Source organism: Ptychodera flava, chromosome 1 (assembly GCF_041260155.1).
Source record: "Ptychodera flava strain L36383 chromosome 1, AS_Pfla_20210202, whole genome shotgun sequence".
In the NCBI taxonomy this organism is placed as follows: Eukaryota; Metazoa; Hemichordata; class Enteropneusta; family Ptychoderidae; genus Ptychodera; species Ptychodera flava.
The window spans coordinates 11,749,573-11,821,661 of record NC_091928.1 but is presented as its reverse complement, the minus strand read 5'-3'; the positions used below and the strand labels follow the sequence as shown (position 1 = coordinate 11,821,661).

Here is a 72,089-nt window from a genome sequence, read left to right as displayed (position 1 = left end):
AAGGTTATGCAAATTACCTGTCACGTGATAGTTATGTAAACAATGGTGACACTGTGGTTACCAAATGTTCCCCTATATCTAAGCTTTCAGACAATATGTAATTTACGGGGGTTCTGAGCTTATTAATCACCAGAGAATTGTCAGGTAAAAAAGGTCAATTTCTTGTCTTGAAATCTTAACTGCAGATTGACTGCCAAAGAAAGCTGCTATGGTGGAAGAGACAGTAAACGGACTACAATACAAAAGCTGTAGTCATTGAATCTTTACACTTTTACTCAATAACACACAGGAACTGATGATATGAAATACAGAGGGTGAACCAAAGCTATGTTTCTAAGCATCATTAGCAAGACAATATTGAAAGTACTACTTTACCGTTCATTACAAATCATATGTAAAGCGAAGGAAAATAATGACCGTATCACCATGAGTTGAAGACGAGTGACGACAGTATCATTACGTCACCTTCCGAGTTGAACGAAGGAAAATATTAGGAATGATATACGTATTTCATGCAAAAGCCAATAATTTTATTTTTTGTAAAGTAATAGGAATTTTCCTAAACAATTCTGCATTTGAATATCTTAACTACTTTTGGAATAATATCAATACGCCGTCGACGAGTTGTCAATCATTTCTTGTCGTCTGTCGCCTTAGCGAGCAACATGGCGCGTACCTCCCTGGACGGAGCAAATGCCAGATGACCTCACTCAGCACGTACGTTCTGCGAAGTTATACTCGATCTCAGAGATAGCAAAGGCCTAGAAGGTAAGTTACGTTATTTTCGAAAACAAAAATCGACTAAATCTCGGCGTGAACACTGTGTAACGTCGCGTTACTGACCGTACTCTGCATGGTTGCAATGCTTACGGAACGCGCCGTAATGCGTCCAGTTTCGAGTTCGTTGTGTCCGAAAATCAATTGCGTAAGTTCTAAGAATAAACAAGCGTTATACTCTTACGCTTCCGCAGTAAGAATAATTATTATCGTAGTCTATGAAAACATTGATTTCATTGCACGACATTTTGAGGCACAGCGTGCGGCGTCGATGAGTACTTTACTCCCCTTTATGCCTCGAAAGTTCAGGCGGCGGTGGGGTCTAATGCGGACACGGACCCCATATTGACTTCGAAACTAAAACAGAAGGTCTCAAAAGTTGCGAAGTCGACGTATTTTGTCAGACTCTAATACGTATGACTGAATGATTTTTACGTCAGACGATGATGTTTGTTTACATTGACGAGCATATCGAAGATAGTTCACACGTTAAGATAGTTCAGACGCACCAAAGTTGATGACATGGACGTTGTTGTGACGTAGAACGACCAGAGAATAAATCCCGGTGTTTTCTGTTCAGAGAAGACAAACTTGGCTTGTGCATGTGATAAAAGAAATTAATATGAATAAACAAGACGCCTTCTGGTAGTATGGAAGTATGACGTCACACTATAGGTACATGTATATGACTACGATGAATCCATATTCCACATGTGGTGGATATGGGACCCGGACTACTTTTGAAACGTAAACAAAAAATCAACTATTCAGTTCAGAACTTATTTTCAAATCCCTGAAATGCAAAAGTGGGAGGGTAATGAAACATAAGGAAATATGGAGTATTAAATTGTGTAGAACACAAAATACCGTCGATACTAGCATTTTTATGAATTTGTGTTTCTTCGTGGTTGATTTCAATTGAAACGTTTGATTTGTACACCGCTGACATTTTAATGGTATGTTACTGGCATTTTGTGAAGTCTACCTCGTCAAAATTGCCCTTCTCGGTGTACATCAAACAACATAATAAGCATAGCCGATAACCCAAGACACGTACCAATCATCCCTACAGCAGTAAGAATGTTTTCTGAAGCAACATTGACGGGTTTCAAGTTCAACATCACGATCAATGCTGCCGCGGCAGTCAACCAGTCGAGCCCCCGGGGCGAGCCGATGAAGCAAAGAGCGTACATTATTTCTGACAGCAATGACGATACTCCGGACTTGAGACTCATCAGAAGAAACGCTAATTATATTTTTCAAGAGCGACGAGTTCACAATGTTATCAGTGCATTTAAAGGCGCAAGCTATTGTTTTGTCCATGCATATTGTGCATCACGTTTCCTGTATTGTACCTTGTTGTTGAACTTCCTTCGTCTCGCGTCTGAGCTAAGAAAGACTCGTTGCTTGTATGTTGTCTTACCGATTGAGTCAGAGCCGAACACTGTTCTTCATTATATTTAAACACGCTCATTTTATTCGTAAAATATTAAACATACAATTGACAATTTCGTAAAACATAATAATTGTTAATTTTGAAAATTTCATACAAACTTTGCAAAGGAGAATTACTTGAATGATGTTCGAATATGACAAAAATAACCCATTCTCGCCAGCCGCGGCTGAGTGTCGCGACGTCCCGCTTGTACGTCCAATAATTTTATGAATGAATTTTCACTAAAATTGATGTTATAGTAAGTACCAAATAAATACCTTGGATTAAAAAATCCATAGTCTTCCTATTTCCGCTTGATTCGCACAGAAAAAGCCCTACGAGAGACGCTAATTATCCATAGGAGCAGCCCCGACATGTTGAGCTGACCGCAGTCAAGTCAGCTGTGACCCAGCCACGACCGCATAACACAAGCGTATGAATTCTTGTAAAATACTCCCTCTCGTTTTTTCCCAGTAATTATCATTCCTAGAAGGTTTATTCACGGAAAACTGGGTCTATGCATGTGGTAAATATATAATCCCCGTATTCCTCACTCGTGTGTCTGCGTCGCGGACTCGTGATTCCCCGTGTAGCGGCCGTATCCCCCTCGCCTACGGCTCGGAGGGATACGGCCGCTACACGGGAATCACTCGTCCGCGACGGAATATATGGGGGGATTATATATAATTATTCACCAAAGATATTCAACCATTGCTCAATATTAATGCATAATATATGTTGAACCATTGTTTTCACTGTTGTCTGATTAAACAGAATGAAAAGAATAAGTGTCATTATGTCTCACGTTTTGATCTTTGAGATGGATATTGTTATGAACATTGTTGCACTGACACAGCAAGTGAATATAGCAACCTACTGACCAAAGGTCGCCGGACACACATGTTCAAGAAACTTACACTGGGCGGAGTGTAGCGTATTGACAGTAGGTGAATCCTGTACATTATTTGATGTCGGCGGTCACCAAATTCGAGTACTTAAAGAAACAATTTACCCAATATTTATCGATATTTCAATTAAAAATGGCTTCAATGCGTGTTAACTCGGGGAGGGGGGGGGGGGGTTAAAATTCCCGATATTCACGAGATTAAGCCGGCAAAAAGCTTTATTCACCCCATAAGCTTCAAATTGAGCCTCCACAAGCGGTAGACCGAAAGAATATCGCAAAACTTTAAGAGTCTTAATTTGTAATTTAAACTCACCGCTTATGTTTACAAGGCTGTTCTTTCACGAACTCTAAGCGACTAATACTGATCTAATCGACTTTTTTACGTAAAATAGCATAAGATTCACGGTGTACAGGCAGGATGCACATCATACGATTGGTAAAAAATCACTCCATACCTCGCCAAACCGAAAATAGTTGGTGAAATGACATAAGGGTTGTGGTATCCAACGTCTGCCCATCCTAAAATGATTAGAGGGCCTAATTAAACGGAATAATAAATTGAGAGAGAGAGAGAAAGAGAGAGAGAGATAAAGAGAGGTGAGAGAAATTGTGTTGCAAAGATATTTTTACTGTAGACTAAACCATAATACTTTAACTGCGAATAACTTGGCGAAAATTTAATCGTGCGATGTGCGGGCGTTACTTGTGAGAATGTTGACAATGTCCATGATTGTGTAAGCCTTTCAGGACTGTGACTTTTCTATGCTTTGACTGAGATGGTCGCAATATAATGCCACCATCGTCGCTAGGTTGTACAATGTCATCTGTACTAATTGTGTGAGATGCCTATTGGTATGGGTAGCGCAATCGCGCATGTGTACAGTGAATGCGATCAGCTGCAGTAAATCTCGTGAAAACCCCACTAGATTGCAGTCATAAAACTACAGTTGCGATTAAAGTACTACATCACATTAATTTTTTTTATTCACGGACTTGGACGAAATCTGTGTGATATGAAACGCACAACATGTTCTCAATAATTGTCTCCGTCTGACTTGTTGACCGATTTTGTTATTGGTGCTGTTTTGTGGAGGGACCTTGTAAGAGGTGAACAGCATGGGTGGACAGCCACTCAATCACACAATGGAGCTGTCTGCCGGCCATATACCTGATTAAGGCGGACTATGTGTCGATCCTGACGATCCTGACCAGCAACACATCGAGGGAATAGTAGGACTACCACCTCACATTCACTAAATTATATTTTATTTTCAGACTTGTACCAAATCTGTGCGATATGTAACATACCACATGTCCTCAATAATTGTCTCCGTATGATGCGATGACCAAAAGTTATTGGTGCTGTTTTGTGGAAGCACCTTGGAAGAAGGAAACAGCATGGATGGACAGCCACTGTCATATTGCACTGGAGCTGCCTGCCAAATACCTAATTACGGCTGACTGTGTGTCGACCCTGACCAGCAACACAGTCGAGGGAATGGTGGGACTACCGAAAACAACAAAATGCAATTGGTGTAATCGGTGTTACCCTTGTCATCTCTAGTAGATGACCGACTCAGAAAATTTCCAGCAATGATAACAGAGGACTCATTCGCACCATGGCGGCCCCAAGTCCTCTTTACCACCATATTAACATTTACTCAGCTTCGCTGTTCAAAACCACAGTAACGTGGCCACTTGGCAAAATCTGCAGAATTTGCGTAGCTATATAATAAACATGGTGGAGGCCACACTTATTGCATCTCTAAATGCCATCACAATCTTGTGTCCAAACACAAAAGCCAACGAAAACATTAATTTTGATTCACGAAGGGTTTCCGTGGTTTTGGCATCTTCAAGGCTTACTGGATCGGGATCAGCAAGATGCCACCCTCTGGCATCCCGGGTATTTGGAAATATTCAAGATTGCCACAAAGATAACCGCCATGACATACAGCAAGTCATATCTTAGCTCCGCGATATGATGTGATAGTGGTTTTGTCCTTGTCAAATTTGGTAGCCCTCTTTATTTACACGGGGTGTCGGAAGAATTACCTGTACGAAGTATGTTTAGATTGCATGAGGAAAAAATGTGTACTAGTTATTTTATCAAAAGAGGAAAACTGTTGAATGAGCATTTTTTTGCAGGTTTTTGGCGTAGAATGGAATAATCTTGCCATTATATTATTTTAAGTTGTAGGTCAATTTCACCGCTTTAAAAAGGAACTTTCGAAACATTACTTCTCATTCGAAACCTTTTTTGAAAGTTTAAAGATATGAAAATATCGCAATACTGTTTTCTTGTATGTTTACATGCTAACAAATGGAATTGGCTGATGATGGGCTATCCATAGGCATTAACTAACCATACCTATGATAAATTAAGATTTTATAATCGAGAAAATATCTCAAATTCATTTTTGATAAGCCCGAAGCTTTGAAGATTAACTAGACCGAGGAGGACAGGAAGAATATTCTCCCTCCTTATGATGTATTTTTGAAAGTTTATAGCTATTTAATGCATAGGTTTGTTGTTTTTAGATTAGGACTTTGTGACGTTCCTTTTATAAGACAATTTCTTGACTCAACTTGAGGAACATGCTAATTGCCAAACTGCATTTATCACACCTCGGCCATGAAACGACTCATTTTATATACCATATGGTGACCTGTGACATGTGGTGTGATGCGATTAGAGGTGATATGGATTACGTTGTTTCGTATCTTTTTATCATGTTGAAACACAAATGTGAACTCTAAAAGAGCGTTCAATATGCCATGAAAATTATTATCTCGGTGATGTTCAGCCATTGCAAAGAAAACAGCATAAGTAAAAATTCTCTACGTTTTACTATTTGTTTACTAGACAAAATTAAATGACACTATCGCAATATAGAATTAGTTAACCTACCGTAGCAATTATTGTGACACTTAAGACCAAAACTCATTGCATTCTGGAGTAAAACATGTTTGATTATACCGGGTAAATTGAACAATTTGTATGCTGAAGGAGAGATAATGTAACAATATCTGATCACAGCATACCACACTTTGCGTCATATAACTTCCTCTTTGTATGTCACAAAAGTGCGTTCTCAGAAGAGAACAAAAACTTGAAAATAGCTCCAGCTCTGAAACGGAGGTAATGTATCTCCAATATTAGCCATAATTGCTGCAACAACACATATCACGCCCTTCATTATATATTTAAAACATATTGATCATCTTTTAGACATTTTCGTGTCTTTGGATGGGTTTGAGGAGTTAAGGGATGCACTTCCCGCTTACTTATTTTGAAAAACCCTCAACTACCATTGAATTACGACAGCTGAGTCATGTAACGATCAGTAAGGGTAAGGTTCAGTTCTTCCACAATACGTGCATAATAATCGTTACCCGTGGCATTTAGAGTGTGTAGCTTTATCAATTAGAGACACGGGCTTGCTGAACTTCCTGTTATACTGTAATTCGTGCCTTAATTTGAGTCACATACTACCGCTAAATTGCATTTATAACACCTCGGCCGTGAAACGACTCATTTTATTTACCATATGACAGCCTGTGACATGTGGTATGATGCGATTAGAGGTGAAACGGATGTCATTGTTTCTCATGTTTTTATCTTGTAGAAATACAAATGTGAGCTCTGAAAGCCCGTTTAATTTGCCGTGAAAATTATTCTCTCGATAATTTTAAACCATTACAAAGAAAACGGGATAAGTGAAATATTCTCTATGATTTGCTATTTGTATAGACACAATCAAATGACATTATCGCGATGTAATATTAGTTAAACACCGTAGCGATGATTGTAAACATTAAGAATAAAATTCATTGCATTCTGGAGTAAAACATGTTTGGTTATACGGTACTTTTCACAATTTTTATGCTGAAGGAGAGATGATGTCACAATATCTGTTCATATCATACCACACTTTGCGTCATATATAACTTCCTCTTTGTACGTCACATACGTCACTTTATAGCGGTATATTTGTGATATCAATTTTACACATAGCTCGTGACATTTTTGTTCGCAAGAAGCAGCTAGTGAAAATAAGGATTGAGGATTATATTCGATCTGTTTAGGAGATTGTTTAACTAAGAAAAGTCCAAAGGTGAGTATTATTTAAAAATCAGACACCACTTTTCCCTTAAAACCATCTTGACATTACAAGGTTTTGAGTGATTTGGAGAAGTATGCATGCCGAGCCTACTAGGATAAATATTAAATCTTTGTTTCAGAAGAATTGTCGTCCTGATCATCCTTCTTTATGCTATTATACTTCATGCCTTTGTACGCTTCTGATTGGTGCTTAATCTATGGCATCAATGGAATGAAAATTTACCGTACGGAATCATTACAGTATCTAATTCAAAAAGACAGGATTATTGTGGACGACATTATAATATATAAAATGAAGCAAAGCGACTCTGTAAACATATATTCGTGAATTCGCATTGGGAAAGCTCACTGTTGATTTGTTAGCCAGTCATACAATCCATACAGGGTATGTAATCAGTACACAGAGAAACCTGAGAACCCAAAGACATACAATGATTGGGAAGTGTTTAGATTCTCATAGACAGACTCTGCATAGAATGACATGCGGCTTCAATGGCAATGTTTCACACCGTCTACTCTCAATGAGGAGAAATGCGCAGTCGAACTATTGTTCCTTCAGAATAATTTGATTATCTGTTTACTCATTTTCAAGGTTTATAAACAATTTACAGTTTCCATTGGAACTATGTGCTATTGCAAACCTTATACACTTTTGTCTCCCTAGTTCCTGAAGCAGCCATATTGCATTAAGTTCACGTGACATGCATTCTACTTCATATTACAGGAAGTGTTCTCCTTGCAGTTTGTGTTGCTGTTGTCGTGACTATTTTACCGTCTTTACTGTAATGCGGTGTTGGATTTGCTCTTCATAGATGATGAATTACCAAGCCACAACATTGGTTTTTGTTCTGGTAACGCTGATAGGTCAAGTTGTCTGTGTTATCGCAGGTAAGCGGGAGAAACCATGACATTCAAGACAACTTTGAATATTAAAGTAGGATTTTAATCTTTCCGATTGAAAAATAATTTCGTTATTTTCGAATGGATTACTTTAAACCTTCGTTAATATTTCAGTACATTTTGAAATATACTGACCTAAAGGGCAAGTATTCATTTGTCATGATCAGGTCGTCGTGACCTTGAGTGACCTGCTTTCGTGACCTAAATACACAGGACATATTAACTTTGATGCGCTCCATTGTTCTAGAGTCGTTCTTTGTCGTGTGAGAAAATGAAAAGCCTCAGATGTAAAATTGTAGAGAAAACTATTTCGGTTTTCATTTCCAATTCTCTTTGCAAGCCAGCCATTTTGACAGGAATCGAATGTGTACAGACAAAATTAAATGAAAGCGATCTCAACATGACTTAGAATTTTGGGGACTACTGCACTACATTTCTGTGAATTTTAAAATGAAGTCTGCCCTAAACCTAACTCTCTGGTTAGAAACAAGTTTGACGGGAATTTAAAATGTTGTTCACCAAAATGTCATAACACAATGGCATTATTCCTTCAATTACAAAAGTAGATTGGACTAACGATAACGTGAAGGAATTTGCTAATGGTAGTTTGGCAAAATACCAACTACCCCTTCAAAGTTAATCACACATATTTGTTATTTGGAGACTGATGTGCTTGTATGATTGACTTTAGAATGTTAATTAAGCAATAATTCACACCCAGCGATCGCTCGTGCTATATGTCGTGAACTGGTCAAATTCCCGTGGTATACCGCCACATGGTGTGATTTATTGCTTTTATATCATAACAGTATATTGAAATTTTGAGTTGGAACGTCAAAAACGGATTTGTAATACTCAAGCCGAGAGCTCGCGCCTATGCAAGCCGTGGTATATCGCCAATATACCACGGTTCTTTTCGCGTCTTGACCAATCAGCTCGCTTTATTTGCGCCATCAATATACTGGTATGATATTATAACAAAATAAAAGTTAACAAGCTTGAAAAAATACCTTGACAAAAATACTGAAATAAATATTACAAAAATACACATTAAATGATTAAGATAGTGCACTTACAGTGAAGCCACAAAAATATTTAATCAACGATTTTGAAATGGAAGCTATCACATTTTTTAATGGTAGGAATGCGCCTCGAGCACAGATATTCGGCACTCAAGTTTTTACAATTCTTTTCCGATATACCATTTGTTGGGGCTCATGCAATTTTTGCTTTGTATATTTTACATGTTACGATAACGTTGCAAATCTTTTAAAACCTGTTCCAAAACATAGACTGAGTATGAAATACAGTGATCTCCGTACAATTACAGCAGCTTCTCCTGTCTATGTCCCAATTATCACCTATCTGGAGAACATCACAGTCAGAAATTGCTTGTTTGATAGGACAGACGCTTACTTCGCTATCCCAATAACGGGAAATGTTTTATTTGTGCAATTTATAACGGCCAGTGCTTTCATTTCTGTTGTGCTGCACTTGAGTTGTACATCAAGTGGACTTTCAAATAAAATATATTTGTACTTCCTTTTACAGTGCCACTAAAATAGTCCATGTGTTAAATATAGCATTATAAGTTGTTTGATAACGATGCTCACATCATGTGAACTTTGCATTTGAACTTAAAAGAGTTTTTATTAAAATAATGTCACCGTGATGTAATTAATCATTACATCAATTTAATCGGGTAGCTTGTTTATTTGGTTTTTTATTATTAATGCAAAAACCCCTCTAACTAAAAGCGTAAATATAAATACAGTGTTATTTCAACGAATAAAGTTACTCATATGCAAATTGATGTTGCGTTTAGCAGTTCCCTTGTTTAACTCTATGTGCGATAATTTTACCTAGGCGCTGTACCAATCTACTTAACAGAGGTACCTAGATAGCAAATATTCTTCATGTTTTTGGTTATGATAGGTTTTGACATAATCTATAGCAAATTAGACATCTGTTAACATGGCGGAAACTTGCTTGTCTTGCAAGTTGGATTTTATTAATATTACAAGCATGGAATGAAGCAGCGTTCACGTTAACGTGTATTTTTCTCTGTCTTAATACTTTGCTTTTCAAACAGCTTTAAGTGTAAGAAATGCACACTATGTCAGACAAATAATCGTTCTTTCACACATCCTCTAACCCAAATCTGTTTGTGTTCAACTATTCGTCAGCCATGATAATGAAGTGTAATATTTACTTAGAACCTGAAAATTTAATGCTGAGGACTTCTGTAATATAATTTCATTAATCTGTATTTGATTACTTAGGATCAGCAAACGTTCGCTTGGTCAACGGTGAATCGCCGTACGATGGCCAGGTTGAAGTGTATGACAAAGCAAACGGTGAATGGCTTCCTGTCTTGTATAGCGGTCACGTCAACCGTCGGGCTTTTACGACAGCAAATATTGTTTGCAAGGAATTAGGTAAGACCAATTTTGTTCAGAATATACCCGGCATGTTTACGCATATATTATCGAAAGTAAAATGAGTAAGATTCATCATTAACTAACTGATTGTAAAGTCCCTGAAAAACTTCCATCTAACCCAGCAAACATCACCTTGGCTGATGTATATATGATGAGAGCCACAGATCTGTACTGTCCACGCTGGAGGCTCAAAATTGCGTAACGAAATGTGTAGGAATTTTCAAAGGGGGAAGTCACCTTGTTTAAGAAGACCCAAGCCGAGGAGTTAATAGGCGTGCGATGTATTTTCATACATTGGAGCCTTTTTCAATCAGCAGATTCCGACTTGGTTTCGGAAGTAGAACATTTAGCAGCCTCGCTTGCATTGCATTTCTACGCTAGGACAAATATTCATTTTCAAAGATAGAGTAACTTTCAGGTCAATGGAATTCATGCCATAAATATAAAATAATTATGGATTAAATATTTACAATTGCATTTTACCGTCTTGCATTAATTTGTGTCGCTTAACATTGTGTGGATTTGTCTTTATGTTACTGGTACAAAATAAACTATACTATAATGGTATAAATGGTATGGTATATACTGCAATCTGGAAAAATTTCTATGCATCTGAGCGCAGTGTCTTGCAGGTCCTGTATCCGAACGATAGCTATCTAGATTTTCATATCGCATATTTATCCTAGTAAAATTAGTGTCCGACCAAGGTCTGTTAGTCATGATGTCACTCTGACATAAGCGTCCACTGCTGCGTTCAGTGGCCTGTTAATCCGTGGCACATTTCGGCCACCCAATTAACCAATTTACATCTTAAGGAAAGAAAATCGAAATGGAGCTATTTTTCAATTTCAAATGGCTTTATAATCTTTATTATTAAATTATAGGTCTATCTCTAAATCTAAAACCTTTGACCTTAGATTGAAATATAGTAATTAGGTTTACCAAAGATCTTATTTTCATTTTTTTATTTTTGGCGTGGTAGCTGATAGTATCTATGATTGGCCTAGGAATGCATCAAATTGTGACAGTTATTTGCGGGAGCAGCTTGATTCAATGGATCGAGTAACGAACAGACAAAGAACAATTGTGTTGCCGCCGGAAAGGAAAGTCAGATATAATCAGTTTGACCTAACCTACTAAAGTTCTAGTCGCCTCCCGTCAATGTCGCAAACTTGTACGTTTAAAAAAATGTGAACAGACATCGTCCGATCAGAGTGCAGCATCCAGATTTAATTATATCTGATTAACGTATTTAGCTGTCAATCTTTGTACGCAGTGATGTTCTCCGCATAACGATCTAAGTACCCTGTCATAGTTGTTAAATCGTTTACCATGTACCAGCCCCCACTTCGTAAATTGCACCCATTACAACCCTAACCAAATTAAGTCAGCATTCACAAATAAAGGGGAGGGTAGAGGAATCGCGTTTGAAATCTTGTTTTTTTTTTTAGAATTCCGCTCAATGTCCTCGACTAACTCAAATCCTCCCTCTATATAATCAAAACCTTTCAAGTCCCACACTGAATGAACTTGAATGAATGATTTCTATATATTCGTGAAAAAACAGTGACTTTTCATGGACGGTTTGTAGAATATAAAGCATGCTGATCCATTTTCTTTTCTAATTTTTTATTATTCTAATATTCAATAGAAGAGTTCAAAAACCCTTAATTTCTATCAACTCCAATATCTTGTTTTACATCCTATCATGTTCAGAATACAGCTTTTCAACACAATCTGTATATGTGTTATGTACACTTATATTGCTGTAAGTTGCATTACAGTCAAGCCGTAAACTGAAATATCGATTTACGATATCACTGCTGTTTATTCACACTCAGGCTGTGTGAACAATCTTTAAAAGCAATTCAACATGATTCAAAAAACAAATAACTACAAAACATGACGTTGATACACAATACAGTGATAAGAGAAAAACATCAAGTTTAACATAACTACTGCTGATTCAACTTATCAACTATATTCTTGTTAGATTCCATATACCATTATGAACTGTCCAGTCTTCAACTTGCCAACACAACCCGTGTGTGTGTGATAATGTGTACCGTGCATTTGTATCATTTACAAATACCTTTCATTCTTGACTCAAAGTCATTTATCCAAGATTTTTTTACATATACAAGCATTTTGAAAAGATAAATATAGTGCGTTTCAGCTTGCTGTTTGGAGAAAGGAAGAAATTGTATGTGATACATCATAGGCGTAGGAACCGGGGGGCAGGGGGCGGCCGCCCCCCCCCAATGCTGAAGTTGGGGGGGGGGGGGCAAAGGTATACTTTTGCCCCCCAACTTTTACAAATACCCATTGACTACGGCTAGCTGTCCCAACTATTGCTGAGTGCTATGTAGGGAGTTAAACAAACAACTGGAGTTAAGGCACCGCAAAATAAATTCTTTGTTTGCCGTCCGCGTGCGGGTAGGTTTTTGGATGAAATCTGAAAACAAACACAGATCGTATGATCGAAAATACGGCGGGATGTGCCCTTCCTTTGTTCGCGATGTCGCAGTAATTTTACTTTAATATCGCAAAACGCAAATGTCGTACGATCGTTTCCATACAAAGCAGATTACCTATCTTAAAGGGGTAAATCAACCGCTGTACGTAAAGTGTACATGTGCACCTCCTTTTGTAGCGAACTGCAGTGTACCGTAAGTGAAGATCAATCGACCGTTTCACAAGTTGATTTCGCCCTCAAAGTTTTCAAATCGGCGGAAGTGCGTAAAATCTTTTTGGTCTCCATAAAAGACGGATCGAAAACAATTCTTGACTGGTTTAGCTTGGAATAAGGAACGGAACTGAATTTCCATAAGCTTTTCCACGATCTGCGATTGATCATGATGTTGGATCTGCAACGTGGCAAGCAGGTACCGCCGGTGAAATGTTCGTTGTTGAATGCTCCAAATAGTTAGTACGCGGTGGAAGTTGCCCTTACTTTGAACATTTTTTCTGCTAAAAACGATTTGGACATTTTATAAGTCCGGATTAGAATTCAGTTTTCAAAATAGCAATGGCCATTCGGCATTGCTGTCTTGACAAGCAGAATATTTAGCCTTTTAGTATGCAATAGCGTCAGTTTTCTGTCATTAATATGCAAAAATAAATATTAGTCCGCATTTTCGGCAAGAACGATTATATCAAAACCTGCTAGTGTTATAATGAATACAAAAACTCACACTATTTCCTATGAATTTATGGCTCAGACTACAACTGAGCTGCAACAACGACCGCGCATGAAAAAAAATGTCCGAATTTTAGGCAGCGATGTCTGAAGTCGCACGCGCAGCTATATTTAGTAACAAACCTGACATCGCGATCAGCGCTATTTGAATTCGGCTAAAAAAATAGTTGATACACAAAATTCAGAATAAATAGCCTTTAAAGTTACAGCTAATGGAGCATTTAACTCAACAGAAACAGTGACACGACTAGTATTTTTTGACACTTAAAAAGGAGGATTTGTACTCGAGGCTGTTATGATTTGTTCAGCTACCCACTCTTCTTACTGAAAAAATTGTAATTTTATGGAAGGGATAGTAGTTTCACCTTTTACCAAGATGTTTAGCATTTGTTTTCTGAGTGACAACTACATACTTTGTTATACTCAGTAACTTTTGCAGTTTTATATTGGAATTTTCAGGTTTTGCAAGAACACCTTTTTGTTCTAAGCTTACCCCACATGCTGTAAATACATAGTGTACAGTTGTCAAAACAACTGTTACTACTCGTTTTTCTCCTATTATCTCATTACCTCATCTCGGCCTGCTTTTACTCATGGACTCATCTTAGCTTGCTGAGAGGTGCTGGTAATCTTCGATTGACTACACGAGATGTTCAGAGTTCGTTGGTACTACATAGACTTTATTTCTCGGTAGACAAGCTTGACAGCTGCCATCGCCCAAGATACGCTTCTCCAATTGTCTCTGTCGCTCCTCCATGTCTGTCCTCCTGCTGTCTGTTGTATTTTTCTCTCTTGTCCTTTGTATTCCCTTTCCCGTATTATTTTAGAATGGGATTTTAAACGTTATGTTTAAGGCTTGGTTTGGATCATATGATAGATATGAATTAAAGATGGAAATATACGTCCAATCGTAAACATCAATACAGATCTCGATCTTAAATGTACATGTCATAATTAATATACAAATGTCACTTAGACACGTTGCAAAATTGAAGCCATTGCGTAAACGGTGAAGTTCTTATGTTCCTTCATTAGGTGTTGATTCAAATATATTTTGTTTTCTTCAAAACTTCGTAAAGATCTTTTACATTTTGTCGCAAATATGCTTTTTATTAATGATTGAGATCTTGTTATTGTAATAGTTTTACTCTTGCCTATGACTACCTAGTGCATAAACCTCCGTCAGAGACAAGCTATAGATCTGTGTAACACAACCAGTTGATTACTATCACACTGTACATGTGGTACACTAGGGCCTATGTACTGGTATAGTGTTTATTGCCATTGTTTATTATGGAATTTTTGTTGAGACTCACAGTCACCGAACTCTAAGTATGCTTGTTGTACTTATACAAATATAACCTTTGTTTCCAAGCATTGCTTTCAACGTGCTTAATGAAGAGCATAAGAAACACTGCATTGTAAATGTAACAGATGATTTTTCATACTTGTGACCCATAAACCGATGAGAAAGTTAAGTTTATGCGATTGATCTATGTTGTGTGTTTGTTTGTTTTTTTGCTTGCTGGCTTGTAGGTTTTTCAAAAATCCAAGGACAGCAAACAAAGAATTTTCTTTACACGGCCTAATACATAAAAACACAGATATTGAGACATTACCGTATGTGAAAGTAGTAGGGCTTTCATTACATATTTTACTATTTAGATTGATTTTTGCCTGTTTTAATTATTTTAATTTATTCGTGTATGATTTATATTTTTATTTATTCATATATGCAAATTTTAGATCGTAACATTCATCACCAGAATATAGGTTACCTTTGCCCCCCCTCCCCCCAACCGTGAAGAGCTTCCTACGCCCCTGTACATTGCTCAGAAATCCTGGAAAATATATCTACAAGTGGAACTACCGCCCCGTTACATGTTCTACCAGTTGTTAATCCTAAATGAACGATAATTCAGAGGCATTGATACTATTTTAGATTTTTTAGGAAATAAAAGTCAAATTACATACTTTGTTTAATCGTTTCTAACATTAGAACTGTTTGGTGAAACAGAAATGTTAATCATATTTTGTTGAATTATCTACCAAACTATGGAATCTGGATTCGAATTTTAAAAGAAAGGAAACAAAATATTTTCAGATCCCGCTTATACCCAGAATAAAATTTTCAAGGCTCCCTCTACCAAACCTACAATTTTCAAATCCTCCCTGAGCCCCTCCACCCCACATTCTAGTATTCGTGAATGACGTCTAAAGATCGCAAGTTTGTTGAAAACATCAAGATTCTATAATGATTTCCAGTAAGTTCAATAAATTGTTTTTACACGTGGGCAAAATTGTAATACATGTATTTGTGATTGCATTAATGTTAAATATCACTGTCAGTTAAGTGAGGAAAATTCATTTTAAAACGCACAGGATTCCCAGGAGCAAGGTGGACTGGAGGAGAAGCAGATGGCCTGAGAGGAGATACGAGACGACGTATTTATAACGTCGTGTGCGAGGACAAAATATCCGTCGTTGACTGTGACTATTTAATTGGAAGAAAGCCTGACGACACAACAGCAGCAACAGTGAGATGTTTCTGTACGTTATGAGAAATCGTTCAAAGTCAATGAATAAAAAAAAGAAGTTGTAACTTAACTAATGCGTAAATTTCAAAGAAGATTGGAGAGGAAAGGGGATATGAGCACAAAGGGCGGGTCATTCATTAATTCGGGAGTTACAAGGGCCTCTGGCAAGGGTTATTGATATATGAGGTTCAAAGCAACTCCAGAGAAAGTCTCTTAAATTCTTATCCGATAATCTTCCCTTGTATCAAAGCAATATATCGAAAAAAGCTGCTTTTGATCATCGACAGCGTATTTATGGTGTTTTTGATCACACCTTCAAATATCAATTTTTGAACTCTTTATAACGTTACCTTTACTAGGTTTGTGATGTGTGTGTGTGCGTGTGTGTTTTGTGCGGATAAGTTTTGCTTCTGAGTACGCCAAAGCTTTACCCCAAATGATTGGACACGATTTACATCGCTTGTTTAAACTTGCTGTCCCTTTTGGCCGATGTGCCATTTCTCACCATTTACAGTTGTAACTCTAGGTTCACAGATAATCCCCAAAATAGGCAAGCCCTAAAGGTGGCTGTTGGACGTTTAACGGCATCTATATTAATTAATGGGTGTGTTTTCTTGGCACACTATGACTCTTTTTCGTGTTATTTGGTGATACTGGCCATATTCTTCATGCAGCTGTAGCTCAATTTCATCGTATTTCTGTTGTGGACCTTTCATAATTTTGGACTCTTATCGAACAGACAAACAATTTGATATATCATGGTCAACAATATTGAAAACAAGACATGAAAACAAATTTTGTCAAACTTCATCCCAACTAATCAGAAAATATTATTTTGCCAGCCTTGATGTTATAATTATTAGAGTTCCCAAAGAAAATATGATTCAGTAATTATAACTAAACCTATCTGAGGATCGCATGATGTGTTGTACATGAGTGTGCCTGTGCCTCTGTGATTTGCCTATAAATTTCTTCATTCTCTCACGCTAGATGATGGCTATCTTGGTCGGTTTATTTATCATTACTCATCGAATCCAGAGTATGATCTTACCAGTGATCAGCTGACGACCCAAGCGTGCTTGGAATATTGCCGCAAGCAACCTGAAACGTATCGTTACATTGGCTTACGCAGTGGTGATTTGTGTTACTGTATATCTGACTTATCAAACTTTGACAAAAGCGAATTTGGGGTGTCAAAGAAATGCTCTGGTGACAACTCTCACTTTTGTGGATCCTGGAATAGATATGATATTTATTCAAGTAGGTATCAGTAAGGACAAATTTCTATTTTATACATATCCCCGAGGTTATCGTTCGCCCAGTTAAAGCGATGAAATTCGTTTCTTCGCTTCGATAAAGTGTGTATGAGCGATGTATGATAGTGAGCATGCGTGCGTGAGTGCTTCACGAACTCTACAACGTGTTGAGCGGTCTCAGTCAGAAAAATGTAACAACTTAGCCGGCTATTGAACCACTCTTTTTTGGGAGTGGAGATTTAGCCGAGTGGTTCTGTCTGTGGCCTCTCAGCTAGGCGACTGATGCCGTATGTTGTGGGTTCGAATCCGATTGAAAACTATCCGTATTTTCTACCCTGGGTTGGTAACACTGCTGGTGGACAGAATTGTCCCCGAGGTTATCGTTCGCCCAGTTAAAGCGATGAAATTCGTTTCTTCGCTTCGATAAAGTGTGTATGTGCGATGTATGATAGTGAGCATGCGTGCGTGAGTGCTTCACGAACTCTACAACGTGTTGAGCGGTCTCAGTCAGAAAAATGTAACAACTTAGCCGGCTATTGAACCACTCTTTTTTGGGAGTGGGGATTTAGCCGAGTGGTTCTGTCTGTGGCCTCTCAGCTAGGCGACTGATGCCGTATGTTGTGGGTTCGAATCCGATTGAAAACTATCCGTATTTTCTACCCTGGGTTGGTAACACTGCTGGTGGACAGAATTGTCCCCGAGGTTATCGTTCGCCCAGTTAAAGCGATGAAATTCGTTTCTTCGCTTCGATAAAGTGTGTATGTGCGATGTATGATAGTGAGCATGTGTGCGTGAGTGCTTCACGAACTCTACAACGTGTTGAGCGGTCTCAGTCAGAAAAATGTAACAACTTAGCCGGCTATTGAACCACTCTTTTTTGGGAGTGAAGATTTAGCCGAGTGGTTCTGTCTGTGGCCTCTCAGCTAGGCGACTGATGCCGTATGTTGTGGGTTCGAATCTGATTGAAAACTATCCGTATTAACCCCTTTTGCCAGGAATGTTACAAAATTGACAATTATTATGATAAAACCATGGAACGCGATAGACAGTCCTATCAACATTGAAGACCGAGGGGGATCATGAGGATGTTGTTATAGCGTGACCATTTTCCCATTCTTTACTTAACTATTTGATAAATTTTCTATCTTGTTGTTTTTTCCCGAGACGCCAGAGGGTATATAGTAAAAAATTTTGTTTATGCTGTTATTCAGAGTCAGATACAGTCAACGTTTGAAAATAAAATCTGTTTAACTAGACGTTAAAATGGAAATCTCTCAATTTCATGCGTCATCACAGAGACCTATACCGTGTATCCGTCTTTTCCTTGTGATCTTTCTTCAATCGAATGACGGTTCCAAGCAATACATTATGATGATACGAATAAATTGTTGCGAACCTGGCTATCTTTATTTGAACTGTGAAATTTAATTTGAACTGTACAACCTGACAGTTGTCCAGGCATGCGAACACACACACACACCACCACCACACACACAAATTAACACACAAACACACAAAGACACAACAAGATAATACAGAATACTTGCTTAGTATAAAAATCTGTACGGGAGTACGAGCACGACAAACTGTAAACTTACAGTTATAACTAAATACATTCCAATTTTCAGTATCAGTTGGTGCATGTGGAGGTCACGTATATCTAGATGAAACAACTACAATCTACTCACCTGGATTCCCTGGGTCCTATTCACCCAATGTAATATGCGCGTGGACGCTAGAGACTTCGCCTGATAGAGTAATAAGAACCGACTTTACCTTTTTAAATATTGGAATACACGATGATTTGTCAGCATCTGTTTTCTTCGGTGGAGGATGGCATTATGTTGACATCCTGAATGCGCCAGCCTACTTTTGTTCAAACAAACTACAGCTTTCTTTCGTTTCCCAGACAAGAGACAACTCGGCAAAAGGATCGTTCGTCGTGAAGTTCAGAGGTACTTTGAAATGTTATCTGGACGTTGTTAATACTAGATACTAAATGCGTCACTTTGTCTCTTTTGTATTATTTTAAATTCTTGATTACATGATTGCATTTTTCACAATCGTCGTCAGCTGAAATGACTTACTTCATCCAATTAATATTACAAGAAATTATCATTTAACAATAATGTAGTTCTTTTTGCTCATTACGAACTCATATCTCGATTGAGGTTTTGAACGATTTAGGGTATCCAGGGCTGTACAAATGTTTTAGCAAATCTTATTGTACATGCACTGGGTACAAAATGGCATAATTCCATCTATACCTACCAATTTCTATGAGCAGCAAGAGTCCCTGATTGCCAACCACCGTTCAATATGACCTACCAAAGTATTATATCTGAAGGGGTTTGTCCATATTTTCATGGAGATATCGTGTCGATCTTGTGCAAAGAGGGCTATAGGCTAGATCGCGCTCATCGAAGTATAGAATGCATGGAAGGTGGGACGTGGAACGACACGATGCCAAAGTGTGCAGGTGGGTTAATAAATCTTTCCACACTCGCTTTTCCGCTCAGGTGACGATTTTTTGGAGCATTACCATAATCACGATTACGTTGCAGATATTGGATAGACTCTGCAAACGGATTGATCCCAATCCGACGTTGAATATTTCTCATTTGCATCTTGTTTTATGTTTCGTGTTAGTTAGTATAATGGATATTCATTTGTTAATTTAACTACACTGGATTATTTTATTCACATATAAGTGAGAAATGAGGCTGTTATGTTAAGAGTATAAATAACATTTGTGTAATTATTTGAAAATATGACAGCTATAGATTGCGGTAGCCCCGGCGACGTCGATGACGCAGAGATAGATGAAGAAGACGACAGTTTCACATATAATAGTTCAGTGAGATATGCATGCCATGAAGGATACCATATTAACGGAAGTGACGTAATTACTTGCACTGATATTGGAAACTGGACATCAAAGCCAATCTGTGTCAAAACTCGTGAGTTGTCTGTTTTGTCAAGTATAGGGGAAGTCGTTAAAATTAAAATAAATAGCCTTATGTGTGTGTCAGATTGAAAATAGAACAGCGGCAAATGAAATCGATTCCATGCTTCGTCTTGATGATTTGTTTACCGAGCGATACAGAAAGTTACATGTACGGTTGTTCCATCTTTTCAAAACAGAAATTCTCGTTTAAAGTGTTTTTTTTTGTAGGATGTGTGCAATAGTCAAGATGTTTAGTAGGCCTATAGTTCTTCACCACACAATCTAAACTGAACTCTCAGGAATATTTAAGATGACTCCAATCCCAATCTATTAAATAACTGTAAGTCAATAATTGATCTTTTACTTTTTTCACTAGTCTTGATCATTGCCAAAGAATCACATCAGACTGTGTCTATGTTTGGCATCGGTAAGTATCAGTTCGACTTCAAGTCGGTCAACCAATGACAATATTGACGTAGGGAGTACAAGCCTCTTATTGATTCTGCTGGACTGAAGAAGACAAAGGGATTTTGAAACAAGACCCGTATAAGATGGGCATGATACTCAATAATTGGCACTTGATTTGTTGGTCTTCGCTTAACTGACACTGCTTTCCGATAATGGCTAACAGTGCTAGAGCCTGACAAAAAACTACTTCTATACCTCTGTTGTATGATAGATATGGCTGGTATGTTAACCTCAACACATACTCAACCATATTGGGGTGTGCAGCACACTACGGCAATCTTAGTCACAAGGTCCAAAACTACGCGGAGACAAGTTAATCTCGCACTTGAGTCAAGTAAAATGTCTGCTTTACAGACATCGTTGATATGTACAAGTTAATCGGTTGAAGTTAAAATCTTTTCTGTGCAATATTTTACTCCGTTTCTGTATCGTTCAACAGGTGCAATCATGGGTACAGCAGTAACCGTCGTCGTAGTAGGAATAACTGCTGCTATTTTCCTGGCAGTCTTTATTTACAGGAGGTTCGTTGTTTTAGATTCAAAATTCAGCTTTTGTACAGACACTTTGTGCACTTGTAGAGAAGAATAATGTTCAGATCTGATCTGCAATGTAAAATGTCTGAAATATAACAGTGATGATTGTTACTATTGCTAAATCTGCATGTTAATGTTATCTGACTGAGTGGTATAATTTACTTTAGTTGTTGTCAATTTTCTATTTCTGTCAGTATGTATGTCAGTATGTCTGTCTGCCTGTCTGTCTGTTGTCTGTCTGTCTGTATGTCTGTCTGTCTGTCTGCATGCATGCATGCATGCATGCATGCATGCATGCATGCATGTATGTATGTATGTATGTATGTATGTATGTATGTATGTATGTATGTATGTATGTATGTATGGATGGATGGATGGATGGATGGATGGATGGATGGATGGATGGATGGATCTATGGATGGATGGATGGATGGATGGATGGATGGATGTATAAGATTCTTACAGTTCATACGCTGAGTCATCTGCGACTTTATAACAATGGAGGGTGATTGGAGGATGATGCGTTTCCCTTGAATGTGTGACGAGCCTATCACTGAAATTGCATTTTTTTCATTCCAACAGTGTAGGAACTCCCAAAGCTGAATAGCAATATAGATTCACATACTGCTAAGGACATGTTTTGCTTCTTCTTTTGTATAAATTAGCACATTGTCATTACCTCTGTAGTTGCCTTGAAAATTTCGCAAAATGCATTCTTGCAGTGCCCGTACGTGTACATAAAAGCACATTTTAAACAATAATAAGGAAGATCAAGAGCACTTGGTGTGTTGCAAAACACCTATAACCTTTTTTTATTCTAGCTATAGAACCCGTTTATTATTCATCATGGCCCTGCGTTACAGCAACATATATTTATTTCAATACCATTCGGCTTACGGACTAAGGGAATAGCGAAGTATTTCTCGTAACGCATGGTCCCTTGGAGTATTAAACGGACACTTTGGGACCAATGACCAAGTAATACCATTTTAAAATACCATTTACTATTTTGTTTTGTAGACCATGAAATGATAAAAACGTTTTTTTTTTTCTGTCTACTCTCATTTACAACATGCAGGAAGCCTAGTGAATCACAACATACTGTAAAAGATGTACCTGGAGATTTTGTGCTCGACGAAATTCATCAATATGCCACTATTGACTAGTTGATCCAGTTTCCAATCAAAAGCAATGTAATCTTGCATAAGTCTGCGATTAAAACAAATGACCACGTCTTAGGATACACAAAGGAACGCAAAATAATACGGAATTGTGCACAACATAGGCTACGAGTCAGCATGCAAAGGTGAGGACAACTACTACACAAACATTGATGATGCTGCGGAAAGTCATACAGGGTAGTTGTCCATGGTATTCCATGCAAATCCACCGACCAAGTCAACAGCCTGGATAATAGATGGCGTTGGAAGTTCAATTGACAACTATTTGTAATTGTTTACGTTTAACATCCGGGCTAACAAAGGAGTTGCTTGAAGTCCATCAATTTAAAAAAAGAAGAAAGCCGGAGCTGCTGAAAACCGATCGCAACTCTTGTCTGACTGCCAAAGGACCCTATTATGTTAGAGGAGATATCCATTGTTTACAATTAGTAAACGGACTACCATACAAAAGCTTCAGTCATTGCATCCTTACACTTTAACTCGAAAACCGATAGGTATATGAAATACAAAAGGTAAACCAAAGCTGCTTTCCCCACCATCATTAACAAGGCAAAGCCGAAAATACTACTTTGTCGTCTATTGCTGTAGTTTCTGCTAAACTTCCTAAATCATATTAAATATTAAACAGATAGCTTCATAACCCAAAACCTTTTTGATAAACGTTTTGGTTATTGATAAATCGTTGTCGTTGTAATCTAGCGCTTTCGACATCATTATCGTCATTATCTACAAATGTATACAAAAAATAACAACAACAACAACAACAACAACAACAACAACAACAACAGTGTTCTCTTAAAGGGACAAATTCGCCCATTTTCATGATTGTTTTGATACGAGATACTATTAATATTGTTTGACATGTTAAGAGATACTGAATGAATGGATAACCATGCATATATTCGACCCCGGTTTTAGACACAATACATGAAACCACCGCGATAATGAATTAATGGCCATGACCATTGATTCATTTTTGCGATGGTTTCATTTAATTTGTCTAAAATCGGGATCGGATATATGCATGGTCACCCATTCATTTAGTATCTTTTAACATGTCAAACAATTTTAATAGTATCTTGTGTCAAACAAAATTCATGAAAAATGGGCGACTTTGTCCCTTTAAAGATGATATTGACAACAGATACAGTTAAATTTCAGCATATTTACAACAATCTCACTTATACGAGTATTCACACTGAAGATGAATGTAACTGTTATCATTTAGAATCATTCAGTTGACTAAACAGAAAGCTTCCTGTCAAAACATGCAATAGGCGAGGCTCGCCCAGTTGTCCACCATTACCATATACCAATCATTAGTCTGTGCACATTCATTCCAGAACATGATAAGACTTAAAATTATGTTTGGATTACATGTGCTCATAAATTACATTCAGAAATACGCCTCTAGATTAAGCATGAAACGATTTATGTCAACGTACCACTTGTATAGTTTTTTGTACATAATCGATATTGTATATTTCCTAAAATGGAGATTTCCCTATTTCCAAATAGTTATCTGTTTGTGTTTAATATGCATGTAGCAGGAGAGTTTAGTTGTGAACATGCCCTACATAGCCTGCAAATCCAAAATAATCAAATTCTTTGAAACATCAGGCTACTGAAAGCAGCAGAGGATGCTCACGTCAAAGAATGCACATAGCTCTTACAGACGCTATCCAAGACTGAAGGGTAGGGGTCTTGCAATCGAGGACAAAGAGCTCATCCTTTACCAGGAATTAAAGGGACATAAGCTGTAACTTCTGGCAAGTTTTCAGTATTCTGCTTCTGTATATCAACCACGGTGTCTGACCCTAATCCGGTTGTCATACTGAGATTTCGAGTATTCTATTTGTCAACACAGCTGTATGTGTGTAGTAATCATTATTGTTTACAAACGAATTCTAGTCCGGACTTGAATACAATTTTCAACAATAACAATGGGGAATATACTTTTATAGATTGTGTTGATATGCTAAATACTTGGCATTAAATTACAGTTTAGGGATTCAATGCAGAAAGTGTAGGGAAACCACAAAACAAAGTTCTGAAAAAATAACCAAAAGATACAGCTTATGGAGCTTTAAAATTAGTTGTCGATGCGCATGTTTAGAAGCAAAACACTTAGCAAAATGTGCCGCAAATGAGGCTTTAATTATTGCAAAGATGGTCAAGTTTCAACTAAATAGACATTTATCGATGATGAATGGCATAAAAATGCTCACAGAATGTTTTTTATCTGTTTATTGTGCACCTTCATAGTGCCATGTAACGAAACAGCGAAAACATTTCACCAAACAATATGCTGTTGTATGTTGTAGTACTGCGTTTTCTTATGTCCTTATGTCACAAGTCCTTATGATGTAGAAGGCTTGTCAAAATGCGCCTATGCAATAATGCAGTTCGCCATAGTGTATCTGACAAGTGTAGACACCAACTCAAAGATCTGCTTCCTGTGAATAGTATCACCCTGTACACGACTATACAGCTCGAAAGTTTAAGAGCTTAATAACGAAGTCTAGAAATGCGTTCGTTCCATTTTGTCTCTTTGCGGTCAGTACTACTACTGCTGTTCAGTTTTGCAATTATATTTGTGAGGCAGTGGAACTGTCACGATTTTTGAAATCGTTTGTGTGTACTGTATACGGCATAGCTTACTAATCAGGCTTATTAATCATCAAAGCGTTCGCAATGGTAGAAGTGCAGATTTTCGAAGTAAGGTGCATGTAGTGTCAATGTGTAGCATTTTCTCAAATATCTTCGGTCCCTGTACTTATGACATTTAGAAATGGAAAGAATCAGCAAGAGATATCCGATAAAAGAAATTAATGTGAATGAAGAAGAAGATGTCTTCTGGAAGTGTGGAAATGAAAGCATGCAATGCGAGATACTCCGCGTTTGACGACACCAGTTCTACGGTCAGTAACATAATCATTGGTGAATGTTCCTCTTTCTGACTATATGATGTAAGTAGGAAAATAAAGTGATGATATAAGTAAAACGAAATGTAACGTACACTGTTGCATCGAAATCATAAAAAATGTGTCGCATACTCGGTAACACAAAATACTTGTATGAAAGAAAAATCTAAGACGACATCATGCTAAAACTATATAGCGTCGTCGAGGGCGCGGTGAGTAGTACCTTGTGTGAACCTTTTACCAGGAAGTTAAGGGTTGTTTTCATAGCTATATCCATTTCACTAATATGATTTTGCGATTGTGGAGACTTACTCGACGGAGTATGCGTTTCAAAATAACGAATGCTACGGTTTTTCTTTATAAAGGTTATTATCGCTGTGAAAGGAAAGAACGACAGTATTCGGCGAGGGGGATAAAATTTTTACTTGCTAGTGTCACAAGTCGTTACGGCTAGATTATGCTAGAATTGGGGAGCTTAGGAGTGTCCTGTAAAAGTCCAGTCTTCTAGCCTTGTATAGCAGTATGGTTTAAGCAAAGCTTACAATTGATTGGCAATTGCATTGAGTCAACTGGATTCGCGATACGATGAACATGTCAAAACTTTATCAAGGATAAGCTTTTAAACGCAGTGTGTTTAATTTAACGTGAATTGCCAAACTTTGATCAGACCCTAACAGTACATATCTATTGTTGGATAAAGGACATGCAGGATACTGCATGTAGATGCATTCAAATTTGAAATCTTCAGGATATCCATTGCAGTATAATAAACACGATTGAAACTAACTATGGATAATAAGACATTGAACTAATGTCGCCTCAATCTGAAAGTATAAGCTCATCTGCTTTTCTTTTGAAGCGCAGTGCACTTATTTTTATGATAAATTTTCACTTTGCAAATCCCAGCTACACGGAAGCCAACACTTTTGAGAAATCCGAAAAATATAAAGATCAATCCTCCAAAATTAGTTCCATTCTCGTTAAAGCCCCAATGGCTATGAATGTGTTATAAACTGATCTCAAAATATCCCCATTTTCAAGATTTGTTTTGAATATGACCATTAAAGACTGAAAAAGTTTATAGCACTGTCACAATTGTCAAACGTGGCATGTAAATTCAACGTTTTAACATCATTTTAGGTTTACCCCATTTTCAAAAAAAACTAATCATACGACAGAGAAGGTGAAGATTACAACAACAAATGTTGGCCATCGTGTGTTGTGCATTCAAGTAAATGGCATCATGCTTGTTTCTGGTATGATTACGATGTTTTTGTGCACGAAAGACTGTGTTTTTGTACCTTTCCGAGAGGTCGCCATTTTATGAGTGCAGCACTCGTTTATTATTTAACCCGTTAAACGTGTAGGCACGGTCCAAATCAGCGAAGAGTGTTACTTCTATACACGTCGTTCATTTAGCACATCTACGCTAACCAACTTTAGTTTGGAAATGAAATCATGAAAATAGTGCATAAAATCTATTGCTATTGGGGCTTTGATAGTAGAGAACATTTTTTCTCATATTCCTGGCCGCTGGGAGTGCGGGATCTACGGTGTGGGAAAATCGATCCCACACGCTCAGAAATCGTCCCACACTCTACAGTATGTATTACACGAGCTCTAATTGGATGAAAAAACAGTCTGTTTCGTTCCGCGCATAAAATTTTACCCAATGGCACGACGAGTAACACACGGACCGGAACTACAAAGTCTTTTCCATGATATGTGAAGGCCTAGTGATTGTACTTCGCCATTAATTGTCGTGTCCCGAGTTCTAGTTTCTTCAATGACTAAAGCTATAAAAAAGTAATACACAACAAAGAAAAACAACCAAGAAAAGAAACACCAGAACGGCAATACAGTTGCTCAAATTCTGGTTGTTTATGAGGGGGCTTCACGATTTCGATCGGTCGAGTAATGTTTTAGCTCGCTTGCATCGTATCATTCGAAAATTATGAATATTAAACGGCCCATTACCAATAAGCCTTTTCAAGCAACTTTCACGTGACCTTGATACATGACGAAAACAAAATGTTTATCGCAGTTGTTAAAATTGTGCGTACGTATGGTGGGGGTTGAGGGATCGACACGATTTCGATCGGCTGAGTAATTTGTTGACTTGCATGCATTGCATCCTACATAATATTATGAACATGAATTGGCATTGGCCACAAACCGTTTCATACTACTTTCACGTGACCTAACGTGGATGTTCTGCGGGGCGGAGTGATAGAATCTTACTTCCTATTTTCAAATTTCACGAATAAGTATATTTTCATCTGTTTTCTACAATGAATGTCAGAATGTCAGGAATGCGAGAAAGAATAAGAGGCTTTTTAAAGTCGCAAATTAGACTTGCTGACACTTTTCAAACTTCGTATTATATTGGTATGAGACACCGACGAAGTAGGACCTAAAATGTTAAGTTTTAACATTTACCAAACGAATACAAATTACCCATTATTATGTTTGCCAGAATATGTAACAAAATGCACAGGATATATTTGCACATCAGAGCTTGATTGGTACAAACACACCGATTATTTGTGATTGATATGATCAGCGATTGTGTTGGAAAACACAATTTATTTTTAAAAAGTAAACACAATGAAAAGCAATGACCTAAATAAGGAATTAACAGAATAATGTAAAAGCTGTTCATATTAATAGTATTAAATTTAAACAAAATGACATTTGAAGCAAACAGAAGTAAGCACGTCAGTTCCTCGTGTTAAAACAGCAAAAAGTCGGCGGAATCAGCGATTTTTCTTTAAAATAAATTTCTTTAAAACTAGTAACTAAATCTAGGGTGTAAATTAAATAAAATTACAATGCAGAGCAAAATTACTAATCTTGGCCAGAACGGCACACTTCTAATCTCAAGAGAATAAGGTGTAGACAAGCACACTGATGAGTGAGGAAGTCCTTTAGCTTGTAGGCTTGCGGTTTATCCGAACCGTACACTTCAGTTCACAGAGCAAATCCAGTGTGAAGGTCTTGAATCTTGAAAAGTCCCAAAAGTCTTAAAGTATACACTGATGTGATCCCTAAAAGTTTAGCTGAAAATTTGTACAGTCCCGTATTTATACTAAAAGGAGCTTAATTCAGACAACACTTGATTTTATTATTTCTATTGATATGCTGATTACTGCTCTAAAATATCTTCACTTGTAGTAAACATGACTTTCTGGAAAGTTCTAAACTGAACTAAGTAAACTCAAAATGATGGAGGCGAATGACCTGAAATGACCTCCAGAATGTTCCAGACTAATGAAACTCATGTCATAGGTGGGGAAGAATGATCTACCTAACACTCTTTGGCTAGCAAATTTAAGTCAAATCAATAAAGATCGAAGCCCAGTCTAGCCAAACATCTATGCCATGCAAAATTTACAGCTTATGCATCTTTTATTAAATCCTACCGTTACGCACTATTCATTTACACACTTTTATAAATTCATTAAAAGAACTGCACTGGCACGCTATGCTGAGTATATTCAATAGAAACGTAAATTGATGTGCTAAGATGATTACAAATGGCACATTCTTCTACAATCTTCTACCTAACCGATCATCGAGAGATAATGACCTAATTGTTACATCGTACTTTGATATGTGGACTTTGTTTGTTACTATAAACACACTATATGGTTGTAACAAAGCAAATTAAATCTCGTTTCTAGAAAAACATCAAAAGTGGATGAAGTCCAGTAATCGGGAAAGCCAACAAACCACTCGCTAAGCAAGTTCTTTGGTACGCAATCACTATTTTTTATCCTTATAGACACCAGAGAAAACAATTTGGCAATGAAAGTCACACATCTATCTATATCTCTGACTTTGATAGAATGTGCATATTTTAAATATAAAGTTCACAATTTATATACCTCTTTGCGTTAATGCAAAGCAGCACGTATATTTGAAGTCAACGGAAGATCATAGGAGTTGAAAAACCTAATATAGGATTTTACACTTATTTAGTGTGACGGGGTGCTTTAAGGTAACCCTTTCAGCGTATTTCATTTTTCTCTTTCATAAATCATATCATTTGGATGCACATCTTTTAGCATTATAACTCTCAAAATTGTTGCAGCTGAAATTTATAGCATTTTCATCTTAAATACCATTTTTTAAGGGTAATTATTGAATAAGCAATTGTTTTTACGTTAATCCTACTTATATAACGGGGGAGGGGGTTTGCCTGTTTTCAACCAATATGGAGGTGGATTATCTTTTTCGCACTCCAGAGATGGCGACAGGTTCTCTGCATGAATTAGTTGTTCTGTGTCTGTCAGTATCTGGAAAGAAAACAAATACAATTACAATACTCAAACGTACTAACTCTGTTAGCAAAATTAACATTAAAGGTAGACAACCCTGAGATATCGAGGAAAAATAATTATAGAATTAAAGCTGCAAGCATCGTCGGCGGGGCCCAAAGCGGTTACCTTGGTTTCAAGTTCTTGCACTGATGATATTATGTGCAAGATTTGAGTTTAGAAAGGTCTTAGATCTAGTAAAGAATAATTTTGAACATCATCATATAGTTACTATATAGGTTTAACTCATAATAGTATGTTTTATGCAAAATCCAATATGGCGGCCAAACAACTCAATCAATCCAAATGCCAGCGCAAATAATGAAAGAGATCACACTTAAGATGATAGATGTAAAATTTTGTTAAATCGGTGTGTTGGTTCTGGAGAAGAAGATTTTTAAAGATCAAATTGCGATTTTCGCATAATCCAACATGGCGGCCAAACCAAATGACTGATCCTAATTCCTTTCCGAATCTTAGAGGCGATCAGATGGAAGGTAATACTTGTCAAATTTCAGTTTAATTGGTGTTTTGGTTCTGGAGAAGAAGATTTTTAAAGATGAAATTGCGATTTTCGCAAAATCCAAGATGGCATTTAAACCCCGTGACCGATCAAAATGTTTTTTGCAAACTTGAAAGAGATCACTCTTAGCATGACATGAGTAAAATTTCAGCTTAATTGGTGTTCTGGTTCTGGAGAAGAAGATTTTTAAAGATTATAATACGATTTTCGCAAAATCCAATATGGCGGCCAAACCACGCCACTGATCGAAATGATTTTCGCAAACTTGCAAGAGATCACTCAAAGGATAACATGAGTAAAATTTCAGCTTAATCGGTGTTTTGGTTCTGGAGAAGACGATTTTTAAAGATGTGACTATTTTCAAAAATCAACTATGGCGGCCAAGGTCACGTGACCGCATGCAATTGTATTTGCAATTTCTAAAGACCTTAGTTTAGGCTTGCTATACAAAAATTTCAAATCGACTAGACCCCTAGGTCTTCTGGAGAAGCCATCTTTAGGTTTTTGGAAAATCCAATATGGCCGCCAGGTCACGTGACCAAACAAAATTTCAAGGGTCAGGTGCACGAGTACTAATTGGCTTTTATTAGCCCTGCAAGTTTGAGAAGTTTTCGTTCAGCCGTTTTAGAGATCTAGGTGAGCAAAGAAACGGCAGAAGAAGAAGAAAAAGAGGAAGAAGAGGAAGAAGTAGAACTTGAGCAATAAAAATAGGGTCCCAGCCGGTCGGCGTGGGCCCCTAAAGATCAATATTTTTTATGGAGTGGCTAAATGATTGTAAGCCACGATTGTAATCATCCACGCCATTTTATATAACTATCTTGTTTGTCTTATTTTGGTTAATTTCCGATTTTGGTTTGATTGATTCCTTTTATCATGTCTAGAAATTTACATATTTCTATTATCACATTAGTTATCAACTGTTTATTATTCAGAGACATACGGATTTACAAACCAAATTACAAAAGCAATGATTGTCATATCTAACCTCTCAGCAAGACGATTGTCAATACATAACATTGATGACACAATCGCTTTTTTGTCATCTCACAATTTGTAATATTAAAATACTGCCACTCGTTTATTATTGACGACCATAATAATCAAGTTCTGTATACATGTAAAACATGATATCTAATGTCTGAGCCAAAATTTTATATTTCGAGCTCTCGTTCAAAGGTAAAGTTTGTTTCCTTGAACATAAGAAACGATGATTGTAACCATTTATCTATGACTGCGATCCTTAAATATCGAGAATTTGAGATGAAAACGGGTAACAAGACATATGCGCCTTTGTCAATCAAACAGTAGCAATTGCGAACAAAGACTTATTCGGCTTTCATAATTTGCTTCTCAAAATTTCCCCCTGAAAGTGTGTTACTATAAGCGGAGTCGGAGGACTGGTGTTAACCATAATCACAAGACGATAAATGTAGAATACTTACCAGCTTCTCTTCTTTGTATTCAAAGTACTTCTTTTGTTGGACAGAAGGATGAAGAAAATTCAGGAAAGTTCTTTAGAATTTTTGTTGTTATAGTGTTGTTGGTGGAAAAGTATTGGACTATTGTATATTGATTGTAAATTTATGAGTATCAAATGTATAAATTGTTGAAACACAATTTCATAATTCACTTGCCGAATCGGCAAGGTGCAATTATACCACATTGTCTCCGACGAGTCAGCGTTCTGACTATTTTGAGTATGTCGAAGCACATTATTACGTACGGAATACTTACAATTTTTTCCTTTGTTGGTTTTGTTGAAGTCTTATTATTGATTGGGCATGGAAAAGAAGGAAAATTGTAAGACGTACATCATTATAAGTACTTACAGTATCAGAGTCACTCGTGCTTTATTTGGGACTGATAACGATAGATAACGTGGTATGATTGAATCTTAGTTGTTACATCAAGTAATTTTAGGTCAGATTCCTTTGTGGCAACACAGAAAATCAATCATTGTTATTTCAAAATTCTTACCAATAGGATCGTCAGTATATACAGTGATGACCAAATCGCTTTTTTGTCATGTTACAATATGTAAGAGTAAAATACTTCCACTCGTTTATTATTAAGGACCATAATAATCAAGTTCTGTATCAATGTAAAACATGATATCTAATGTCTGAGCCAAAATTTTTATATTTCGAGCTCTCGTTCAAAGGACAAAGGTTGTTTCCTTAAACGATGATTGTACCCATTTATCTATGACTGCGATCCTTAAAAATATCGAGAATTTGAGATGAAAAAGGGGAGACAAGACATATGCGCCCTTGTCAATCGAACAGTAGCAATTGCGACTAAAGACTTATTCGGCATAGGTTTGAACCATCCTCGCTTTCATAGTTTGCTTCTCAAAATTTCCTCCTGAAAGTGTGTTTCTATAAGCTGAGTCGGGGGACTGCTGTAATCATAATCACACGACGATGAATGAAGAATACTTACCAGCTTCTCTTCTTTGTATTCAAAGTACTTCTTTTTGTTGGACAGAAGGATGAAGAAATTCAGAAAAGTTCTTTAGAATTTTGTCGTTATAGTGTTGTTGGTGGAAAAATATTGGACTACTGTCTGTTGATGGTAAATTTATGAGTATTAAATGTATCAATTGTTGAAACACAATTTCATAATTCACTTGCCGATCGGCAAGGTACAATTATACTACATTGTCTCCGACGAGTCAGCGTTCTGACTATTTTGAGTATGTTGAAGCACATTATTACGTGCGGAATACTTACAATTTTTTCCTTTGTTGGTTTTGTTGATGTCTTATAAATTGATGGTGCATGGAAAAAGAAGGAAAATTGTAAGACGTACATCATTATGAGTACTTACAGTGTCGGAGTCACACGTGCTTTATTTCGGACTGATAACTATAGATGACATGGGAATGATTAAACCTTAGTTGTTACATTAAGTAATTGTATGTCAAAGTCCTATGTCGCAACCCATATCAAGATACTAAAATTTAGTCTAGAGGCAAAGTCTGAGTCCCCTCCTATCCATAGCAATATAAAGCATCTCCTACAGTAGTACTTCAGGATTGGAGTCAAAAGAGCCGAAAAATGTGGTTTATTCTTCTATAACGAGCTGATTGACATGTGAGTCAGGCCCTGCCTTCTCGTTTATGTCAGTTATTTTTAAATCAGAAGTAAGGATAAATAATTTATTAACAAGCATTCTTACTCCTTACAAGGAAGTAACATTGGGAAATTACTTCCTTCGTAGTGTTTATGCAGCGTATGGTCAATCACAAGTAAAGAGAAAGGTCGGAAATTCGTCCATACTGTTCATAAATAAATGGCACGGGGCCTGTCATCATTTTCTATCAGGTGATTTCCAATCAAAACTATTAAGGGAAATCAAATCAATAATTGAATATTTAATCGCTGTGTTTATGCAAAGAAGTGACAAAGAGCCTCTTGTTCTTCACTTCGATTTTACTTGTTTTAGTTAAGAGGAAACGCACAAAAAAGTACAAAGTTCGTTTTCTCGTTAATCAGGGTTAAAAATGGGCGCGACAGCAAATAATGATAGACCAAACACAGATTAAATTACTTAACATACTTCTTGGATATAAAAACAATTTGTTGTTATGGTGATTATGGTATTTTCTTTTGACCACCCAATAATTAAAATCATCATTACCTGACCAATTCTGACCTCAGCGAAGGATGAGAGGATACCTGAGATAAAAATAGTGACAAAGCTGTATTACACACTGAGACTACTAATGAAAAATCATACTGAAGATAGGTTGGAGAATATCGGTTACAAACGATCGAAACAACGTAATCGTAATGTCTAGGCAGCAATTTCCATTTTGAGCGGTGTCCAACTTTTTTTAAATAGTAATCTTGCTAAAGTTCATGAAAGAAAAGATTGCAATTTATAAGTTACATCATCGTACTAGTTAATAGGTAAAGTATTGAAATTGCATTTAAGTGCAAATGTTCTGACCACATAAAATGCTATCTTACCTTATCTGTTCCTGAACTACGAGAAGGCGTAGGGAGAAGTCGTCTATTATACAAGAAAAATAGCGTCAGTGCTTTCACAAGTTTTATCAAAATACCGGTGAAAAGGAATTCGGTGATAAGGAAGACCTTGCAGGATATCTTTCAAAGACAAAAGCAGCTTAACTGTATTTCCCAGGATTGAGAGAAATAATTTAAAACAGTATTAACTGTCATAATGGCACACTGAGCAAATGCAATTTAGGTTTTAGAAAAATGAACACGATTGGAACTAATTTGGGACTATGGGATGGTGTAGTAATGCCGGTTTAGTCTGCAAATGTAAGGTCGCCTGCTTTTCTTTATAAGTTACACACTTGTTTTTTTAAAGTAATTTGTAAAATTGCAACATTCAGCTATAGTATACCTAACACAGTTTGAAATTTGAAAAATATGAAGATCCAATTATCCCAAATTAGTTCCAATTGTCTTAATAATAAGTAGAAAGAGAACAAACCCACTACACAGACAAAAAGAGTTCACGCATAACTGTAAATGTTTTTGTAAGACATCTGGAAAGGAACTTTACATCTAGTCTTCGACGATCGGTTTTGGTTTTTTTTGTTGTTGTAAGTGGTGCCACAGATGATAAGTTTTGACAGATACGTAAACATATTAATAACCTAGGATCATCTATAAGCACACAATTAACTAATTCAATGTTACCTTTACCGTTCCTTGACTCGGGGAAGGCGAAGGACGACCAGATGAAGTCTGTAAGATTTTAAATAGTGTCACCACTTCAGCAAAAATTGAATTGTCAATTAAATTATGACTGCGCAGTCATTGCATCAGCTATAAGTCATTGAAAAAAAGTTAACTCTGATGTCCAGTTTAATTTCACAGTGAAGGAATGTAACGTTACGTTATCTGGTTCTCGGCTTTGAGCAGGAGAATTAGGAGGAGTAGGAGGCACCTGTCAGATAGGAAACAGTGTCGGTTATCGTATTTTCCCGCAAAGGAGGCGACATCACCTACATGTCGTGACATTTTAGCTCGGGTACTGAACCACTCTTTTTTGAGAGTGGTGATTTGGCCGTGCGGTGCGCTTTTGATTGTGATGTCTTCGCTAGATATCTGGATGCCGTGCTATGTGTGTTCGAATCCAGTCGAAAATTCACTAAATTGCGTTCGTTTTCGTTTGAGGCGCGTGAATCACAGATGGAGTCACAAGGTGACAGAAAATAGAGTTTGAACACTAATGTAGAACCTTTATTTCAAGACTAGTAATTGACGAGGTATAAGTCTCAGAAAAATTGCATTTACGTGCAATTGTTCTGACCACATAAACTGCTATCTTACCTTATCTGTTCCTGAACTACGAGAAGGCGTAGGAGAAGTCGTCTATTATACAAGAAAAATAGCGTCAGTGCTTTCACAAGTTTTATCAAAATACCGGTGAAAAGGAATTCGGTGATAAGGAAGACCTTGCAGGAGGATATCTTTCAAAGACAAAAGCAGCTTAACTGTATTTCCCAGGATTGAGAGAAATAATTTAAAACAGTATTAACTGTCATAATGGCACACTGAGCAAATGCAATTTAGGTTTTAGAAAAATGAACACGATTGGAACTAATTTGGGACTATGGGATGGTGTAGTAATGCGGTTTAGTCTGCAGATGTAAGGTCGCCTGCCTTTCTTTATAAGTTACACACTTGTTTTTTTTAAAGTAATTTGTAAAATTGCAACATTCAGCTATTAGGGGAGCGGCAGACACACCCATTTTTCACACTTAATGTACCCACCTTACATACGCCACATCATACATCATTTGAAAGCTTATTATCTCTACTTCAAGAAAATTGACGATGTGGAGCTGCCAAGTAGGGCCATAACCCCCTAATTTGCATAATTCACATGGGTACCCAATTTGCATAAATGTGATATAAAATTAGGAAATTCATTGTTAACTACTCTAAACATACTTTTAAACTATTGAGTGATATATCAAATGAAAGGTATTTGCATGTAGAATACAAAATTGATATCCAAAAAGATATTTAAAATGGTTTTACTGAAATATTTTCATATTAATATTGAAAAAAATATTTAACCCTTTTGAATAATAATATCTTAAAAAATTGAACACATACAGCCACATCATACAACCACATTATACATCATTTGAAAGCTTACTATCTCTACTTGAAGAAAATAGACAACATTTAGTTGTCAAGTACGGCCGTAGCCCCTAATTTGCATAAGTCCCACGGGTACCCAATTTGCATAAATGCGATTAATATTAGATATTTATTATTCACTACTCGAAAAATACTTTTAAACTATCGAGTGATATATCAAATGAAAGGTATTTGCATGTAGAATACTAAAAAGACATCCAAAAATATATTTAAATTCATTTTACTGAAATATTGTCATATTTATATTGAAAAAATATTTTCCCCTTTTCAATAACAATATTTAAAAAAATTTAATACAAAAAGCCAAATCTTACAGCATCATCATACGTTATTTAAAAGCTTACTATCTCTACTTCAAGAAAATTGACAATGTGGAGCTGTCAGGTACGGACGTGGCCCTTAATTTGCATAATTTACATGGGTACCCTATTTGCATAAATGCGATATAAAATTAGAAATTTATTAACTACTATAAACATACTTTAAACTATCGAGTGATATATCAAATGAAAGGTATTTGCACGGAGAATACAAAATGGATATCCAAAGAGATATTAAAATGATTTTACTAAAATTTTTTCGTACTAATGTAGAACAATATACTTTCCCCTTTTTAATAACGATATTATAATAATTTTAACAAATAGAACCGCATCACACAACCACATCAAACGTTATTTGAAAGCCTATTATCTCTGCCTCATGAAAAAAGACGATGTGCAGCTGACAAATAGGGCTGTAATGATTTAATTTGCATAATGCAAACGGGTACCTAATTTTCATGAATACAATATAAAATTACAAAAATCAATTGTAAAGTACTCTAAACTTACTTTTCAACTATCAAGTGATATATCAAATGATAGGTATTTGTATGTAGAATAGAATCATGAACTCCAAACGTGTATTCAAAATATTCTTATTGAATATTTTCAATTAAATCGTAAACGTTTTGACTAGTTTATAATATTCAAAATATTGTGTACTAATAACGCAATAATGCTAAAGTTTTGGGGATAAATATCTGAATTTGTTTTGCAATTGATTTTTTGTTTATTAAGGATACGAAAACTGGAACATTTTCCTGTCTAATTCCCATATAGCTGAACAACAAGAATACATAAAACCAATTGGAACTAATTTGGGATAATTGGGTCTTCATATTTTGCAAATTTTCTAAAGCGTGTTTTGTGCTCTATAGTTGAGTGTTGAAATATAACAAGTTACTCTTAAAAACATTACAAGTAAAAAGAAAAGCAGATGAGCTTAAATTTGCAAATTAAACCGACATTACTTCACCATCCAATTATCCCAAATTAGTTCAAATCTTGTTATAAATAGCTGTGTGTTGAATGACCCTTTTGTATTATTGATGTCATTTTTGTTTCAATTTCTCTAGAAATCTTGTTTGATGGAGACATCATTGGTTACTACATCTGTGTTACATCTGTATTTTCAGTTCAGTTATGTGGAATATGTAGACGGAAGGCACCATATTTCATTTATCGTATTTATTGTCATATAATGAAGGAAAAGCAACTCAACACACCGTTCCTATCTTCGTTGTTTGCATTTTGTGTATGATATTGTGTATATTGTCAGTGTATATTATGTTTGGCTGTTTATATAAAGTGTTACTAGCCATGGCGATTATTCTAGTTAAGAGTAAAACACTAGCACCACTTACAAGTTGGTACCTTATGCTAAAAATACAAGTGAACAAAATGACGCCCACGAGGAAAGTTCGTGGGCCGCCCAATTATAAGTGGATGATGCAGTCCAACCTTTCACAGATCAAAATTCATTGACTATTTTCTCAAATAAATCGTGAAGAAATAAACAACATACATCAAAGATACGACTGATTTTACACGGAAAATTGAGACAATAAAAGTTCCGGCCAATGCGACATTGGTAACACTAGACATTGTTTCAATGTACACTAATACAACGCACAATGAACCAATGGAATCAGTCGACAGAGCATTAAATCAGGAAAGATCATCAAATGATTGCATAATCAGACAACCAACAACAAAATACATGATAGCTATGCTGAAAATAATCTTGAAAAACAACACTTTCAAGTCAACAGTGAATTTTACCGTCATGTATTTGGGTGCGGTACGAGATCTCCAGTTTTACCAGAAATTCCCGACATTACATTTCACAAGACAAAATGAGAATAATTCAGCAACACACTGAACAAATATCGCTCTGACTGAGATTCAGAAACGATGTATGATTCTCATTGGAACTCAACACGAGCTTAATGAATTCATATCAAACATGAAAAAATGCATCATACTTTCAAATTTTCGAAAGCTCTTCTCAAGAAATCATATCGTTAGACCTCATTATCTATAAAGGTCATCGGTGGAACAAAGAGGACATTCTCGACTGCAAAACACACACAAAACCAACAGATACATTGCGGTTCACGAAACCAAACGGCAACATTCAAGGGCCTTGTTAAACGCGAACATTACGATACATTAGAACAATCATGCAACAACAAGGCAATAGAGAATACAAGATATTTTCGAGATAAAAGTAATGAAATGCGACCAAACGATTCTAAATCTTGTTAAATTATTACTAACTTTGGACAATCGGATGACATTTAAATGTTATTAAATTTTCATTAAATTAATTTCAAATTTCCTTGGAATCGTAAACAGTAAAAGGGAACCAAAACATTTTCAGGTCCCCTATATGCTGATCAAAATCTCCAAGTACCCCTCTACAATCTCCCAAAATTTTCGAATCCAACCCGAATTCCTCTGCCTCTCACCGTTATTTGTGAGCGTAGCCTAATCACATACATAAGAAACGGAAATATAAGCGTTACGATGATGCCAAACTTCACAAAACCTACAACAGTCCGATCTCCGATTCAAATGAGCATACACAAATACAGCCTGAACGAACAGTAGACATTCTAGCTTCCGTACTTGAACAAACTGAACTTTCAGTGGAACAACTCGATTGGTAACACCTACAATCATTCAATCAGTGCACATGTTTCACCAAAAAAAATGAAGGACTGATGAAGACAACTCAGTACTCTCAAAAGGTAGCATCAAAGGATCGCGGTGTCACATTAGTCTTGCTACCCCATAGGGCAGAACACGTAGATTAGGGTTGCGTCTCGCCATGGCAAATCAACACTATACATAAAACGGCCAAACATAACATAATATACACTTACAATATACACATGTACCGTACACAAAATTCAAACAACTAAGATATGAACGATTTGCGGAGCTGCTTTCTCTTATTACATGTCACCAATTGTGTCTGCTGTCGAATTAATCTTCCCTGCACAGACCTTTGTTCCTGCCAAGGCAGCGATAACTGTGGCAACCCTTTTACTCATGACAATGCTGGTGAAGAAGAGGATGATGAATTCCTACAATTACTAGATTTACTGGAAATGACATAATGATTTGGATCATGAATCATGCCATTACTTTGACTGCAGCTTACTCTGACACATTGTTTCAGCTACAGAGCTACATTTCAACAACTACAATAGTGTCTTTCGTGTGGATCTTTTTGTTGCATTGATACTTAAATTAATTTTTTAAATACCATTATTAAAAAGAGGAAATATTTATTTCGACAGAAATATGAAAATATTTCCGTAAATTAATTTAAATATCACTTTTGATATCAATTTTGTGTTTTACATGCAAATACCATCACCACAGACCATATATCACTCGATAGTGTAAAAGTGTGTTTAGAATAGTTAACAATGAATTTTCTAATTTCATATCTCATTTCTGCAAATTGCTTACCAGTGTAATTTATGGACATAAAGGGGTACGGCCTTCCTTGATAGCTCCACATTGTCAATTTTCTTCAAGTAGATATAATAAGCTTTCAAATGACGTATGATGTGGCTGTATGATAGGACTCTATGTGTTAACATTTTTAAAATATTGTTATTCTAAAGGGGAAAATATTTTTTCCATATAAATATGAAAATATTTCAGTGAAATCCATTTCAATATCTCTTTGAATATTCATTTTGTATTCTACATGTAACTACCTTTCATTTGATATATCACTCGATAGTTTAAACGTATGTTTAGAAAAGTTAACTATACAATTATAATACTATATCGCATTTATGCAAATTGCGTATGTGTGTTTATTATGCAAATTAGGGGGTTATGGCCCGATTTGGTTGCTCCAAATTGTCAATTTTCGTAAAGTAGAGATAATAAGCTTTCAAATGACGTATGGTGTGGCTGTGTGTTGTTGCTGTATATGTTAAATTTTTAAAATATTGTTATTCAATAGGGGAAAATATTGTTTTCCATATAAACATGTAAATATTTCAGTATAATCAATTTCAATATCTCTTTTAATATCCATTTTGTATTTTACATGGAAAGACCTTTCATTTGATATATCACTCGATAGTTTAAACGCATCGTTAGAGAAGTTAACAATAAATTTCAAATATTATATCGCATTTATGCAAATTGGGTACCCTTGTTAATTATGCAAATTAGGAGATTATGACCCTACTTGGCAGCTCCACATCGTCAATTTTCTTAAAGTAGAGATAATAAGCTTTCAAATGACGTATGATGTGGCCGTATGTAATGTGGGTACATTAAACTCCTAAAATAAGGCCCTTTTTGTGGATTCGCCGCTCGCCTATATAGTATACCTAACACAGTTTGAAATTTGAAAAATATGAAGATCCAATTATCCAAAATTAGTTCCAATTGTCTTAATAATAAGTAGAAAGAGAACAAACCCACTACACAGACAAAAAGAGTTCACGCATAACTGTAAATGTTTTTGTAAGACATCTGAAAAGGAACTTTACATCTAGTCTTCGACGATCGGTTTTGGTTTTTGTGTTGTTGTAAGTGGTGCACAGATGATAAGTTTTGACAGATACGTAAACATATTAATAACCTAGGATCATCTATAAGCACACAATTAACTAATTCAATGTTACCTTTATCGTTCCTTGACTCGGGGAAGGCGAAGGACGACCAGATGAAGTCTGTAAGATTTTTAAATAGTGTCACCACTTCAGCAAAAATTGAATTGTTAATTAAATTATGACTGCGCAGTCATTGCATCAGCTATAAGTCATTGAAAAAAAGTTAACTCTGATGTCCAGTTTAATTTCACAGTGAAGGAATGTAACGTTACGTTATCTGGTTCTCGGCTTTGAGCAGGAGAATTAGGAGGAGTAGGAGGCACCTGTCAGATAGGAAACAGTGTCGGTTATCGTATTCGCCCGCAAAGGAGGCGACATCACCTACATGTCGTGACATTTTAGCTCGGGTACTGAACCACTCTTTTTTGAGAGTGGGGATTGGCCGTGCGGTGCGCTTTTGATTGTGATGTCTTCGCTAGATATCTGGATGCCGTGCTATGTGTGTTCGAATCCAGTCGAAAATTCACTAAATTGCGTTCGTTTTCCTTTGAGGCGCGGGAATCACAGATGGAGTCACAAGGTGACAGAAAATAGAGTTTGAACACTAATGTAGAACCTTTATTTCAAGACTAGTAATTGACGAGGTATAAGTCTCAGAGAAATTGCATTTACGTGCAATTGTTCTGACCACATAAACTGCTATCTTACCTTATCTGTTCCTGAACTACGAGAAGGCGTAGGAGAAGTCGTCTATTATACAAGAAAAATAGCGTCAGTGCTTTCACAAGTTTTATCAAAATACCGGTGAAAAGGAATTCGGTGATAAGGAAGACCTTGCAAGATATCTTTCAAAGACAAAAGCAGCTTAACTGTATTTCCCAGGATTGAGAGAAATAATTTAAAACAGTATTAACTGTCATAATGGCACACTGAGCAAATGCAATTTAGGTTTTAGAAAAATGAACACGATTGGAACTAATTTAGGACTATGGGAGGGTGTAGTAATGCCGGTTTAGTCTGCAGATGTAAGGTCGCCTGCTTTTCTTTATAAGTTACACACTTGTTTTTTTAATGTAATTTGTAAAATTGCAACATTCAGCTATAGTATACCTAACACAGTTTAAAATTTGAAAAATATGAAGATCCAATTATCCAAAATTAGTTCCAATTGTCTTAATAATAAGTAGAAAGAGAACAAACCCACTACACAGACAAAAAGAGTTCACGCATAACTGTAAATGTTTTTGTAAGACATCTGAAAAGGAACTTTACATCTAGTCTTCGACGATCGGTTTTGGTTTTTGTGTTGTTGTAAGTGGTGCCACAGATGATAAGTTTTGACAGATACGTAAACATATTAATAACCTAGGATCATCTATAAGCACACAATTAACTAATTCAATGTTACCTTTATCGTTCCTTGACTCGGGGAAGGCGAAGGACGACCAGATGAAGTCTGTAAGATTTTTAAATAGTGTCACCACTTCAGCAAAAATTGAATTGTTAATTAAATTATGACTGCGCAGTCATTGCATCAGCTATAAGTCATTGAAAAAAAGTTAACTCTGATGTCCAGTTTAATTTCACAGTGAAGGAATGTAACGTTACGTTATCTGGTTCTCGGCTTTGAGCAGGAGAATTAGGAGGAGTAGGAGGCACCTGTCAGATAGGAAACAGTGTCGGTTATCGTATTCGCCCGCAAAGGAGGCGACATCACCTACATGTCGTGACATTTTAGCTCGGGTACTGAACCACTCTTTTTTGAGAGTGGGGATTTGGCCGTGCGGTGCGCTTTTGATTGTGATGTCTTCGCTAGATATCTGGATGCCGTGCTATGTGTGTTCGAATCCAGTCGAAAATTCACTAAATTGCGTTCGTTTTCCTTTGAGGCGCGGGAATCACAGATGGAGTCACAAGGTGACAGAAAATAGAGTTTGAACACTAATGTAGAACCTTTATTTCAAGACTAGTAATTGACGAGGTATAAGTCTCAGAGAAATTGCATTTACGTGCAATTGTTCTGACCACATAAACTGCTATCTTACCTTATCTGTTCCTGAACTACGAGAAGGCGTAGGAGAAGTCGTCTATTATACAAGAAAAATAGCGTCAGTGCTTTCACAAGTTTTATCAAAATACCGGTGAAAAGGAATTCGGTGATAAGGAAGACCTTGCAAGATATCTTTCAAAGACAAAAGCAGCTTAACTGTATTTCCCAGGATTGAGAGAAATAATTTAAAACAGTATTAACTGTCATAATGGCACACTGAGCAAATGCAATTTAGGTTTTAGAAAAATGAACACGATTGGAACTAATTTAGGACTATGGGAGGGTGTAGTAATGCCGGTTTAGTCTGCAGATGTAAGGTCGCCTGCTTTTCTTTATAAGTTACACACTTGTTTTTTTAATGTAATTTGTAAAATTGCAACATTCAGCTATAGTATACCTAACACAGTTTAAAATTTGAAAATATGAAGATCCAATTATCCAAAATTAGTTCCAATTGTCTTAATAATAAGTAGAAAGAGAACAAACCCACTACACAGACAAAAAGAGTTCACGCATAACTGTAAATGTTTTTGTAAGACATCTGGAAAGGAACTTTACATCTAGTCTTCGACGATCGGTTTTGGTTTTTTTGTTGTTGTAAGTGGTGCCACAGATGATAAGTTTTGACAGATACATTAACATAATAATAACCTAGGATCATCTATAAGCACACAATTAACTAATTCAATGTTACCTTTACCGTTCCTTGACTCGGGGAAGGCGAAGGACGACCAGATGAAGTCTGTAAGATATTTAAATAGTGTCACCACTTCAGCAAAAATGGAGTTGCGATTTAAATTATGACTGCGCAGGTCATTGCACCAGCTATAAGTCATTGAAAAAAAGTTAGCTCTGATGTCCAGTTTAATTTCACAGGGAAGGAATGTAACGTTACGTTATCTGGTTCTCGGCTTTGAGCAGGAGAATTAGGAGGAGTAGGAGGCACCTGTCAGATAGGAAACAGTGTCGGTTATCGTATTTTCCCGCAAAGGAGGCGACATCACCTACATGTCGTGACATTTTAGTTCGGGTACTGAACCACTCTTTTTGAGAGTGGAGATTTGGCCGTGCGGTGAGCTTTTGATTGTGATGTCTTCGCTAGATGACTGGATGCCGTACTATGTGTGTTCGAATCCAGTCGAAAATTCACTAAATTGTGTTCTTTTTCCTTTGAGGCGCGGGAATCACAGATAGAGTCACAAGGTGACAGAAAATAGAGTTTGAACACTAATATAGAACCTTTATTTCAAGACTAGTAATTGACGAGGTATAAGTCTCAGAGAAATTGCATTTACGTGCAATTGTTCTGACCACATAAACTGCTATCTTACCTTATCTGTTCCTGAACTACGAGAAGGCGTAGGAGAAGTCGTCTATTATACAAGAAAAATAGCGTCAGTGCTTTCACAAGTTTTATCAAAATACCGGTGAAAAGGAATTCGGTGATAAGGAAGACCTTGCAGGATATCTTTCAAAGACAAAAGCAGCTTAACTGTATTTCCCAGGATTGAGAGAAATAATTTTAAACAGTATTAACTGTCATAATGGCACACTGAGCAAATGCAATTTAGGTTTTAGAAAAATGAACACGATTGGAACTAATTTGGGACTATGGGATGGTGTAGTAATGCCGGTTTAGTCTGCAAATGTAAGGTCGCCTGCTTTTCTTTATAAGTTACACACTTGTTTTTTTAATGTAATTTGTATAATTGCAATATTCAGCTATAGTATACCTAACACAGTTTGAAATTTGAAAAATATGAAGATCCAATTATCCCAAATTAGTTCCAATGGTCTTAATAATAAGTAGAAAGAGAACAAACCCACTACACAGACAAAATATGTTCACGCATAACTGTAAATGTTTTTGTAAGACATCTGAAAAGAAACTTTACATCTAGTCTCCGACGATCGGTTTTGGTTTTTGTGTTGTTGTAAGTGGTGCCACAGATGATAAGTTTTGACAGATACATAAACATAATAATAACCTAGGATCATCTATAAGCACACAATTAACTAATTCAATGTTACCTTTACCGTTCCTTGACTCGGGGAAGGCGAAGGACGACCAGATGAAGTCTGTAAGATTTTTAAATGTGTCACCACTTCAGGAAAAATTGAGTTGCGATTTAAATTATGAGTGCGCAGTCATTGTACCAGCTATACGTCATTGAAAAAAAGTTAGCTCTGATGTCCAGTTTAATTTCACAGTGAAGGAATGTAACGTTACGTTATCTGGTTCTCGGCTTTGAGCAGGAGAATTAGGAGTAGGAGGCACATGTCAGATAGGTAACAGTGTCGGTTATCGTATTCGCCCGCAAAGGAGGCGACATCACCTACATGTCGTGACATTTTAGCTCGGGTACTGAACCACTCTTTTTTGAGAGTGGAGATTTGGCAGTGCGGTGCGCTTTTGATTGTGATGTCTTCGCTAGATGACTGGATGCCGTGCTATGTGTGTTCGAATCCAGGCGAAAATTCACTAAATTGCGTTCGTTTTCCTTTGAGGCGCGTGAATCACAGATGGAGTCACAAGGTGACAGAAAATAGAGTTTGAACACTAATGTAGAACCTTTATTTCAAGACTAGTAATTGACGTGGTATAAGTCTCAGAAAAATTGCATTTACGTGCAATTGTTCTGACCACATAAACTGCTATCTTACCTTATCTGTTCCTGAACTACTAGAAGGCGTAGGAGAAGTCTATTATACAAAAAAAAAATAGCGTCAGTGCTTTTGCAAGTTTTATCAAAATACCGGTGAAAAGGAATTCGGTGATAAGGAAGACCTTGCAGGATATCTTTCAAAGACAAAAGCAGCTTAACTGTATTTCCCAGGATTGAGAGAAATAATTTAAAACAGTATTAACTGTCATAATGGCACACTGAGCAAATGCAATTTAGGTTTTAGAAAAATGAACACGATTGGAACTAATTTGGGACTATGGGAGGGTGTAGTAATGCCGGTTTAGTCTGTAAATGTAAGGTCGCCTGCTTTTATTATAAGTACACACTTGTTTTTTTTAAAGTAATTTGTAAAATTGCAACATTCAGCTATAGTATACCTAACACAGTTTGAAATTTGAAAAATATGAAATTCCAATTATCCCAAATTAGTTCCAATTGTCTTAATAATAAGTAGAAAGAGAACAAACCCACTACACAGACAAAAAGAGTTCACGCATAACTGTAAATGTTTTTGTAAGACATCTGAAAAGAAACTTTACATTTAGTCTTTGACGATCGGTGTTGGTTTTTGTTGTTGTTGTAAGTGGTGCCGCAGATGATAAGTTTTGACAGATATATAAACATTATAATAACCTAGGATCACCTATAAGCACACAATTAACTAATTCAATGTTACCTTTACCGTTCCTTGACTCGCGGAAGGCGAAGGACGACCAGATGAAGTCTGTAAGATTTTTAAAAAGTGTCACCACTTCAGCAAAAATTGAGTTGCGATTTAAATTATGACTGCGCAGTCATTGTAGCAGCTATAAGTCGTAGAAAAATGTTAACTCTGATGTCCAGTTTAATTTCACAGTGAAGGAATGTAACGTTACGTTATCTGATTCTCGGCTTTGAGCGGGAGAATTAGGAGGAGTAGGAGGCACCTGTCAGATAGGAAACAGTGTCGATTATCGTATTTGCCCGCAAAGGAGGCGACATCACCTACATGTCGTGACATTTTAGTTCGGGTACTGAACCACTCTTTTTTGAGAGTGGAGATTTGGCCGTGCGGTGAGCTTTTGATTGTGATGTCTTCGCTAGATGACTGGATGCCGTACTATGTGTGTTCGAATCCAGTCGAAATTCACTAAATTGTGTTCTTTTTCCTTTGAGGCGCGGGAATCACAGATAGAGTCACAAGGTGACAGAAAATAGAGTTTGAACACTAATATAGAACCTTTATTTCAAGACTAGTAATTGACGAGGTATAAGTCTCAGAGAAATTGCATTTACGTGCAATTGTTCTGACCACATAAACTGCTATCTTACCTTATCTGTTCCTGAACTACGAGAAGGCGTAGGAGAAGTCGTCTATTATACAAGAAAAATAGCGTCAGTGCTTTCACAAGTTTTATCAAAATACCGGTGAAAAGGAATTCGGTGATAAGGAAGACCTTGCAGGATATCTTTCAAAGACAAAAGCAGCTTAACTGTATTTCCCAGGATTGAGAGAAATAATTTTAAACAGTATTAACTGTCATAATGGCACACTGAGCAAATGCAATTTAGGTTTAGAAAAATGAACACGATTGGAACTAATTTGGACTATGGGATGGTGTAGTAATGCCGGTTTAGTCTGCAAATGTAAGGTCGCCTGCTTTCTTTATAAGTTACACACTGTTTTTTTAATGTAATTTGTATAATTGCAATATTCAGCTATAGTATACCTAACACAGTTTGAAATTTGAAAAATATGAAGATCCAATTATCCCAAATTAGTTCCAATTGTCTTAATAATAAGTAGAAAGAGAACAAACCCACTACACAGACAAAATATGTTCACGCATAACTGTAAATGTTTTTGTAAGACATCTGAAAAGAAACTTTACATCTAGTCTCCGACGATCGGTTTTGGTTTTTGTGTTGTTGTAAGTGGTGCCACAGATGATAAGTTTTGACAGATACATAAACATAATAATAACCTAGGATCACCTATAAGCACACAATTAACTAATTCAATGTTACCTTTACCGTTCCTTGACTCGGGGAAGGCGAAGGACGACCAGATGAAGTCTGTAAGATTTTTAAATGGTGTCACCACTTCAGGAAAAATTGAGTTGCGATTTAAATTATGAGTGCGCAGTCATTGTACCAGCTATACGTCATTGAAAAAAAGTTAGCTCTGATGTCCAGTTTAATTTCACAGTGAAGGAATGTAACGTTACGTTATCTGGTTCTCGGCTTTGAGCGGGAGAATTAGGAGTAGGAGGCACATGTCAGATAGGTAACAGTGTCGGTTATCGTATTCGCCCGCAAAGGAGGCGACATCACCTACATGTCGTGACATTTTAGCTCGGGTACTGAACCACTCTTTTTTGAGAGTGGAGATTTGGCAGTGCGGTGCGCTTTTGATTGTGATGTCTTCGCTAGATGACTGGATGCCGTGCTATGTGTGTTCGAATCCAGGCGAAAATTCACTAAATTGCGTTCGTTTTCCTTTGAGGCGCGTGAATCACAGATGGAGTCACAAGGTGACAGAAAATAGAGTTTGAACACTAATGTAGAACCTTTATTTCAAGACTAGTAATTGACGTGGTATAAGTCTCAGAAAAATTGCATTTACGTGCAATTGTTCTGACCACATAAACTGCTATCTTACCTTATCTGTTCCTGAACTACTAGAAGGCGTAGGAGAAGTCTATTATACAAAAAAAAAAATAGCGTCAGTGCTTTTGCAAGTTTTATCAAAATACCGGTGAAAAGGAATTCGGTGATAAGGAAGACCTTGCAGGATATCTTTCAAAGACAAAAGCAGCTTAACTGTATTTCCCAGGATTGAGAGAAATAATTTAAAACAGTATTAACTGTCATAATGGCACACTGAGCAAATGCAATTAGGTTTTAGAAAAATGAACACGATTGGAACTAATTTGGGACTATGGGAGGGTGTAGTAATGCCGGTTTAGTCTGTAAATGTAAGGTCGCCTGCTTTTATTTATAAGTTACACACTTGTTTTTTTTAAAGTAATTTGTAAAATTGCAACATTCAGCTATAGTATACCTAACACAGTTTGAAATTTGAAAAATATGAAATCCAATTATCCCAAATTAGTTCCAATTGTCTTAATAATAAGTAGAAAGAGAACAAACCCACTACACAGACAAAAAGAGTTCACGCATAACTGTAAATGTTTTTGTAAGACATCTGAAAAGAAACTTTACATTTAGTCTTTGACGATCGGTGTTGGTTTTTTTTGTGTTGTAAGTGGTGCCGCAGATGATAAGTTTTGACAGATATATAAACATTATAATAACCTAGGATCACCTATAAGCACACAATTAACTAATTCAATGTTACCTTTACCGTTCCTTGACTCGCGGAAGGCGAAGGACGACCAGATGAAGTCTGTAAGATTTTTAAAAAGTGTCACCACTTCAGCAAAAATTGAGTTGCGATTTAAATTATGACTGCGCAGTCATTGTAGCAGCTATAAGTCGTAGAAAAATGTTAACTCTGATGTCCAGTTTAATTTCACAGTGAAGGAATGTAACGTTACGTTATCTGATTCTCGGCTTTGAGCGGGAGAATTAGGAGGAGTAGGAGGCACCTGTCAGATAGGAAACAGTGTCGATTATCGTATTTGCCCGCAAAGGAGGCGACATCACCTACATGTCGTGACATTTAGTTCGGGTACTGAACCACTCTTTTTTGAGAGTGGAGATTTGGCCGTGCGGTGAGCTTTTGATTGTGATGTCTTCGCTAGATGACTGGATGCCGTACTATGTGTGTTCGAATCCAGTCGAAAATTCACTAAATTGTGTTCTTTTTCCTTTGAGGCGCGTGAATCACAGATGGAGTCACAAGGTGACAGAAAATAGAGTTTGAACACTAATATAGAACCTTTATTTCAAGACTAGTAATTGACGAGGTATAGTCTCAGAGAAATTGCATTTACGTGCAATTGTTCTGACCACATAAACTGCTATCTTACCTTATCTGTTCCTGAACTACGAGAAGGCGTAGGAGAAGTCGTCTATTATACAAGAAAAATAGCGTCAGTGCTTTCACAAGTTTTATCAAAATACCGGTGAAAAGGAATTCGGTGATAAGGAAGACCTTGCAGGATATCTTTCAAAGACAAAAGCAGCTTAACTGTATTTCCCAGGATTGAGAGAAATAATTTAAAACAGTATTAACTGTCATAATGGCACACTGAGCAAATGCAATTTAGGTTTTAGAAAAATGAACACGATTGGAACTAATTTGGGACTATGGGATGGTGTAGTAATGCCGGTTTAGTCTGCAATGTAAGGTCGCCTGCTTTTCTTTATAAGTTACACACTTGTTTTTTTAATGTAATTTGTATAATTGCAATATTCAGCTATAGTATACCTAACACAGTTTGAAATTTGAAAAATATGAAGATCCAATTATCCCAAATTAGTTCCAATTGTCTTAATAATAAGTAGAAAGAGAACAAACCCACTACACAGACAAAATATGTTCACGCATAACTGTAAATGTTTTTGTAAGACATCTGAAAAGAAACTTTACATCTAGTCTCCGACGATCGGTTTTGGTTTTTGTGTTGTTGTAAGTGGTGCCACAGATGATAAGTTTTGACAGATACATAAACATAATAATAACCTAGGATCATCTATAAGCACACAATTAACTAATTCAATGTTACCTTTACCGTTCCTTGACTCGGGGAAGGCGAAGGACGACCAGATGAAGTCTGTAAGATTTTTAAATGGTGTCACCACTTCAGGAAAAATTGAGTTGCGATTTAAATTATGAGTGCGCAGTCATTGTACCAGCTATACGTCATTGAAAAAAAGTTAGCTCTGATGTCCAGTTTAATTTCACAGTGAAGGAATGTAACGTTACGTTATCTGGTTCTCGGCTTGAGCAGGAGAATTAGGAGTAGGAGGCACATGTCAGATAGGTAACAGTGTCGGTTATCGTATTCGCCCGCAAAGGAGGCGACATCACCTACATGTCGTGACATTTTAGCTCGGGTACTGAACCACTCTTTTTTGAGAGTGGAGATTTGGCAGTGCGGTGCGCTTTTGATTGTGATGTCTTCGCTAGATGACTGGATGCCGTGCTATGTGTGTTCGAATCCAGGCGAAAATTCACTAAATTGCGTTCGTTTTCCTTTGAGGCGCGTGAATCACAGATGGAGTCACAAGGTGACAGAAATAGAGTTTGAACACTAATGTAGAACCTTTATTTCAAGACTAGTAATTGACGAGGTATAAGTCTCAGAAAAATTGCATTTACGTGGCAATTGTTCTGACCACATAAACTGCTATCTTACCTTATCTGTTCCTGAACTACTAGAAGGCGTAGGAGAAGTCTATTATACAAAAAAAAAATAGCGTCAGTGCTTTTGCAAGTTTTATCAAAATACCGGTGAAAAGGAATTCGGTGATAAGGAAGACCTTGCAGGATATCTTTCAAAGACAAAAAGCAGCTTAACTGTATTTCCCAGGATTGAGAGAAATAATTTAAAACAGTATTAACTGTCATAATGGCACACTGAGCAAATGCAATTTAGGTTTTAGAAAAATGAACACGATTGGAACTAATTTGGGACTATGGGAGGGTGTAGTAATGCCGGTTTAGTCTGTAAATGTAAGGTCGCCTGCTTTATTTATAAGTTACACACTTGTTTTTTTTAAAGTAATTTGTAAAATTGCAACATTCAGCTATAGTATACCTAACACAGTTTGAAATTTGAAAAATATGAAATTCCAATTATCCCAAATTAGTTCCAATTGTCTTAATAATAAGTAGAAAGAGAACAAACCCACTACACAGACAAAAAGAGTTCACGCATAACTGTAAATGTTTTTGTAAGACATCTGAAAAGAAACTTTACATTTAGTCTTTGACGATCGGTGTTGGTTTTTTTTGTTGTAAGTGGTGCCGCAGATGATAAGTTTTGACAGATATATAAACATTATAATAACCTAGGATCACCTATAAGCACACAATTAACTAATTCAATGTTACCTTTACCGTTCCTTGACTCGCGGAAGGCGAAGGACGACCAGATGAAGTCTGTAAGATTTTTAAAAAGTGTCACCACTTCAGCAAAAATTGAGTTGCGATTTAAATTATGACTGCGCAGTCATTGTAGCAGCTATAAGTCGTAGAAAAATGTTAACTCTGATGTCCAGTTTAATTTCACAGTGAAGGAATGTAACGTTACGTTATCTGATTCTCGGCTTTGAGCGGGAGAATTAGGAGGAGTAGGAGGCACCTGTCAGATAGGAAACAGTGTCGATTATCGTATTTGCCCGCAAGGAGGGCGACATCACCTACATGTCGTGACATTTTAGTTCGGGTACTGAACCATTCTTTTTGAGAGTGGAGATTTGGCCGTGCGGTGCGCTTTTGATTGTGATGTCTTCGCTAGATGACTGGATGCCGTACTATGTGTTCGAATCCAGTAAAAATTCACTAAATTGCGTTCGTTTTCCTTTGGTGCGCGGGAATCACAGATGGAGTCACAAGGTGACAGAAAATAGAGTTTGAACACTAATATAGAACCTTTATTTCAAGACTAGTAATTGACGAGGTATAAGTCTCAGAAAAATTGCATTTACGTGCAATTGTTCTGACCACATAAACTGCTATCTTACCTTATCTGTTCCTGAACTACGAGAAGGCGTAGGAGAAGTCGTCTATTATACTTAGAGGTTATTACCCAATATCGCCTGTTCCTGTGTCGTATCAGCATGAGTGTCATTGTGCTGCGTCAGACACGAGACGACGTCGAGTGTCTGACGCAGCACAAATGACACGAATGCTGATACGACACAAGGAACAGGCGATATTGGGTAATAACCGATTTATCATATACCCATGCCATAATTTTAGGAAATTTTTACAAATAGAACGAAAAACCTTTAATTTTGAGGCTTTACTTTATTACGCCTTGCGCATAAATATCAGAATGTTTATGTGAACAGGCTTCATTCATAAAGTATATGGCGAAGATGTCAACATCACGCGCGACATCGCTGCAAGTCGTCCATATTTCAATGAAACCCAAGAAGAAAGACACCGGGATACAAAAATCGTCATACGGAAGGAACATTTTAAGGTGAAATATCCTAGTACAACTGAACCGATCAAAAACTGCTCAGCTTTAAATCTATCCTGATTTCGATCGTCGTACGGCACGGAGCTCGCACGGAGAGGGGACGCCATTTTGTTAGTTTACCTTTAGAGTTGCCATGTCAACAGTCGTCGCGCGCGCGACATCGCTGTCACGCCACGCGCTCACTACCTGTTCGGTGGAGACCGTGCACAGTGCCGGCGCCGTGCGAACGGCAGAATGTTTGCTAGAACTTGACCAAAAAAATACCATGGGAAAACATTTCAAGACTCAACGTGATATTTCCGTATTTTGCAACCAGAAATACCCGTGTTCCTCGAAGCCCTTCAAGTTTTTACGTCGGTGACATCGCTTCGCAGGTGGGGAGCGGCAGCCATTTTGTTGTTTACGTTGTTTACCAACAAACTGCTAATGTAGTTCGGGAAAACTCTAAAACTGATGACGTTCATCGTGCATATCTCGACGTTTACCGTGAAATATCACGGCTGATATTTTACGTTGAACGTCACTAGGATGCAGCAATATGGGCATGGGTATATGATAAAAGAAAAATATCGTCAGTGCTTTCACAAGTTTTATCAAAATACCGGTGAAAAGGAATTCGGTGATAAGGAAGACCTTGCAGGAAATTTTTCAAAGACAAAAGCAGCTTAACTGTATTTCCCAGGATTGAGAGAAATAATTTAAAACAGTATTAACTGTCATAATGGCACACTGAGCAAATGCAATTTAGGTTTTAGAAAAATGAACACGATTGGAACTAATTTGGGACTATGGGATGATGTAGTAATGCCGGTTTAGTCTGCAAATGTAAGGTCGCCTGCCTTTCTTTATAAGTTACACACTTGTTTTTTTTAAAGTAATTTGTAAAATTGCAATATTCAGTTATAGTATACCTAACACAGTTGAAATTTGAAAAATATGAAGATCCAATTATCCCAAATTAGTTCCAATTGTCTTAATAATAAGTAGAAAGAGATGAAACCCACTACACAGACAAATAGAGTTCACGCATAAGTGTAAATGTTTTTGTAAGACATCTGAAAGAAACTTTACATCTAGTCTTCGACGATCGGTTTGGTTTTTGTGTTGTTGTAAGTGGTGCCACAGATGATAAGTTTTGACAGAGACATAAACATAATAATAAGCTAGGATCACCTATAAGCACACAATTAACTAATTCAATGTTACCTTTACCGTTCCTTGACTCGGGGAAGGCGAAGGACGACCAGATGAAGTCTGTAAGATTTTTAAAAAGTGTCACCACTTCAGCAAAAATTGAGTTGCGATTTAAATTATGACTGCGCAGTCATTGTAGCAGCTATAAGTCGTAGAAAATATGTTAACTCTGATGCTAGTTTAATTTCACAGTGAAGGAATGTGACGTTACCTTATCTGGTTCCTGGCTTTGAGCAGGAGAATTAGGAGGAGTAGGAGGCACCTGTCAGATAGGAAACAGTGTCGGTTATCGTATTTGCCCGCAAAGGAGGCGACATCACCTACATGTCGTGACATTTTAGTTTGGGTACTGAACCCCCTTTTTTGAGAGTGGGGATTTGGCCGTGCGGTGCGCTTTTGTTTGTGATGTCTTCGCTAGATGACTGGATGCCGTACTATGTGTTCGAATCCAGTAAAAATTCACTAAATTGCGTTCGTTTCCTTTTCCTTTGGTGCGCGGGAATCACAGATGGAGTCACAAGGTGACAGAAAATAGAGTTTGAACACTAATATAGAACCTTTATTTCAAGACTAGTAATTGACGAGGTATAAGTCTCAGAAAAATTGCATTTACGTGCAATTGTTCTGACCACATAAACTGCTATCTTACCTTATCTGTTCCTGAACTACGAGAAGGCGTAGGAGAAGTCGTCTATTATACTTAGAGGTTATTACCCAATATCGCCTGTTCCTGTGTCGTATCAGCATGAGTGTCATTTGTGCTGCGTCAGACGCGAGACGACGTCGAGTGTCTGACGCAGCTCAAATGACACGAATGCTGATACGACACAAGGAACAGGCGATATTGGGTAATAACCGATTTATCATATACCCATGCCCATAATTTTACTAATAGAACGAAAAACCTTTAATTTTGAGGCTTTACTTTATTACGCCTTGCGCATAAATATCAGAATGTTTATGTGAACAGGCTTCATTCATAAAGTATACGACGAAGATGTCAACATCACGCGCTACATCGCTGCAAGTCGTCCATATCTTAATGAAACCCAAGAAAAAAGACACCGGGATACAAAAATCGTCATACAGAAGGAACATTTTAAGGTGCAATATGCTATTACAAATGTAACCGATCAAAAATTGCTCAGCTTTAAATCTATCCTGATTTCGATCGTCGTACGGCACGGAGCTCGCGCGGAGAGGGGACGCCATTTTGTTAGTTTACCTTTAGAGTTGCCATGTCAACAGTCGTCGCGCGCGCGACATCGCTGTCACGCCACGCGCTCACTACCTGTTCGGTGGAGACCGTGCACAGTGCCGGCGCCGTGCGAACGGCAGAATGTTTGCTAGAACTTGACCAAAAAAATACTATGGGAAAACATTTCAAGACTCAACGTGATATTTCCGTATTTTGCAACCAGAAATACCCGTGTTCCTCGAAGCCCTTCAAGTTTTTATACGTCGGTGACATCGCTTCGCAGGCGAGGAGCGGCAGCCATTTTGTTGTTTACGTTGTTTACCAACAAACTGCTAATGTAGTTCGGGAAAACCCTAAAACTGATGAAGTTCATCGTGCATATCTCGACGTTTACCGTGAAAATCACGGCTGATATTTTACGTTGAACGTCACTAGGATGTAGCAATATGGGCATGGGTATATGATAAAAGAAAAATAGCGTCAGTGCTTTCACAAGTTTTATCAAAATACCGATGAAAAGGAATTCGGTGATAAGCAAGACCTTGCAGGATATCTTTCAAAGACAAAAGCAGCTTAACTGTATTTCCCAGGATTGAGAGAAATAATATAAAACAGTATTAACTGTCATAATGGCACACTGAGCAAATGCAATTTAGGTTTTAGAAAAATGAACACGATTGGAACTAATTTGGGACTATGGGATGGTGTAGTAATGCCGGTTTAGTCTGCAAATGTAAGGTTGCCTGCCTTTCTTTATAAGTTACACACTTGTTTTTTTTAAAGTCATTTGTAAATTTTAACATTCAGCTATAGTATACCTAACACAGTTTGAAATTTGAAAAATATGAAGATCCAATTATCCCAAATTAGTTCCAATTGTCTTAATAATAAGTAGAAAGAGATGAAACCCACTACACAGACAAATAGAGTTCACGCATAAGTGTAAATGTTTTTGTAAGACATCTGAAAAGAAACTTTACATCTAGTCTTCGACGATCGGTTTTGGTTTTTGTGTTGTTGTAAGTGGTGCCACAGATGAAAGTTTTGACAGATACATAAACATAATAATAACCTAGGATCACCTATAAGCACACAATTAACAAATTCAATGTTACCTTTACTGTTCCTTGACTCGGGGTAGGCGAAGGACGACCAGATGAAGTCTGTAAGATATTTAAATAGTGTCACCACTTCAACAAAAATTGAGTTGCAATTTAAATTATTACTGCGCAGTCATTGTAGCAGCTATAAGTCATAGAAAAAAGGTTAACTCTGATGTCCAATTTAATTTCACAGTGAAGGAATGTGACGTTACCTTATCTGGTTCTCGGCTTGGAGCAGGAGAATTAGGAGGTGTAGGAGGCACCTGACAGATAGGAAATAGTGTCGGTTAACGTATTTGCCCGCAAAGGAGGCGACATCACCTACATGTCGTGACATTTTAGCTCGGGTACTGAACCACTCGTTTTTGAGAGTGGGAATTTGGCCGTGTGGTGCGGTTTTTATTATTATGCGAGCGGTGAGCTTTTGTTTGTGATGTCTTCGCTAGATGACTGGATGCCGTACTATGTGTGTTCGAATCCAGTCGAAAATTCACTAAATTGCGTTCTTTTTCCTTTGAGGCGTGGGAATCACAGATGGAGTCACAAGGTGACAGAAAATAGAGTTTGAACACTAATGTAGAACCTTTATTTCAAGACTAGTAATTGACGAGGTATAAGTCACAGGAAAATGGTTAACTCTGATGTCCAGTTTAATTTCACAGTGAAGGAATGTGACGTTACCTTATCTGGTTCTCGGCTTGGAGCAGGAGAATTAGGAGGAGAAGGAGGCACCTGTCAGATAGGAAACAGTGTCGGTTAACGTACTTGCCCGCAAAGGAGGTGACATCACCTACATGTCGTGACATTTTAGCTCGGGTACTGAACCACTCTTTTTTGAGAGTGGGGATTTGGCCGTGTGGTGCGGTTTTGATTGTGATGTGAGCGGTGCGCTTTTGATTGTGATATCTTCGCTTGATGCTGGATGCCGTACTATTTGTGTTCGAATCCAGTCGAAAATTCACTAAATTGCGTTCTTTTCCTTTGAGGCGCGGGAATCACAGATGGAGTCACAAGGTGACAGAAAATAGAGTTTGAACACTAATGTAGAACCTTTATTTCAAGACTAGTAATTGACGAGGTATAAGTCACAGGAAAATGGTTAACTCTGATGTCCAGTCTAATCTCACGATGAACAAATGTAACGTGACGTTAATTGTTTCTCGTCTCGAAGCAGGGGAAGGTGGAGACACCTGCCAGATAGGAAATAGTGTCAGTTATTGAATTTCCTCGCACAAGAGGTGACATAACCTACATGTCGTTACATAATGACTAAATTAAAAGTTATATTGTTTTGTTATTTGACTAGAGGGGGGAGGGCCCTGCGGGACAGAAGAAAAGTCGGCATTATAGAGAAAATCTTGATTGTCTGATTAAAAAAACACGTTTACGCAACTCGCTAGCATATAAGAACATAAAACACACAAACATGTAATAAGAATTGATCATTTTTACCGTAGCTGGTGTCTCAATGAATTTTCAATTTGTTGTGAATATTTTTCTCGACATAATACAGGATAAAATGTCTGTGATTTTGGCTTATCTTGTTTTTCCGTGGCTTATTAAGTAAATGATCAAAGTAAGCCAGAGCGTTGCAACTAGATCTTTCTTGTCAAGACTAAAAGTAAAATACACCAAATACTTTATATCAATCAAGTCATTAACCCGCGTATATTCGTGTTATTTGTTCTTCTGCGGTAGGTGCCGGAGTTCCTAAATAGCACCAATGTTGTGTATCTTGTAACACATAAATATAGGGGAATGTTAATAAAAAAAACAAAACTATTTTTACAGTACCTATAGCAGTAACATTTATGCATAATAAGTTTGATTTTCATTTTACAGATACTGTGGTCGCATCGGTCGTACAAAGATACAAAGTAGGATATGTATTATTTCGTAAACATTCTGGTTGTGTTCCCAAACACAAGATAGACAATATCACCTAAAAGTCATTTCGTTTTTCAAGTTATGATAAACCATCTGAAAAGGCCGAGCGGTTTGACTGTGATGTCTTCGCTAAGTGACTGGATACTGTATGTTGTAAGTTCGAATCCGATCGGAAATCTACTGAATTTATACGCAGGATAGCAAGAATTGTCCACAAGGCTGTGTTTCGCCCAGTAAAGCGATGTATTAATTGCTCCGATAAAGTTTGTGTTCGGTGTATGATAGCGAGTATTTAAGTGCGAATGTTCCATGAACTCTAGAGCGTCCGGAGGGGTCGCAGTCACAAAAATTGAAACAACTTAGCTTGGGTACTAAGAACCTCTCTTTTTTGAGTGCGGTGCGGTTTTGAATGTGATGTCTTCGCTAGATGACTGGGTACCGTACAATGTGTGTTCGAATCCAGTCGAAAATCCACTGAATTACCTTGGTTTTTTTTTTTTCGTCGAGGCATGTGAAGCACAGATGGAGTCACCAGGTGACAGAAAATAGCATTTGGACGAGACAAGTAATTGACCTTTATAATCAAACAATTCTCTAGAGCTTAATAAGCTCAAAACCCCCGTAAATTCTAAAAGCCTAGATAAAGGAACCATTTTGGTAAAGACAGTGTCACCATGGTAATATAACTATCACGTGATAGGTAATTTGCCTAACCTTTCAAAAATCGGTTTTCCCTAATGTTTCTGCTGCTGTGCAGCATTGAATAAGCTGTTATTCTGATTGGTCCATTGTCACTATTTACAGCAACTTAGGGAGTCTATTTGTATTGTTGTAATTATATTGGTAAGATTCAGCTACCCGATTGATAAGAGCTTATTCAATGCTGCACATTAGCCCTAATGTTTTGCTTCAATGCTTTGAGATATGTTGCTGGAATTTGTGTGAGTGCAAGCTGTCCTAAGGGTCTTCCAAAGTGTCTCAGAAGTTTTTTAACCTTCTAAAACAATTTTTATGCTGGAAAAACTCCCAGAGTGGTGAATTTAGTCCTGGCTGATTTCTTTAAAATTGTGCTCCAAAAGTACTAAGCAAGATATAAAAAAGTCTGAGACACATTTTGAAAGAGCGATGTAGCAACTTGAACCTTAAGCCACCTGTTGAAAAAGCACAGTTTCGTACTGCAGTAATAACTTCTCTACACACATTTATGCCCTTTCGGTACGATGATCTTTACGCATTGTCATCGTTGAGAAGGAAATCTTTCGACTGACAATTATACCTAGAATGTTCTTATTGCAAGATCGTTTTATAGTAGGGTTGCGTACGATGCGGAGGATATAAGTGGAATTATGTTTCTTAACAAGAATAATATATATCACATGGAACAAATTTAATTTTCCGTTACGTAATGCTACGAGCATTTTTACCTTATTTTTTCGATTACGAGAAGACTGAACACCTGCCTGCCAGACAGAAAACAACATCAAAGCATGACATAGAATAAGTGAAAGTAATTTGGAAAAGAATCATATTTGGCTACAAAGTCGGGCTCTATACATTTTACAGCCTTCTTGGGCGGAGCTTCAACCTGGTCGAGCACAGTAAGTTGTGTCTTTGTGATGATGGTGTTAGTGGCGCCGGAGTGTATGAACAATTACAATCGTAACCACGTAGTATTCAGACCAATAAATATTTTGGTCTTGTTCTGTAGTACTTTTATTTGTTCAGTGGAGGAAAATGCGAGTTACGTAATAGCCGTGTCACCACGAGTTCGTTACGATTTGTGACACGGTTATTACATCACAAGTGTTTTTCCCAGCCGCACGAAGAAAAATATGAGGGAATTATATACTTATTACACGCAACCCAAGATATTGTTATTTTTCCAAAACAAGAAGTTGTCAATAACGATTCCACTTCTTAATGTTTGAACTACTTGAAAGATAATACAATTATTATTAGTGATACTGTTTGCTACTTTTCACGCATTAACAAATCCCAGAGAAACTACTCTAGAATTGAAAAAGAGTTCTCATCTAAATATAAGCTTTGCAGCATTTTAAAGTTTATGTTACTTCTTCAAATCAGCCAATAGTGGTTTAGATTAATTATAACCCTCTTGTTTTTCTGCAGAAATTAAAAAGCAAAATTCGGAGATTGTTAAGATGGAGTTTAATGTAACAGGAGTTTAACCTTGACGTGGGACCTATCAAGGGCAGAGACAATTTAATTGCAGACTGTCTCTTTCGTATTAGGAGCTTCTTGTTGTCCACACTTCTAATAAGGCTTTTGTTAAGGGAAGAATTTTCTTTGAAAAATGTTCTCTTTTCTGATGATGGAGTGTGTTATGAAGGTCATTCCCCCGCACTCATGGCCTGAGTTTAAATAATCTAGGACACTTCTAAGTTCACTGTCCTTTATGACCTTGAAGTCAATTAGTCATGTTTACAACTTTCCAGAAATTCAATAAGTCACAAGTTGAGATATTTTTAAAGCAGTAATTAGCATACCAATAGAGGTTCTCGATTGTTCCTTTGTTTTCCTATGTAACCATTTAAGTATAATTCTTGGGAGGCATAATTTTATGTCAGACATTTGGCATCGTGTCTCTGACGTGTTACTTCAAGACTTTGGAAATTCCAGCAGTATTAATTTCAAGGCTTTCAAGGCGTTCATAGCAACGGTGGATTTAATACGTGGACTTTGCACAACCTCAAGCCGGCAAGCAAGCAAAAGGACTGCTTTTATTGTCTCACTGTCTGATTCTGGAGCCTGGTGCCGTCCCAGCTGAGATAAGTACCCTATAAACTTTTACAGTTTGTATCATATCCCTTCAATTAATAATTACTTTTATTTTTTGTAATAATTTCTTTTTGGAGGAAATTTCTAGGTTTATCTTTTTGTTCTTTTTCTCTCACGTAACACAGTGTAGACTTGTATAAGTAGTACCTGCACAAACTAGGTTATTGTTTTCAATGCTACGTTCATTGCTAGCAGCTGTACGAGCTATAATTCTGACGATGTGCACATTCTTACACCAAGAACCAAAAAATAAGTATTGCTGAATACAGATATTAAGAAAATGCAGTTAGTTCAGTCAAGTCGTCGATCAGACGACCATAGTTCGTATCGAACTTACTTCAGTTGTGCCACCGATCTGTAAGATTTGAATCTCGTATGAAATATTCCTTAATCACAAACGTGTATGTATCGTTAATGTGATATCATAGTGAATACACTCCAACACCTAACCAGTAGAAGAGTGACAATTTGTTATTAATCTCTATCTATATTAGGTATGATCCGATCACATAGCATTGAAATGGTGCACTACCCATGTGCCCAAGGCTTGGTGGAACTCTGTGCTTTAGAGGTCTAGTGTTTCAGAGTCTTTATGGTACACCAGGTTGTAAGGTTGCCAACTATTCTCCCTCTCCACCCTTTCAATACCTTTAAGATCTTGCAGATCACTCTTGAAATCTAATGTGAACTTAAGACTAGTGTACACCAGGTTACAATTTTTATCCTTAATTGTTCTTTCCAATCATTCACTTAGTACTGCATAAATAGGGGACGTCCTGAACTACGAGTGGCTCCAGCAATTCCGAAGAGTATCACTCCATGTACCAAATCAGGCAGGTTTAGGGGAATATTAAAGGGTAGACATTTACTGCCTCTGGTTCCAACTGAAACCTAGTTGGGTACCATCATTGCCTGACTTGTTTGCACGTATGCTGACTAAAATTGCATCATCTGGCTCTGTCAAGGTTGAAGGGGAATGTTCGTGTAGCTGTACTACAGCTTCTTTTAGGACAATCTGTTTCAGTATGTGTGTACTGTCGTATTTAATCCCTTTTATTTTCTGGTAAGTCTTGGTATCTGATTAATTTTATCAAAGATATGATTTTAATTCAAACAAAACTCTACATCTAAATTAGCTTTTCATATTACAATGAAAAGAAGAAATGTTTAAGTCATAATTTCCAGAGGGCACAGAGGACTGTTCGTACGAAGTGCGTGGCCTTAGTGCTTACAGGGTTCTCTCAGGAGATGCTAGGTTTGGCTGAATGTCATTAGATGGCAAGTTACTTCGGGGCACTGGCAAGTTACTTCATAAGAGCTCATATTATAATGCTGGGCAGGAATAAATGCAGATTGAGTCTCAAACATGAGGAAAATGTTATGTCGGCGTATATATTACAATCATGGTTTACATTCACTGTTGGCATTGTTAGACAAACTATACATATTGTCTAAATCAAGGTGATGCCGACACTGTAGGGCATAACTATCAGCTTGGCGGTAATATCAGTCAATTACAAAGAAATTTATACTTGGTAAATATGCTAAACCTGACAGAAAGTGATACGGCCAATACAGTTAATGGGCTGTGCATGGATAGGTATGGTGTGGTGTTGTTTTGACAAAGGCTCAGCTGGTAGCAACGTTTCGACTTAAGCAGACTTGATTACTTTATTATCGACTCATATTACTGCGTAGCTTATAATTGCACAACCTCTTTGGCACAAAGGTGTAGCCTCAAAGTGAACTTAAAAACCATAAACGTACGATATTCGTCCGAAAATTAAAGAATTGCCTTCATAAGCCGATATATTGATTTTATATTTAAAAACAACAATATCTACCTTACCATATTTTTTCAGGCCCGTCCATTCGAGTAAAATATTTGCCTTTTCCATTAAGATATCACCTAGGACATTTTTGTGCTCACTGAAATAAAGAATTAGCAATTCAATTTGAGATTATCTTTACGATTTTCTCTTTCTGTCGTAAAATACCATGAGAAAACATGCGCCAGGAATTGTCCGGTTTCGCAGCCTCGTCATGTATTCAAATATATGGCATAAAATCAGCATAATGAGGCGTTAGCTGATGACGTAGGACTATCAAGTACGGTTTCCCTGGATTAGTGGGAGGAGAACTTCGGTAAGGTACGAAATGGCCCTCGTTAATTGGGATTAGCTGATGAACAAAAGCGGGCTCCAGATCCATGACGCTCTTTTGTACTCTTTGTATAAACACCGACTGCTACTTCAGTCGACCGAACGACGGTAAATTTTAGTTCTTATTCCATTATTCTCTGTGAATTCAACGTTTATGCTGTATAGAATTAAAAAAAATCGTAAACAAAACAAAATGAAATACAACATTAAAAAACAAACAAAACAAATGAAAAACACTGTAACAGACAAAATGGCCGTGGAAATAAATCAGCCATCTTCCAAAGAAAAGCCGACAACAACATGAAATTCATCAAGAACCTTCTATCCCTCAAACTTACAAACCCGAAATAATAGCATTAGGCAAAGGCCTAAAATCATTCCGACGCCAACAAAACCAGCAGAATAAAACTGCTTCAGGATTTCAACAAATATGGTCGCAAAGTGAGACTGCGCTACATCATGAGACACAAACAATCGCAACAACACCCATTCAAGGAAATATCAAGCTGGACTCCCCGAACAACAAAAAACACAGAACTTGAAAGCTATCTGAAGCTGCTGAACTTGCACTTCTAGAAATATCAATTCAAACAAGGAAACAAGAAATGTCGCGTGCCCAAAGAATCGCGATAAACTAGCTTGCAAACAATAAAAAATTACCATAAACATACCCCGACCCTTGTCGAAGGGTCGGGGTATCGTCATTATCAACACAAAAGATTACGTACACGAATGCGAAAGCAATTACGCAACACTCAGTATTATACTCAACTAGACAGTGACGACACAGAACAACCAGTAAACAAAGTACACGAACTGCTTAACAAAATGTACGACAAGAAACACATCGACCATGATACTTATAAGTATCTTGATCCAAAAAACCATAAAAATCCGTACCCCGCAGTGATACTTATTGCCTAAAGTTCACAAACAGCCGCAAAAAATCTAAAGACATACTAGTCTAAACAAAATTTACAAAAGTAAAGAAACATAGAACAAACAAACCGAACCACCAAACGGACTCACAACAAGACCCAAACATTAATATACTTGCCTCGCTACTCGAAGAGCAAGACCACTAAAATGCATTAAAATAAATTTTCACAAACACAAACTAAGGAAAGAATCTACACTGCGACTGATGAGAAACAACACTCGGGTTTCGAAACGCAAGCGTCAAAGGGCCACTCTATCAACATTGTAACACCATAGGCCCGGCTGCGTCTCGCCATAAGCTTTCCCCACACAAACAAAACATTACCGTACACACTAATCCAAACTTCCCTACAAATATCCGAAGAGAAACAAACATTTCATTAACACAAACAATCGGATAAGAAAGTAGGAACACATTTTCGAAACGAATCAAACACAAACTCGACACAAAAAACATTTTGGATGGTTAGGTGGGGAGCCTCTTTCACATTTTTACATACGAAAGATTTGGATTTTTTGTTTCACTCAAGGATTGACACTGATACTTGACTTCTTTTGTCACCAAAGTAAACAATCACTGTCTTGAGTGACAGCTTACGCTCTGCATATATGCATAGAAAATGAACACGTCATGGCTAATCCATGCATAAATGCATGTCAATTAATCGGGTTCCCCGTGATTTTCACGGGTTGAAGCGGTTTGAAACCGGACACTTCCTGGCGGCAGTACTTGGCATGTCGTCAGTAGAAGTTTTATAAATCTTCCCTTTGGCAGGTCATCAGCAAACCTTCTGCAACTTTTGTAAGCGAATTTCATATTCTCGTTATTTAATGTTTGTGGAAAATTGCCACTTTTGATGGCTCTTTGTGTACGATTTCCTCAACGTTATATACGGTTGCAAGTTAGATACTTGGGCCTCCGACCATGTACCATTCCTTTGCAAACTGAAGTGTAAAATAATGACGAAAGTAAATGTAAAATATTTAACTCCGTTTAATTCCAACTTTTTAACATTTTTCACTTACCGAACAAATCTGTCAGACACTACAGCCACTGATGCGCTCAGTACAAATACAGTAGTGATGGCTTGGTAGGTTCCAACTATTATTGAGCAACCAATATAGTTGTGCTCCATTTAAGTCTGAAAAAAAACAAACGATTAGTTATAAATGAGTGTCACATGAGTGCATGAGCTGAACAAGTGAAATATTGATTGAACAAAATATGCTTCAGATTAAGCTGGAGCTGCACGTTACCAACACACAATGACAGTGTTTTTCAGAGCAATATTTCTCATCAAAGATGACAAGGAAACCCTCCCTCTCACACAATATATTTTAAAAAAGAAGAGAATCTAAGTTTAGTATGGAAGCAATAGTTGACTCAAAGAATGCAGGAGTTATACATTTTAGGATGAAAAACTTCAATTTTCGGTATTGATGATCAAAATTAATGATAAAATTAAATTTATTTTCTAATATGTTACTTGAACAAGAGTATATCTAGAAAAAATAATATTTTATGTTGCTTTATCTGTCTCCATTCAAATAGCAGGGATTGAAAGATGGACTCGCAAAAAGTGACTAAACCATGTTAAACATTATTAAAGTGCGTCTTTTAAAAAATTAAGAAAAATTTTCTCATTTGACAGCTAAAGGTTTTTTTCATTAAAGTATATAAAAAACATTTCCTGTCATGTAAAACTTGTAACAGTTATCGCTAATCGACAAGGGTCTTACCTCTCAAAGATTAATAATTCACAAGATGTTGCAATCTGTTCAAGATATGTTATTATTGAACAGCACACCTTGTGTATTTACACCTGCGTCTGGACCTATTAAGATGCAGTTTTATTGTAGAGCGAATTTCGTTTTCGGTTAACCTAGACGGCAACGGTCATGAGGAACATTCGAAAAAAATTGTGTGTGATGATAGTTGGCTTTATTGCTTTCTCACACTAACAAAACCTTGGGTGATCGCACTATTTAAGTGCATATCGTACATGCCAAATAAACATTTAAGTCGAATATTTCTAGAGAGACAGTAAATTGTGTACATTTATCTGGAATGATGTTGATGGAATGAGATTGATTTGTCAGTTTAGCTTATGTTAGTCAGTTTACTCTAGATGTGTCCCTTTAAAACAGGACGCCACGAAAGCACTTGATTTGGAATTTGATTCAATATTTTTTTCTTCAAATGGTATATAATAAGGCTATGCATAAAACATCGCTACTATTATGCATACCAATACTTTTGTATACTTCGTGAACTGGATGTTACTCTGATAGTCATTTGAAAATTAATACCGTAGGAAAATCGAAGCCTACCAGAAAAAAGATAGACATTCTGATTTCTGTGACGAAATTACAGACGCTGCTCTTTACTATGCATTTATACAATTATCAAAACAGGTTACGAATCAATGCAGTTGGCAATCCTACGGTGTTTGTTCCTATAGCAATGAGCAAAATTATCAAGTAAAGTAATGTATTCATCTATTTGTATAACGCTAGCATCAACCTAATGACAATAGCAGGCATGCCATGACATACTTAATTTAGACTTATATCAATACATAATTTTATTTAATATTACCAATTTAGGCCTGTTAGAAATCTCAATAGCTGTTACCCGATTAAAATCAACCAGTGATCATGCCATTTTTATTAGAAAACTGAGCTGTCATGTGAGTAGAAATATTTTCCGAAGTTTTGTCTTGTTCGAGGTTCGGATTTGATTATTAAATTCCATATATTTTGCAAAAGGCAGGCGTGCAATGGACCTTCTTTGGGTTCATTCCATGTTTAGATAAAGTTCAAATAACCTGCAATGTACGACATAATTCTCTTCGCTATAACACTCGTCATGAATCTAGAGCCCTTGTGCGGAAACTCATAGTGACTTTGAATGAGAGGTAGGTCGCTATGACTTCATGTATTTGTTTCTGGATATTCTAGATCTACTTCTAGATAGCAGGGTGGTAGCTTTCTTTTAGATATGTTTCTATTTTTTCTAATGTCAACCTATGAAGTCCTGCCAGCAACGACTGGCTCATTACCTATCCTTAAAGAATGTTTATGTCCAGATATTTTATTTCAGTCGTTGGACGATCCAATCCGACACTGACTAAAATCATCCTGAATGGCCTCCAACTGCAACTGATCTGTTCTCCACCCTGAATGACTTTATACATATTCCCCGTAAAAAGTAACATAGCATCCTATGTAAGGCCTGGGTAATTTGCTGGGTCTAGCTTACATGTTTGTAAACATGTGTCACAGAAATTGTCAAATATTCTTGCTAGGAGGAAAGTGGTCTCACAATAGAATTCTATATAACCCTTCAAGGTCCTACATTCCACTTCATCCCAGACCTTCGGTGCAATGTTATAATCCGTCTGCGAGTGTTCACTTGACGCTGTACAGACCTTTGTGGGTCTTTTGATCTTATTGCAGTTCGTCAGCATAAAAAGTGCCGAGTTTTTTCTCTCTACTCAGGTCCTTTATCTTGTAAACAGACAACGTTTCTAATCTTGTTGAGTTGAAAAACCTGGTATCAACATTAGAGTTTGGTAAATGGCCATTCTTATCTATGCCCTTGTACATTGTATCTGTCAGGTTGGTGCCACCTTCATGAATTATGACTTGTACGGCGGCAAGGGTGCCATTGTTTTTTTGCCTTTATCGGCCTGGTCAACGCATATTCACTAAGTACATTATTCATACTCAGCATATATAGAATATCCTTTTGCAAATTGAATCATTTTATCTAAATCTGTCTGCCACTGAACAGCTATTCCTGATACGGAAGCATGTTGTCTCCTGGCTGGCACGTGAGCCCCTTTTCGAAGGGGCTTATGTGGACTTTCATTTAGTTGTGCCTGTAACCAGTCATGTACCTGCTGCTGCGCTGCTTCTAGTCCCGTGGTCCGGGGAGCCTTTTAGATTTCTTGTGGCAAATGAAAGCCTGTTCTCGGGTTGTATTACAAATGTCTTAGACTTTGAAAAATGACAAATAAGTGGCTTAACAAAAATATCGTTACACGGATGACAAAAGTGCCAAATTTGCTACAGATGTTTGCATATATTTGTAGATCAAAATTAGCTATTGCTTCAAACATTTTGGCCAGCGAAAAGGCTCGATGACGTCATAATCAAAAATGACCGCCATTATCACGCTTAAAATGGTAAAATACGTCTAATTCATGCAGTTTTCAAGATTTTCTTATAGAAACTGATACAAATATCCCAAATTACAAATAAAACATAAAATTGATGCAAATCAATTATTATAATAACATCATAAAGCCAAAATGGCCGATCAAATTAAAAATGTCCGCCATAATATCGTTTGATAATGTTCAAATACTGTTAATTAAGCCTGTTTTCAGCATTTTATTACCTGAAATGAAATTAACACCTCAAATTATAGACAAAACATATAACTGATGCAAACTAATTATTGTGATGCCGTCATAAGCCACAATGGCAACCGAAAGTTACAAAATGGCCTATTATGAAGTTCACTATGCTTATTAGTACAATAGCGCATTTACGTGACAGAATGATAGTTCAAAGGAAATGTACAATTTGTCTTGATGATCCATAAATTCAAAATAAATGATAAATGTACTAAAACGTAGCCAATAAGCTCAACATAAATTACAAACTATTATGAAATTATTTATTATTTAACAATGACCTCTGTCTGAAAAACCGAATCAACATAAAGGAAACGAAGGCAAGTTTACCCGTCGGTTCTACCTTTGAAAGTGTTACGTTATGTTGAGTAGATCAATAGTAGTGTGGTTTCATGATAACAAAAAACATGGCGAGAAACCGGTGAAAAAATCATGCCTTGACCCTGGTCATATGATCTTGGTCCCTGGTTTTATAATTGTGATTTGATTTTGGTCTTTTGCTTCCTTTGTTTCAGATGCTTTTTCGTTTGTTGATTTTTCTTGTTTTTTTATGTCTCCATGTGTGGTTATAGACCACAGGCGCTCCTTAGCTGGGTAGTCTGCTAAATAGATCGATTTGCGGCTCGCTCTATCGATTCCATAGTCGATATGCCTGCCACTGCAACCTTAGGATGCAGTGGCAGGCATATCGACCACGGGATCGCATCTGTGAAAAGTTTCATGAAATTTTGTGCAGTATTTCTTGATATATGTCTACAGTGTCATTACCATCTCCATAGGGAAACCATTGTACGGAAAAAAACGATATTGCATAACTTCATTTATATGCAAGTCACACTAACTAAAATCAAATCAGTTCTTGCAAGTAGCATATGGTACCTGTCTAGCACATCTGACTTGAATCTGTTCAGGCATTTTGGAGTTATCGTGTAAACAGACAGACAGACACAGACACATACACACACTCACTCACACACACACACACACACACACACACACACACACACACACACACACACAACAGAATCGCTATGACATTAGCCCACGTGTTCACACACGTGAGCTAATGAAGCCATAAATGAGCGATCGTGGCGTTGGACTCTGAAACAGTACTGGCCAACTGGTATGATACAAAAACCCACCAACGTACATGAAAACCTTAATGTCGATTATTCTGAAACGTAACATATTTGAATTCAACTGAGAAAAATACAAACAAATATATGGATGCAGTAAGGGCTCACAAGAAATAGCTGATATCACATACCATAAAACGGAGAAAGATATGTTAAATCAAATATTCGTATGGAAATTTAAAAGGTGACATTTTCATGATTTACAAAGGAATAGAATATCAACTTCTAACATTAAGAACATTTGTCGAGGAGTGCGACACTCTGTACCCTACGTTTAACTTGAGAATTCATAACTAAACATTCTATCGACAAAATTTCATACCTTGACATGTGTTCTTCAAATGTCAGAGACGAAATCGTAAGAAATGGCTTGATTTAAAACCCACAAAAAACATTTGACGATATTTATCTGTCATCAACCTTCAAATGCTTCATTGAAGGTGAATTACTCAGATATGATTGTACATGCAACAATAGTATGGACTTCATAAAAAGGTCAATTTCTCAACGCAAAAACATCCAACAAGGAGATAACAAAATGAAAGACATAGCTTGTATCAAAGAGAAGTTAATGTAACAAAACGTCAGCCATTCTTCATCAACAAAGTAAGAGTAATTATGTAACAAAACACTTGTCAGAACAACCTCATCAAAACCAGCCTAATCAAACAATGTGATAAGAAACTGGAAAATAATGAAGGGCGAATAAACGTTGGCCATCGTTTTTCCTGAAAACCTATAATAATGTATAAAAGGAAGAAAAACATACAAGATATCCTCCTCAAGCAAAATTCAAACACAAGGAGAGTACAAATGAACGGTGCTGAGCAAAAAGTCACGCAACAGTCACACCACAACATAATGATCTGCGCATCTTGTGATACAATGGCTTCCATTAAACTGAGCATGTGGGAATACAAAACCATTCAAGTGACTGAAGAAGGGACCCCACTTTGGCCCGAAATGCCTCTAGGAGAAACCACAACATAAAACCTATTTTTCTGGGACTAAGGTCACATTACGAGGGTCAGAGCACTATCGATCCACTGGTTTCTCACCATTTTCCCTTATCACCAAACCACATTGATCTATTCACCGTACCGTATCACAAGCAAAGGTAGAACCAGTGTGTGAAGTTGCCTTCACTTCCTTTATATCGATTCGATTTTTGAAACACAGACCATTGTTTAATAATCAATAATCTCATAAGAGTTTGTTACTTGTGTTGAACTTATTAGCTAAGCTTTCATAGATTTATCTTTTATTTTGAGTTTATGGAATATTAATACGAATTGTAAACTATAATTTTGTCTTACAAATTGTAAACTATAATTTGGTCTTCAGATCAAACATAGCTTGTACATCAGCCACGAATTTCGCCTATAGTTCGGCATTTGACTATCACTTACAGTTGATTTTATCATCGAATACAATAAATAAATAATCATGCATAAGATGCACGAAAAGCCTTTCATTTTGAATATTACTACAGTAGTGTTGCAGAAAGACTAGAAGTTTATCATGGGAAAGGTTTAATATGATCTATCCGTGCACGATTTCTAGTGTATTTCATTCGGGTGAGTCCGTACAATGATGGTGATTATGATATATAAAATGACTCGGCAAGTCCTCCTGGATTGGTTTGCGAATATGGCTGATTGACAAAGGGATGTCTAGTGACATCAGTCTGTCGAGAATTTTAGACTTACTATTGGCTGCATGTTACAGTAAATTTTATTCAATGAGCAAATTCACCGTAAAACACGGAAGAAATTAAGGAACGTGTATTGAACGTCAGAGGTCACTGTGACGTTGAATACGCGAAAGATCACTCTTTGATACTGCCACATTGAATACATATGCACTGGCG

At 37.0% G+C, this 72,089-nt stretch overlaps 4 long non-coding RNA genes across 4 annotated transcripts; all 4 read right to left on the bottom strand.

Annotated features, from left to right (window-relative positions):
- Window positions 1-29,683: 29,683 nt before the first annotated feature.
- Window positions 29,684-33,245, bottom strand: LOC139131397 (uncharacterized). The gene is made up of 5 exons (XR_011552123.1): window positions 33,206-33,245; window positions 32,916-32,945; window positions 32,208-32,237; window positions 31,916-31,945; window positions 29,684-29,929 (listed from the first exon to the last, which is right to left on the bottom strand). It is a non-coding gene; the product is annotated as an uncharacterized lncRNA (long non-coding RNA).
- Window positions 33,246-34,123: 878 nt separating this feature from the next.
- LOC139131338 (uncharacterized) lies at window positions 34,124-41,662 on the bottom strand. Its single transcript, XR_011552113.1, has 3 exons — window positions 41,613-41,662; window positions 35,786-35,827; window positions 34,124-34,153 (listed from the first exon to the last, which is right to left on the bottom strand). It is a non-coding gene; the product is annotated as an uncharacterized lncRNA (long non-coding RNA).
- A 1,923-nt stretch (window positions 41,663-43,585) lies between these two features.
- Window positions 43,586-44,965, bottom strand: LOC139131283 (uncharacterized). Its single transcript, XR_011552101.1, has 3 exons — window positions 44,922-44,965; window positions 44,285-44,332; window positions 43,586-43,627 (listed from the first exon to the last, which is right to left on the bottom strand). It is a non-coding gene; the product is annotated as an uncharacterized lncRNA (long non-coding RNA).
- A 9,837-nt stretch (window positions 44,966-54,802) lies between these two features.
- On the bottom strand, window positions 54,803-57,606 carry LOC139131226 (uncharacterized). The gene is made up of 4 exons (XR_011552085.1): window positions 57,554-57,606; window positions 57,085-57,135; window positions 56,885-56,932; window positions 54,803-54,833 (listed from the first exon to the last, which is right to left on the bottom strand). It is a non-coding gene; the product is annotated as an uncharacterized lncRNA (long non-coding RNA).
- Between the last annotated feature and the right edge of the window lie 14,483 nt (window positions 57,607-72,089).